This window comes from Loxodonta africana, chromosome 11 (assembly GCF_030014295.1).
Source record: "Loxodonta africana isolate mLoxAfr1 chromosome 11, mLoxAfr1.hap2, whole genome shotgun sequence".
Taxonomy (NCBI): domain Eukaryota; kingdom Metazoa; phylum Chordata; class Mammalia; order Proboscidea; family Elephantidae; genus Loxodonta; species Loxodonta africana.
This window is the reverse complement of record NC_087352.1, coordinates 76,385,550-76,441,910: the sequence shown is the minus strand read 5'-3', so window position 1 is coordinate 76,441,910 and position 56,361 is coordinate 76,385,550. Positions and strand designations below refer to the sequence as shown.

The window sequence follows — 56,361 nt, the reverse complement described above, 5'->3', positions numbered from 1 at the left end:
TACAACAGAATGAAATACCGCCTGGTCCTGCACCGTTCTCACAATCATTATTATGCTTGAGTCCATTGTTGCAGCCACTGTGTCAATCCATCTCATTGAGAGTCGTCTTCTTTTTTGATGACCCTCTACTTTACCAAGCACGATGTCCTTCCTCCAGGGACTGGTCTCTCCTGATAACACATCCAAAATATGTGACAGTAGAAGATGGAAGGAGTACACAGAGTCACTATACCAAAAAGAATTGGTCGGCGTTCAGCCATTTCAGGAGATACCGTATGAGCAGGAACCAATGGTACCAAAGGAAGAAGTCGAAGCTGAACTGAAGGCACTGGCAAAAAACAAGGCTCCAGGAATTGACGGAATACCAATTGAGATGTTTCAATAAACGAACGCAGCACTGGAAGTATTCATTTGTCTACGCCAAGAAATTTGGAAGACAGTGACCTGGCCATCCAACTGGAAGAGATCCATATTTATGCCTATTCCCAAGAAAGGTAATCCCACCAAATGTGGAAATTATTGAAAAATATCATTAATATCACATGCAAGTAAAACTTTGCAGAAGTTCATTCAAAAGCAGCTGCAGCAGTATATCCACAGGGAAATGCCAGAAATTCAAGCCGGATTCTGAAGAGGACAGGTAACCAGGAATATCACTGCTGATGTCAGATGGATCCTGGCTGAAAGCAGAGAACATCAGAAAGATGTTTACTTGCGTTTTATTGACTATGCAAAGGCATTCAACCGTGTGAATACTAACAAATTATGGATAACAGTACGAAGAATGGGAATTCCAGAACACTTAACTGTGCTCATGAGGAACCTGTACATAGATCAAGAGGCAGTCCTTTGAACAGAGCAAGGGGATACTGCCTGGTTTAAAGTCAGGAAAGGTGTGCGTCAGGGCTATAGCTTATTCAATCTGTACGCAGAGCAAATAATCCCAGAAACTGGACTATATAAAGAAGAACAGGACATCAGGGTTGGAGGAAGACTCATTAACAACCTATGTTATACAGGTGACACAACCTTGCTTACTGAAAGTGAAGAGGACTTGAAAGTACTTACTGATGAAGATCAAAGACCATGGCCTTCAGTATGGATTACACCTCAACATAAAAAAACCAAAAATCTTCACTACTGGACCAATGAGCAACATCATAATAAACACAGAAAAGATTGAAGTTGTCAAGGATTTCATTTTACTCGGATCCACAATCAACACCCACGGAAGCAGCAGTCAGGAAATCAAAAGACACCTTGCATTGGGCAAATCTGGTGCAAAAGACCTCTTTAAAGTGTTGAAAAGCAAAGATGTCACCCTGAAGACTAGGGTGCACCTGACCCAAGCCATGGTGTTTTCCATTGCCTCCTATGCATGCTCCATTAACGGAGCATTGATTAGATGACCAAAGTAGTGATTGGCACTGTCTTAGGAGCGATCAATCAGTCATACAAATAATTATAATAAGCTACAAAAACTGATAGGACCAACACTTGTGGGTGCTCCCTGGTTCCCATAAAGGCATGGCCAGGCAGCATTTTCCTTAACTTACGATAGTGGGGATGTATGTCATAGCCTGGAAGGTACACTGCAGGTCAAGGTCCTCCTCTGCAGCTGAGGTTTCAGGTTTCAATCCTCCCAGGACCACGAGACATTGCAGCTCGTGTGCTGTGCAGCTGCCGCCGCCACCTCCTCCATCACTTAACCCCCGGCAGCTAACGAAAGATCATTTCAGACGCGCTGGCGCTTTCTCTGTCTGCCTCTGGCCGAGGTTGCGCGCAGCGGCGGAGGCTGGATCTAGGCTACGCGAGCGAGCTGGGGGCGCTGGGAGGCGGTGATCACAGCTGGGTTGGGACTTCCTTCCTCCATCGCAGAACAACAAAACAACCCGGCTGCAGGCACTGAGCTCTTAGCAGCTGCCCGGGCGAGAGGCGCTGCAATGGGCTCCGTGCTGAGCAGCGACAGCGGCAAATCCGCGCCTGCCTCGGCCACCCCGCGGGACCTGGAGCGCAGGGGGAGCCCCGAGCTGCCAGTCACGTCCTTCGACTGTTCCGTGTGCCTCGAGGTGTTACACCAGCCTGTGCGGACCCGCTGTGGCCACGTGTAAGTGCCGGGGTAGTTGGCTTTGCTCTCCTACCCGCTGGAGAGAGCAGGGTTTTGGGGGGGTGGGGAGGGGCCTGGGTATGGGGGGTTTCTTTTGCCAGAGGCAGACGCCGCCGGAAGAAACCTGGACCTATCTGGTGCAAGACACAAGAAAATGCCCAGTCGGGAGTGACAGAAATTCGAGAGGAAAAAAAGCCATAATCTATCGGGCCCGGCAGCCTCTTCCCGAAACCCAGGTGCAGAACCCCGGAGATGGAGATTCCAGACCAGGGTCACGCCGAGAGCCAGCGCTCGCTAGCTGGGGTGGATGGTCTTGGCTGGAGAACCAGAGCCTGTCCCGGCAGCGAAAGCGAGCGCGCAGGACTACAAGCAGCAGGGACCCCCAAAGCACAATTATCCCGCTGAAGTAGGTTGAAAGAGCTATGTCCTCCTCTCCCCAGGGAACTCTGGCCGGTTTTGTGTGGCTGGCTGCGTGCACGTGTTCCAGAACGCTCACTGAGGCTCCTGCGCAAACAAAAATCTGTGCAAACTGTCTTTTTACCCCCACCCCGTCTCCCTTTCTCAACACAGACACCAGACAGACCCCTGTCGGGTCGTCAAGTCAAACTGAAACGCCCAAGTGACTTCCTGTGGTCATTAGAGTTTAACCAGACCTGTTACGGTGGGGCTTGGGGCTTGAGTATTAGCAAGGAGCCAGTGAGTGAAGCCGCTTAAAACTCAACGACAAAGTAAAAGATCCTAGACTACCTGCTTTACGCACACCTCGCCAAATCAATAGACAGTGTAGATTAAAACAACTTTAAAAAAAATGACGTAATGTTTTACTTAAATTCGCCGTTAGCGCAAAGCATCATTTTCTAAGAAGAGTTTAAAAACGAAGTCCCTATATAAAATTGTAACGTTCTTAATGTGTGTTTGAGTAACGAGTAGCGGGAGTTGTATCTGTGAATTTGTTTTCTCCGTTTACTTAAAAGATGTTTTTTTCCCGTGGATGGATGGATGGGGGCGGGGGGCAGGGGAGAGGTGAACAGAGCAAGAACGGAAACCCACTGAATGTCTTCTTTGGACTGCTGACTTACTGTATAGTCTGATGAAGCGTCAGGGCAATACTGCAGTGGCTAGTAAGTGCTTTGGCCTTAACAGGAAAAGGGGGGAGGGGGACCATATTATAAATGCAAGCGCAAAAATGCTTTTAAAACGACCTCGGTGATTCTTGACACTTAACAGCCTTGTACCTGAGAAAAGCAATTTTGACCACAGAAGAGCCCATCAGAGAACCAGAGAGAAAAATATGCAGCCCACACAATGTTTACATCTACAGTGCCCTGGGCCTTATTTTCTGCCTGTATTTTTCGGGCCTGTTGTTTCAGCTTTGTATTTTGAACCCAGTGCTAATCTACCTCATTTGTGATTACTCGTGTGGTTTCCCAGCTGTCCAAATGTAGCTTCTTGACATACTATCCAAGGGTCAGTACAGAAGTCAAGATGTTGTCTAACACCATAAAATATATTGATTAGTTCAGGGCACTAATAACCTAAGAATAAGTACATTTAAATTTAAACTGTATTAACATTAAGATTTGAAAAGTGTACCATGGATGATGCACAATAGGGCATCAAGTCTTGGAGATTCTTTTTTAAGAACTGAGATGGGCATTTTTGTTATTTTAATTATCTGACTGGAGATTGTTTTCCCCAGTTTGGATTTTGAAGTTACAGTTTGCAGTGTTTTTGCATCTGCTTGGGTTTTTTTGGTTTAAAGGATAATATAAATTTGCAAAATGTTAGATCTTTTGTTTAATCCTTCTCTTTGTTGGAGTGAATAGGAAACCAGCAACTGGAAAAATAGTCATAAAATAGCATAATAAGGGCTGGACAAATTGCCTTCCCTCACTTTACTGTTCTTTGTTTTGACAAATCTATGTCCATTGTTCTGGCTGTGGGCAGAATTTCCATATTCCTCCTTTTGGCAAACTTACTTGGATGCCTTCCACTTTAAATGTTAACCAGAGTCCCTTCGGCACTGGAGATGGTGAGGGCTGTTAACACCATTTGTACTTTGGAAATGAATTATTGTATTCCGTTGACCTCAAATTGGAAAATGAAGAAATGCAAATAAAACCTCTCTAATTTATTATAATGTATTGAAGCTAGATTTCCAAACTTGTTGAACTAGGTTGTTTATGCTAATTTCTGTTTTAAAAACCTATTTCAACTCAAACAAGTGTAATAATGATGACAACAGTACCTTGAATGAGTATATATATAGTACCTTATTGTAACCTGACTGTTCCAGGTCTGCTTGGCGTGGCCAAAGAGATACGAAACAGGTGAAAGCAAAAGAAGCAGCTTTATTTGGTTGGCCAAGCAAAGGCGCACACCAGGACTTCTATCGCCAAGATGGCTTCCTGAACAATGGCTTAAACAGTATTTATTAGGGGAAGGTTCCCTGGGGAAAGGAGCAAGGTCATTGATTGGTCTGGCCCAAAAAAAGGCTTTCCCGGGGCAGTTCCGTTGTCTTTGCTTGCTCAGTCCAAAAGTGGGGGGAGGGTGTATGAAACCGGATCTGAGGCTCGGACCCCGGGCTTTGAAAGTCTTCCTCCAATCTTGGGCCAATAAAGTTTGGCTCCGACTGGTAGGAGAAAAGTTCTGGGGTCACCCAGAAGACAGGATTGATGGTTCTTCACGTGTCAGGCGGCCAGATTTGGTCTTAACTTGTTCTGTGGTCTGCAGACCCCAGCCTCTTGTTTTTCTTATCTTGGGCAGGAAGTTGGCCAATTGCCTAAAAAACATCTGGAGAAATCAGTTAGACGGGGACATGTCTCATGCTTTGTACTTCTAAGTTGGGAGTTGGTAATGGTGCCCAGAGGCAGGGGTCTCATTATAAATTGTATTGTGATACAGTAGAAAGGGTGAGCTTTTAAGAGGGAGAGCTGGGATTTGAAAATCAGTTCTGCCACCAGTCAGCTGTGGGACCACCAAATTGCTTAATCTCTTTGAATCTCGATTTCCTCATTTGTAAAATGGAGTGAGTAATGCAATTTTTATGAGTATTTAAAATGTAAAAGTACCCCACGATGAACACTTAAAACATAGTAGTTTCTGTCTTCTTCAAAGACATTCCATAAGCACAAAACCCATGAATAGGTATTATTTGTTATCGTTCTCTTTTGGAAGAAAAGAGGGCCACAAAGGGTAGATATGTGATATTTTCAAGATTATGTAGCTTGTCTCAGATAGCCTTGCCTTTGTTGTTGTTGTTAGCAGCCATAGAGTTGGCCCATGCCCCATGCACCACCAACAGGATCGGACCCTTGTGATTCATAGGATTTTCATTGGCTGATTTTTTTGGAAGTGGATGGCCATGCCTTTCTTTCTAGTCTTCTTAGTCTGGTAGTCCCACTGAAACTTGTTCAGCATCATAGCAACACACAAGCCTCCACTGACAGACAGGTGGTTGCCACACTTGGGGCGCATTGGACAGGTGGGAATTGAACCCAGGTCTCCCTCATGTAAGGAGATAATTCTACTACTGAACCACCACTGCCACCTGTCTTATATTTAGCTCAGTTCTTTTTCCTTCGGTGGAAACCCTGGTGGTTTAGTGGTTAAGAGCTACTGCTGCTAACCAAAAGGTCAGCAGTTTGAATCCATCTAGGCACTCCTTGGAAGCCCTATGGGGCCAGTTCTACTTTGTCGTACCCGAGGTAGGGTTGCTGTGAGTCGGAATCAATTAGATGGCAATGGTTTGGCTTATGGGTTTTTTCCTTCGTTGGACTTTAATTCATCTAAGTAGTTTCATTTTAATGTGTTATCATTTTAAATTAACTTTCATCATATTTTGGGTTCAGTTGTAAAAATAGGTTTATGAAAAAGCTTCCTACCTTTGCCTTATCTTGTATTATCAAGTAAGCCTAGGCCAGAGGGAGTAGATAAACTGTATGGATGGAACTGAAAGGGAATCTGAGATACATTTGAAAGAAATATTTAAAGCTTGTTGCCAGATTGGGTGTGGTAGCTGCAGAGGGAAGACTCCCAGGTTTTAAACCCTGGTGGTAGAGATAAAGAGGGCCAGACAGATTGGCTTAGGAGAAAGTTAATGAGCTCATGATGGAGACTGTTGAATGTACAGTCACTGATACAGATAGCAAAATAGAATTATCTCAAAGGGCAGGGAAAGTGGATTTAGGGAAGAGATCAGAGCTGGGGATGTGGGAGTTATCTACAAGGGGCCAAGAGATTTAGACGGGGGCCTAAGAGGGCTACAGAGTCCCTGGGTGGCATAAACATTAAACACTCAACTACTAGCTGAAAGGTTGGCTGTTTGAACCCACCCAGAGGTGCCTTGGAAGACAGGCCTGGCAATCTGCTTCTGAAAGGTCGCAGCCTTAAAAACCCTATGAAGCAGTTCTATTCTGCAACATGTGGGGTCACTATGAGTTGGAATCTATGGCAGCTAACAAGAGGGCTAACTGAAACATACTATAAGGTGGAAAAAGCCTCATCTCCATTGAACTGAGTTGAATAAAACTGTTCGAAACCACAGGATTTGCCTTTTTTTTTTTTTTAATGAAACTCTTTTGAGGATGGTTCTGAAGTGCTTTCAGGTAAATGGTCTAAAGTGTTCCCCTTGTGATTAAGTGTAACCAGTAAGGAGCCCTGGTGGCACAGTGGTTAAGTGCTTGGCTGCTAACCGAAAGGTCATTGGTTCAAACCCACCAGCTGCTCTCCAGGAGAAAGATGTGGCAATCTGCTTCCGTAAAGATTTACAGCCTCGAAAACCCAATGGGGCGGTTCTACTCTGTCTATAGGGTCGTTATGAGTCAGAATTTACCTAACAGCAACGGGTTTGGTTTTTTGGATGACCAGTAAAAAAAAAGCCTGCACCAAATTGGTAGCTCTCTAAGTAGAGTTTGAGGGTTGTCCTGATGAGTTTTAAACTTACTCAGAAACGTACTTTCATTCTTACAGGAGATGTGCTATCTGAAAGACTTATTTTTTAACCCTAAGATTAAAGCTACTTATCTACCAAATGAGTTTTTAAGGGTTATTAAAATTTGGTTATCAAAAACAAACATTCAATCATTGTCTTTGTCATCTAGTGCTGCTATAACAGAAATACCACAAATGGATGGCTTTAACAAAGAGAAATTTATTCTCTCACTGTCTAGTAGGCGACAAGTCCAAATTCAGGTAGTCAGCTCCAGGGAAAGGCTTTCTCTCTCTGTTGGCTCTGGAGGAAGGTCCTTGTTTTCAGTCTTCCCTTGATCTGCGAACATCTCAGCACAGGAACCTCAGGTCCAAAGGCCAGCACTACTTTCTTGGTGGTATGAGGTTCCCAACTCTGCTTACTTCCCTTTCTTTTTATCTCTTGGGAGATAAAAGGTGGTGCAGGCCACACCCCAGGGAAACTCCCTTTACATTGGATCAGGGATGTGACCTGGTAAAGGGTGTTAAAATCCCACCCTGATCCTCTCTATCATAAAATTACAATCACAAAATAGAGAACTACCACAGAATACTGGGAATCATGGCCTAACCAAGTTAATACACACCTTTTTTTGGGGCGGGGGGTTGGGGGGGATATAATTCAATCCATGACAGTCATCAGGCTTTTCTAGAAGTTCCTTCAGAATTCTACAAAGAAGTCTAAATGTCATACAACAACACACATACCTACATGTTGCTCAAGTAGATGGTAGGACTGCACACACCTTTCTTTAAAATTCATTGTTTCTTTGGCTTCATCATTATCAGTTTGGTTTGTCGTGGTTGGTTTGGTTAGATCTATTATTGTATAGAGTATATTCTTTTATTGACCCAGCAAACATTTCCAACTCAGACTCACTGTTTTCCTCCAATACTTTGCTGACCTTTTCTTAGCTATGGCCCTTACGATTTGGCCCCTGCCTACCTCACTCTCTCACTACACCTTAGATTATTCTCCCCTGCCTCCCTACATTTCAGCCGCTCTGGCTTTCTACACTTCAGCAAGCCAGTCCCTATATTTTGCACTTTTTGTTTTTTAGCTTGGAAAACCACTCCCAGATCTTTCCAAGTACCTCATTTCCTAGGGGATCACCCATTTAACTACTCCCCCCGCCCCCCGCCCTTACTCCGTTTATTCTGTCACATAATTTATTCTTCTCAAAGCATTTGGGGCAGTTCTACTCTGTCTTATAGGGCCGCTGTGAGTTGAAATTGACTCGATGGTGAAGGGTCAAAGCATTTACTGCTTATTCACCTATTTGCTTACCTGCTTATTTCTTCTCCCTTCATTCTAGAACTCTCTGAGAGTAGGGATCTGAGGCAAGCGCACAGTTTCATCTCAGGCATGTACAACAGTGCCTGGCAATAGTAAGCTGTTACTAAAAATGTCTCCAGTGAATGAGTGAAAAAATGAATGCCAATATTGCAGGGGGCAGTCCTTCGGGATTTGTGCTGATTTATGCATCCTCTTATAAAGTCTTCATTATAACTAAGGAATAGTGGTTTTTGTTAAAAACAACAATTCATTTTATTCTCTCTTCAGCCTTTTATTTTATTTCAAAATCAGTACGTGCTCTTTAAATTCGTTTAAATAACCATAAATGCATGTAGTATCTTTCTTACACTGAATTTGGATGTCTTTTAAATGTTTTAAAAAATTGTTTTCTTCTTCAAATTGCATTCCATTAAAAATTTCAGGTCTCTCATCTTCCAAACATTTTCCTTTTTAATCCTCAACTAAATTTTCCTCAGTAGCAAAGAAAATTTAGAGTTCATATTAAATCACAGTAGGGTGATTAATTTTTCCCCAACATTTTATTATGAAAAATTTCAACCACACAACTAAGTTGAAAGAATTACAGTGAACATCCATATACCGACTGCCTAGATTCCACGATTGTTAATATTTTGCTTTTATCTCTCACTTTATTCCATATCTATCAGTCAAGCCACCTTATTTCCTGATGCATTTCCGAGTAAGTTGCAAATATCATTATACTCTATCCCAGATCATATCAGCATACATAATATTAACCAGAATTCAGTATTTGTTTATGATTCCCTCCTCCTTTTTTTTTTTTAGGCAAATTTTACATACAGTGAAGTGCACAGTATTTAGGCATACCATTTGCTGAGTTTTGACAAATTCATTTACCCTTTTAACCCAAACTCCTATCAAGATATAGAATATTTCCATTACCGCCAGAAAGTTCTCTCATGCCCCTTCCCAGCCAATCCTCACCCATATACTGCCAGAGACATCATTGTTCTGTGTTTGTTTGTTTTTCTTCCCCTACCATAGATCAGTTTTGCCTACTTTAGAACATCATGTAAATGGACTTATACAGGATGTACTCTGTTGTGTCTGGCTTCCCTCACTCAGTATGTCTTTGAGATTCATCCATGTTATTGCATGTATCAGCATGGAATGAGGTCTGGAAGGGTTCTCAATGTGAAGCTTCTGTGTCTTCTATTCTGGAACTCCAATTGCATGCAGATTTTTGCTTCTAATTGTATCCCACATTGTTCTCAGGGTTTCTTCATTTTTCCTCGTTCTTTTCTCAGATTTTTTTCCACAAAGTTGTATCCAAGGATTTGTCTTCAATTTCACTGATCCTGTCTTCCATTGTTTCAGATTTGCTCCTAAAACCTTATATTGCACTGTCCATTTCTGAAATCTTATCTTTTGGATTTTTAATTGCCATTTTCTATAATTTCTAGTTGTTTATTTATTTTGACATTTTGTTCTTGTATTATTTTCCTGATTTCTTCCATTGCTTTTCCATGATTTTGTCTGTATTTTCTGTGATTTTGTCTATTTTTTCTTTATCTTTGTATGCATTTTCCTTCATCTGTTGGAGAAACCTGAATATTAGAGTTCTGAATTCCCTGTCAAATAGTTCCAGTGCCTCTTCTTCTAGCAGAAGGTCGTCGGGTATTTTATTTTGGTCCCTTTCTGAAGCCATCGTCTCTTGTTTTTTTTTTATGTTTTGATACTGTCTGCTGTCTTCGGGAAATTCAGGAATTACTATCTTTGTTTATTGATTGTAGATTTGATTGTTTTGTCCTGCTTTTTTGCTTTATTTGATTATGTCTGGGCAGGCGGGCTTGGTGTGTTTTGTTGCTTACTCGCCTGTGGGCATAATTCTCACAACCTTGTCCAAGCAGGTAGGGCTGGACACTCAGTGGGTGCTCTTTCTCCTGCTGAGAACGCCATGAAGTTGCCTTTCCATACACCCTGTCTGGAGTTCTTTGGTGGCTGTAGCCCAAGATGACGAATCTAGGCAGCAGCGAGCCGGTGTCTCTCCACCCAAGTGACCATCGCCCATTGGCAAGCAGTAGAGGTCTCATACAGGGAACAAGGGGTGGGAAAACGTGTATCCCTGGTTACCGGTTGCTCTGTCTTCTGCTGGGAGCTCTGTTGAATTGCCTTCCCATACTCCCTGTCTGAGTTTTTTGGCAGCTCAAACCCAAGATGGCGAATCCAGCCATGGTAGCTTGTACAGGACCTCCATTCCACAGCTCTCCTCATTCTCAGTTCTCTGTCAGTTTCTTATTCCATTTGGTATTATTCCATTGAGTTCTTTATTTCTTCATTTGGTACTTAGGTTTCCAGGATTGATGTTTGTATCTGTTTTACTTAGTTTTTCAGGTCTTTGCTACAGAGGGATATCATGGTGCTTCTGTCTGTAGTGCCATGTGGGTGCTGCTAAACACCTTGGTCTTGATGTGTTTTCTCCATTTGATAATAACTTTTTTTTTTTAAATAATTTTTATTGTGCTTTAAGTGAAAGTTTATAAATCAAGTCAGTTTCTCACACAAAAACCCATATACACCTTGCTACACACTCCCAATTACTCATCCCCTAATGAGACAGCCTGCTCTCTCCTCCACTCTCTCTTTTCACGTCCATTTCGCAGCTGCTAACCCCCTCCACCCTCTCATCTCCTCTCCAGGCAGGAGATGCCAACATAGTCTAAAGTGTCTACCTGATCCAAGAAGCTCACTCCTCACCAGCATCCCTCTCCAGCCCAATGTCCAGTCCAATCCATGTCTGAAGAGTTGGCTTTGGGAATGGTTCCTGTGCTGGGGCAACAGAAGGTCTGGGGGCCATGACCACCGGGATCCTTCCAGCCTCAGTCAGCCATTAAGTCTGGTCTTATGAGAATTTGGGGTCTCCATCCCACTGCTCTCCTGCTCCCTCAGGGGTTCTCTGTTGTGTTCCCTGTCAGGGCAGTCATCGGTTGTAGCCAGGCACCATCTAGTTCTTCCGGTCTCAGGATGATGTAGTCGCTGGTTCATGGGCCCTTTCTGTCTCTTGGGCTCATAATTACCTTGTGTCGTCGGTGTTCTTCATTCTCCTTTGATCCAGGTGGGTTGAGACCAATTGATGCATCTTAGATGGCTGCTTACTAGCGTTTAAGACCCCAGACGCCACTCTTCAAAGTGGGATGCAGAATGTTTTCTTAATAGATTTTATTATGCCAATTGACTTAGATGTCCCCTGAAACCATGGTCCCAAGACCCCTGCCCCTGCTACACTGGCCTTTGAAGCATTCAGTTTATTCAGGAAACTTCTTTGCTTTTGGTTTAATCCAATTGTGCTGACCTCCCCTGTATTGCGTGCTATCTTTCCTTTAATGTAAAGTATTTCTTATCTACTATCTTTTTTATCTAATTAGTGAATACCTCTCTCCCATCCTCCCTCCCTCCCTGCCTCCTAACCACAAAAGAATGTTTTCTTCTCAGTTTAAACTATTTCTCAAGTTCTTATAATAGTGGTCTTATACAATATTTGTCCTTTTAAAACTAATTTCACTCAGCATAATGCCTTCCTCCATGTTATGAAATGTTTCATAGATTCCTCACTGTTCTTTATCGATGTGTAGTATTCCATTGTGTGAATATACCATAATTTATCCATTCCTCCGTTGATGGGCACCTTGGTTGATTCCGTGTTTTTGCTATTGTAAACAGTGCTGCAGTAAACATGAGTGTGCGTATATCTGTTCTTGTATAGGCTCTTATTTCTCTAGGATATGTTCCAAGGAGTGGGATTGCTGGATCATATGGTAGTTCTATTTCTCACTTTTTAAGGAAGCGCCAAATCGATTTCCAAAGTGGTTGTACCATTTGACATTCCCACCAGCAGTGTAGAAGTGTTCCAGTCTCTCCACAGCCTCTCCAACACTTATTCTTTTGTGTTTTTTGGATTAATGCCAGCCTCGTTGGAGTGAGATGAAATCTCATTGTAGTTTTGATCTGCATTTCTCTAATGGCTAATGATTGTGAACATTTCCTCATATATCTGTTAGCTACCTGAATGTCTTCTTTAGTCAAGTGCCTATTCATAGCTTCTGCCCATTTTTTAATTGGGTTATTTGTCTTTTTGCAGTTGAGTTTTTGCAGTATCATGTAGATTTTAGAGATCAGGCGCTGATCAGAAATGTCATAGCTAAAAACTTTTTCCCAGTCTGTAGGTAGTCTTTTTACTCTTTTGGTGAAGTCTGTGGATGAGCATAAGTGTTTGATTTTTAGGAGCTCCCAGTTATATAGTTTTTCTTCTACATTCTTTATAATGTTTTCTATACTGTTTATACCATATATTAGGGCTCCTAACATTGTCTGTATTTTTTCTTCCATGATCTTTATCACTTTAGATTTTATATTTAGGTCTTTGATCCATTTTGAGTTAGCTTTTGTGCATGGAGTGAGGTATGGGTCTTGTTTCATTTTTTTGCATATGGCTATCCAGTTATGCCAGCACCACTGGTTAAAAAGATTGTCTTTTCCCCATTTAACTGTTTTGGGGCCTTTGTCAAATATCAACTGCTCATATGTGGATGAATTTATGTCTGGATTCTCAATTCTGTTCCATTCGTCCATGTATCTGCTGTTGTACCAGTACCAGGCTGTTTTGACCACTGTGGCGGTATAATAGGTTCTAAAATCAGGTAAAGTAAGGCCTCCCACTTTGTTCTTCTTTTTCAGTAATGCCTTATTTATCCAGGGCCTCATTCCCTTCCATATGAAACTGGTGATTTGTTTCTCCATCTCATTAAAGAATGTTGTTGCAATTTGAATAGGAATTGCATTAAATGTATAGATGGCTTTTGGTAGAATAGATATTTTTATAATGTTAAGTCTTCCTATCCATGAACAAGATATGTTCTTCCACTTATATAAGTCTCTTTTGGTTTCTTGCAGAAGTGTACTGTAGTTTTCTTTGTAAAAGTCTTTTACATCTCTGGTAAGATTTATTCCTAAGTATTTTATCTTCTTGGGCATTGATTTGGTGATTTCCTCTTCGATGTTCTTTTTGTTGGTGTAGAGGAATCCAAGTGATTTTTGTATGTTTAACTTGTATCCCGATACTCTGCTGAACTCTTCTATTAGTTTCAGTAGTTTTCTGGAGGATTCCTTAGGGTTTTCTGTGTATAAGATCGTGTCATCTGCAAATAGAGATACTTTTACTTTTTCCTTGCCAATCTGGATGCCCTTTATTTCTTTATCTAGCCTAATTGCTCTGGCTAGGACTTCCAGCACAATGTTGAATTAGAGAGGTGATAAAGGGCATCTTTATCTGGTTCCCGATCTCAATGGGAATGTTTTCAGGCTCTCTCCATTTAGGGTGATGTTGGCTGTTGGATTTGTATAAATGCCCTTCGTTATGTTGATAAATTTTCCTTCTATTCCTATTTTGCTGAGAGTTTTCATCATGAATGAGTACTGAACTCTGACAAACACCCTCTCTGCATCAATCGATAAAATCATGTGATTCCTGTCCCTTGTTCCATTTATGTGGTCGATCACATCAAGTGTTCTTCAATGTTGAACCATCCCTGCATACCTGGCACGAATCCCACCTGGTCATGGTGAATTATCCTTTTGATATGTTGTTGAATTCTATTGGCTAGAACCCTGCCGAGGATCCCTGCATCTACATTCATGAGGGATTTAGGTCTATAATTTTCTTTTCTTGTGGTGCCTTTACCTGGTTCTGGTATCAGGGGTATGATGGCTTCACAGAATGAGTTTGGCAGCACTCCATCCTTTTCCATGCTCTGAAATACCTTTAGTAGTAGTGGTGTTAACTATTCTCTGAAAGTTCGGCAGAATTCTGCAGTGAAGCCGTCCAGACCAGGGCTGTTTTTTGTTGGGAGTTTTTTGATTACCTTTTCAATCTCTTCTTTTGTTATGGGTCCATTCAGTTGTTCTACCTCTGTTTGTGCCAGTTTAGGCAGGCAGTGTGCTTTCAGGAACCCATCCATTTCTTCTAGGTTTTCAAATTTGTTTGAGTATAGTTTTTCATAGTAATCTGATATGATTCTTTCCATTTCAGTCGGGTCTGTTGTAATATCGCCCATCCCACTTCCCATTTGGGTTATTTGCTTCCTCTCTTGTTTTTCTTTTGTCAGTTTGGCCAGTGGTTTATCAATTTTGTTGAATTTTTCAAAAAAAAACAGCTTTTGGTCTTGTTAATTCTTTCAATTGTTTTTCTGTTTTCTATTTCATTCAGTTCAGCTCTAATTTTTATTATTGGTTTTCTTCTGGTGCCTGTGGGTTTCTTTTGTTGCTCTCTTTCTATTATTTGTTCAAGTTGTAGAGATAGTTCTTTGATTTGGGCCCTTTCTTCTATTTGGCTGTGTGCGTTTATTGATATAAATTGGCCTCTGAGCACTGCTTTTGCTGTGTCCCAAAGGTTCTGATAGGAAGTGTTTTCGTTCTCATTGGATTCTATGAATTTCTTTATTCCATCCTTAATGTCTTCTATAATCCAGTCTTTTTTGAGCAGGGTATCGTTCAGTTTCCAAGTGTTTGATTTCTTTTCCCTGCTTTTCCTGTTATTGATTTCCACTTTTATGGCCTTATGGTCAGAGAAGATGCTTTGTAGTATTTCAATGTTTTGGATTCTGCTAAGGCTTGCTTTATGACCTAATATGTGCTCTATTCTAGAGAATATTCCATGTGCACTAGAAAAGAAAGTATAGTTGGTTGCTGTTGGGTGGAGTGTTCTGTATATGTCTACGAGGTCAAGTTGGTTGATTGTGGCATTTAGATCTTCCATGTCTTTATTGAGCTTCTTTCTGGATGTCCTGCCCTTCACTGAAAGTGGTGTGTTGAAGTCTCCTACTATTATTGTGGAGCTGTCTATCTCACTTTTCAATGCTGGTAGAGTTTGTTTTATGTATCTTGCAGCACTGTCATTGTGTGCATAAATATTTACTATGGTTATATCTTCTTGGTGTATTGTCCCTTTAATCATTATATTGTGTCCTTCCTTATCCTTTCTGATGGATTTAACTTTAAAGTCTATTTTGTCAGAAATTAATATTGCCAGTCCTGTTCTTTTTTGATTGTTGTTTGGCTGATATATTTTTTTCCATCCTTTGAGTTTTAGTTTGTGTCTCTAAGTCTAAGGTGTGTCTCTTGTAGGCAGCACATAGACGGATCTTGTTTTTTAATCCATTCTGCCACTCTCTGTCTCCTTATTGGTGCATTTAGTCCATTGACATTCAGGGTAATTATGGATAGGTATGAATTTAGTGCTATCATTTTGATGTCTTTTTTGTGTGTGTTGACAGCTTCTTTTTCTCACTTGATTTTATGTGCTGAGTAGGTTTTCTCTATATATTGTCCTTTCTTCATATTTGTTGTTGTTGATTTTGTTTCTGCTGAGTCTGTATTTTTCTCTTGTATTTTATTTTGATGAGTAGGTTAGTTTGACTCCTTTGTGGTTACCTTATTATTTACCCCTATTTTTCTAAATTTATAACTAACTTGTATTTCTTTGTATCGTCGTATCTTCCTCTCCATATGGAAGGTGTATGATTACATTTCTTAGTCCCTCTTTATTATTTTAATGTTGTCTTCTTTTATATAATAACATCACCGTTACCCTGTGTTGGGCTTTTTTTTTTTTGGATTTCCCATTCTGGGTTGACTTCTGGTTGCTCTGCCCAGTGTTCTAGTCTTGGGTCAATACCTGATATTATTGATTTTCTAACCAAAGAACTCCCTTTAGTATTTCTTGTAGTTTGGGGGGTTTTTACGAATTCCCTCAACTTGTGTTTATCTGGAAATGTCTTAATTTCACCTTATATTTAAGAGACAGTTTTGATGGATATATGATTCTTGGCATGCAATTTTTTTCCTTCAATTTTTTAAATATGTCATCCCATTGCCTTCTTGCCTGCATGGTTTCTGCCGAGCAGTCCGAGCTTATTCTTATTGGCTCTCCCTTGTAGGTGACTTTTCTTTTATCCCTCACTGTTCTTATAATTGTCTCCTTATCTTTGGTTTTGGCAAGCTTGATTATAATATGTCTTGGTGACTTTCTTTTAAGATCTACCTTATGTGGAGTTCGATGAACATCTGGGATAGATATCTTCTCATCTTTCACAATACCAGGGAAGTTTTCTGCCAACAAATTCTGAACAATTTTCTCTGTTCTTTCTGTTATCCCTCCCTGTTCTGGTACTCCAATCACTCGTAGGTTATTTCTCTTGATCGAGTCCCGCATGATTCTTAAGATTTCTTCATTTTTTTAAATTCTTTTATCTGATTTATCTCCAAATATATTAGTGCCAAGTGATTTATCTTCAAGTTCAAAAATTCTAGCTTCTACTAGCTCAATTCTGCTCCTCTGACTTTCTATTGAGTTATCTAATTCTGTAATTTTATTGTTAATCTTCTGAATTTCTGATTGCTGTCTATCTATGGATTTTTCTAGCTTATTAAACTTTTCATCGTGTTCCCGAATACTCTTTCTGATTTCTTCCGTTGCTTTATCTGTGTGTTCCTTGGCTTATTTTGCGTATTGCCTCATTTCCTTCCTGATGTCTTGAAGGGTTCTGTATATTAAACTTTTGCATTCTGCATCTGGTAATTCCAGGAATGTACTTCCACCTAAAAGATCCCTGAATTCTTTGTTTTGAGAGCGTGTTGAGGTGATCACGGCCTGTTTCTTTATGTGACTTGATATTAATTGTTGTCTCCAAGCCATCTATAAGTTATTGTATTAGCTTATACTTGCTTACTGTGTTGTAGCTGCTTACTTTGTTTTGTTTTGGTATACCCCTGTGGGTTGCTTGAGTGAGCTAGCTTGATTATTTTCACCTTTGGAGCTGTGGTGTCCTGTCCCCAGCTGGCTAGAGCTGTTATCAGGTGTATCAGTCTAGGAGTCCATTCAGTTTTCTTGTATGAATTCAGCTCAGGTTTCCAGGTAGCTGATATCAAGTGTGTGGTACAGGCTCTGTCCTACAGTCTTAGAGGGGCAGGGGTGATTGGCGTATATACCCGTATCTGATTGCAGCAGGGGGTCACACTCTGGACAAGGCAGGGGGCTGAGAACCTACCCCCAAGTGTCTCTGAGGAAAATGCATCTCTGTTCCCTAGAGCATGCTGGTGGGTGGGCTCTGCAGAGGGACCATGGGCACCCAACATTTTTGTTGTAAGGACTGGGAGGTACCAGTTATCCCTGGACCTCTGTCGCAGGTGGTTGGGTGACCCAAATGGAGCCACCAGTCCCTAGGTCCCTGTTGTGGGTAGGTGAGGACCTTGTTTAATAGGCAAATCAATGTCAAACGTCAAACACCCACCTCTCCACAGCACCGCTGAAATGTTTGGAGTTTGCCAACAAGGGCCTATTCTCCCGAAATAGGCCCACACATGTCCATGCAGAAGGGAAAGGTGCTCAAGGTCCACAGACGGTTTATGCTTGGACAGGAGCCGCTTCTGACCTGAGCTCCCCCAGTTAATGGAGCTAGCAAATTATCTTTTCCCCCCAGTTGGAAATTTTTTCCTTCCCCAAGGCCGGGAGTATGGCTCCAAGTGCTCACCAGGGTCTATCTGAGGCCCAGGGATTCAGCAGCTGAAGGTGGCTTGGGGGTGGGGAGGGCGGGGTAAAATAAACGCAAGTACTTACTTTTTGCCGAGAGTGCCCTTCTGCTCAGGTTCCGGAGGTGTGAGTGGGCTGTGTGGCTCACTGCTTCTCCCTGAGGAAACTGCAGCCTAACGCTAGAACCAGCCTGCCGCCGCCGCTGCTGCTCTGGGAATGGTGTCTGAGGGCTCCCGGCGATTCAGGTCAGGTAACTCCTCTCCGCTTCTGAAGGGTTTTTTCCTTCCCCTGCCCCTCAGTTTGTTGTCTAAGCTTGCCTTCGATGCTCAGGGCTCCCAGCTTGTCACAAATATACTCGTTTCACTTGTTTTTTCAGGTCTTTGTTGTAAAGAGGGCTCAACGGAAGCGTCTGTCCATTCCGCCATCTTGGCTTCACTGATAATAACTTTTGTTAAAATGAATACAGTTAACTGACTGGTCTTCCAGATTTGCAACTATCATCTTACATAATACAACATCATATATATAAATTCTCATTTGAGAGTTTCATGCCACATCTATCACCACTGTGCAGAAGTAAGGGGGGTTTATAGTGAGGGACTTGACAAAAAAAAAAATGCCTTCAAATGTGCTCTTTCATTAATACTTTCTAGGTATTTCTGTTGTTGTCATTATCAATTGTAGTTATCAAAACATGTGCAAAGCATTTACAAAATAATGGCAGAAATACTCATTATAAGGCCAACTGGTGTATTTAGATATATCCCTGATCTTATAATATTGCTGCTTGTGGTTGTCACTGGGAGGAATGAGGTGTCTTGAAAAAGAGTACAAACTTTGAGGCTTTATTGAAACTGGTGGAGGATCAAAGCACCACTGTCCTCTTGCTGTGTAACTGTGGCATGTTGTTGTAGCTCTCTAAACCTCAGGTTGCCATCATAAGTGAAGGGAAGGCAGAGCAGTATTTTAGGATTACTGCTAAATGCAGAAGGATGTGGCTTCAGTAAAGATTTACAGCCTTGGAAACCCTATGGGGAAGTTCTACGCTGTCCAATAGGGTTGTTATGAGTCGGAATCAACTACACAGCAGTGGGTTTGGGTTTGGTTTTGGTTTTGGTGAGGGTTAAATAAGTTAATGTACGTTAGTGCCCACCACAGGACTTGGCACCAATGAATACTAGTCTTCTGTTCACATTGCCATAAAACTCAAATAAGTTGTAAGAAAAAGGGGAAAACTTTTAGATAAAAAAAAAAAGTGTTATCTGAATTATCCTAAGTTACATAAGCAGATAATTAATGTCAGAACCATAGTGTTATATTAGAAATATTAATATATTAGAAGACACATTAAAGCAAAAAAAAAAAAAAAAAAACCAACCCGTTGCCATCAAGCCTATTCCAACTCATAGCAACCCTATAGGACAGAGTAGAACTGCCCCATAGGGTTTCCAAGATGTGCCTGGTGGATTCAAACTGCCAACCTTTTGGTTAACCCCTACACCAACAGGGTTTCCAGAAGATACATTAGAGACTACACTTTGAAAATCAATTTTTAGGACTCAGAAATGCAAGGGCAGATTGGGCCTTAGAGTTTACAATTAGCTGAGGCATCCCCTTGCTGTCGAGTCAATGCTGACTCATAGCTCCCCTATAGGACAGAGTAGAACTGCCCCATAGGGTTGCCAGGACTGTCATCTTTATGGAAGCAGACTGCCATATCTTTCTCCTACAAAGCTGCTGGTGGATTCGAAATGCCAGTCTTTCAGTTAGCAGCTGAGTGCTTAACCTCTGTGCCACCAGGGCTTCTTAGCTGAGGCATAGAGAAGTGAAATACAGCAGAGGAATTAGGTCTCTTGATTCTTAAAGTGTTGCTGTTTTCAACTAGAGGCAGTGGTGGTTGTGGAAAGAAAGGTTATTGAACATTGGGTCAGAAAATTCTAGTGTAAAACCAACCAAATTCAGACGCTTTCTATGTATTTGCCTTAACCTCTATGTACCTCAGTTTCCTCATCTGTACATGGGAGTAAACTTCCTATTAAAGATCATTATTCCTGTGTACAGATGAGAAAACTGAGGTACATAGAGGTTAAATCACATATATAGGAAATAAATAGGATAGCTCACAGAATCAAAGAAAAAGGGTAGGAATTTAAGTAGATCTGGGGTTCTAAGTAATGAGAAGGATAATCCCACCAAGTTGTTGCAAAGTCAGTATGTCGCTCTGTTTAGGAGTCAACTTCCAGGGAGAGGGTCTGCTTGGCCTAGCCTATGTCAGGTGTTCACACTTTCAGCCAGGGGATGGTGGGCACCTTAATTAAGGTCACACCAAGGGTCGTATCTTATTTAAGGGGTGTAGTTCCTGCAGAGCAAAATCAGAATGCAATTGCAAGAATAAGGGGGAATATATGCTGGGCAGGCATAAACATCAAGTAGATGCCTCAAGCACTATGCAAACATAAGCATCCTCTGAGTGCTTATAACAATTTTATAACAGATGCAGAAGAGAGTGCTTTTAAGAATAGATAATGGCTAATGTAATTGGGAATTAAGGGAGAAAAAACAGAACAAGAATGATTTGGAAAATAGCTGTGCTTGCCCATTATTAAACTTTAACATGAGAAAGCATTTAAGTACTATTCCAAAGCCCATCAATGATAATGGTAAATAAATTATTGTGTATTCACACAGCAGACCTTATAAAATGAGAATGGACAATCTCAACCACACACAACAATATGGATGAATCTCACGATCAATACTGAGCTAAAGAAAGTAGGCACAAAAGAGTCCATACCATATGACTCCGTTTATATAAAGTACAAAAACAGGCAAAACGAATCCATTCTGTTAGAAGTCAGAAGTTGAACCTTAGAGGGGTTAGAATTGTAACCAGAAGGGAACTGAAGGGGAGATTCTGGGGACTGGCCATGTTCTTTTTTTATATGTATGGGCGTTCGGTTGTGAAAATTCATTGAACTGTACACCCATGATATATGAACTTTTCAGTATGTGTGCTGTTGTTAGCTGCTCCGATTAGTAGTAACCCCACGTGACAGTAGAACTGCCCCACAGAGTTTTCTCAGCTATAATCTTTACAGGAGCAGATCACCAGGTCTTTCTCCCACAGAACCACTGAGTGAGTTCAAACCTCCAACCTTTGGTTAACAGCCAAGCACTTAACTGTTTTACCACCAGGGCTCCTGTTAGTATGTTGTCTTAGTTATCTAGTGCTGCCTTAACAGAAACACCACAAGTTGATGGCTTTAACAAACAGAAATTTAGTCTCTCACAGTTTAGGAGGCTAGAAGTCCGAATTCATGGTGCCAACTCTAGGGGAAGGCTTTCTCTCTGTTGGCTCTGGAAGAAGGTCCTTGTCTCCTTTCAACATCTGTGGGTCCAGAGTTCCTTTAAGATCTCCATGTGTCTTGACATCAATCTTTCCTTGAGTCTAGGATGTTCTCAGCACAGGAACTCTGGGTCCAAAGGATGTGCTGCACTCCCAGCTCCTCTTTCTTGGTGGCAATGAGGTCCCTTACCTCTCTGCTCACTTCTCCTTTCTTTTATGTCTTGTAAGATAAAAGTTGTGACTCAGCAAGGGTGTGACTTGAGCCCCATCCTTTTGTAAGGCTGTGACTCAAGATACATGGCATGCTGATCCTGCCGCATTAATATATACAGGTTAGGATCACAAAATGGAGGATAATTACATCAGATCACAAAATGGAGGACAACCACACAATACTGGGAATCGTGGCCTAGCCAAGTTGGCATATATTTTGGGGGGACACAAGTCAACTCATGACATATTATAGTATATTTAAATTTTAAAAAGCTTAACTTTTAACATGTATTAATATTCACATATAGATATTATATGCTGAATAGTATAAGCGATATCCGGTCATGCTAATGTGTTGTTTTAGGCTGGGTTCTCCAGAGAAGCAAAAGGAGTGAAGTGTGTAAATATATGTACAGAGATTTATATCAAGGAAACGGCTCACGTGATTGTAGAGGCTGGAACATCTGAAGTCCTTGGATCAGGATAGAGGCATCTCCCAATTTACATAAACGCGGGGTCTGGCGAACCCGAGATCGGCAGGTCAGAGAGTAAGGCTCTTGCTCACAGGCTGTGAAGATTGATAAATCGCAAGATTGACAGGCAAGACCACAAGGCTTCTCCTGATTCATGTCGATGCAGTGGCTGGTGAACCCAAGATCAGTGGGTCAGAGAGCAAGGCTCCAGCTCACAGGCTGTGAAGATCGACGAATGCCAAGATTGGCACATAAGCTGATAACTCAAGTTCTAAGAACCCGTGTCATGAAAACAGGAGGCAGCCACAAGATCCAGCGTGAGCAAAAAGCTAGAATGTCTCCTTATATTCAGATGCAGGCCACACGCCCAGGGAAACTCCCTTTCAACTGATTGGCTACTCACAGCAGATCCCATCATGGGAGTGATCACATATAAACATTGAGAATCATAACCCAGCCAAGATGACACACAGTCTTAACCATCACACATGTATAACATCTAAAAGTTCATTTTCCCTCAGCATGCACTTAGCTTTCAACAACTCCCATAAATAAGTGAAGATTTTCCGCGACTTGTGTTGACTGTGTTAGGATTTTATTATGAATATTTTTAAGTAAACCAGAGAATATATTTGACTTGGAGGATATTCCTAACAGTGGTAATTTTGGTTAGTTAATTTCCTATATCTGGGGATGGCTTTAAATTTTTTTTTTTTTTAATTATAACGTGTCTGATATTTTTACCTCCTCAACTTGTTGCTGTTTTCTTACCTAACACACAAAATCTCACAGAGTAAACACCTGTTTGCCAAAAAATCTTGAGGTAAAATAGAATAAAGGAAAAGGAAGCACACAATGGATATGCTTTGAGTTGTAGTTTTAAGTCTGTTTATAGGAATGCTATTTTCCCCACTTTGTCTCTGTTCTCAGTTTTGTTTAAATGCTTGCAGTGCATGTGGTGAGAATGCGTGACCCCAAAACAGTCTTACTGGCAACGTAGGATCATCCCTGAGAAGTGTAGGTTGCAAGTGGACCTTTAATTTGGTAGTATGGCTCATAGTGTACAAGATGTCATTAAAATACAGTTTATAAAAACAAACACATAGTGTGCCTCCTTTGTACCTTTTCGGGAAAGTGACATGTTCTTGGTTTATTTTGATAGATTCTGCCGTTCCTGTATTGCTACCAGTCTAAAGAACAATAAGTGGACCTGTCCTTATTGCCGGGCATATCTTCCTTCAGAAGGAGTTCCAGCTACTGATGTAGCCAAAAGAATGAAGTCTGAGTACCAGAATTGCACTGAGTGTGACACCCTGGTATGTGTCCCTGCATATGTTCGTGGTTACCAGCTTAGGTCCCTGAAAAATTGTTCTGCAGCTAATCATTTTATCTATGCCTTTGACTCATCCTACCCTGTTTCTGTTACCTGGCTCCTACCATCACCTAATTTTTCAAATATTTTCATTGATCCCTTCCATTTCCTCTCTTCCCTTTACCACTGCAGCCCCGTATTATGGCTTCCATTCCTGCTGCTCTGTTGCAGCTCATTTGATCATAGCTTTATTATCAAATCCAGTGGCATGTTTCCACCTATGTTATTCTGGTCTTTGTAGTATTTATCTCTATTGATCCTCTCCTCCTGTTTTCAGTTTTCCTCCTTTGATGTAGTATTAACCTGGTCAGATCATGTGAGGTCTTGGAGGCCATGTAAAAGATACTTTGATTTTTGTCCTAAATATAATAGTATGCCATAGAAAGATTGTAAGTTTTAGAGTGTAGTGATTCAGTTTATATTTTTAATATATTTCTCTAGCATCTGTGTGGAGAGTGGTTTGGAAAGGGGACAAGAGTGGAATTGGTGAAACCAGTTAGGTGACTATTAAGATAGGTCACACAAGACGTCTAGATTGGGTGATAAGCATTAGATGTGGAGTAAGAGGTTGCTTCGAGATCTATTTAGGAGATAGAATTGTTAGAATTTGATAATTGGCTGGATGCAGGGGTAAGAGTGAAGGCTCAAAAATGCCTCCTGGGTTTCTGACATGGATGGGTGAGGGTGCTATCATGGGGAGTGGATTTGGAGAAGAATCCCGAGACTTAAACTCTGATATGTTAAGTTTTAGCTGCCAAAGGGAGACGCTAAGAGGGTATTTAGATATAGCAGTCTAGAGACCAGAAGGATACTGAAGATACTGGTACCGAGGATCTACATTTCTTTAGAGAACCTTTCTGGTCATTAATCTAAATTATAGCTCTGTTATACTTTATTTTGGAGCCCTGGTGGCACAGTGGTTAAGTGTTTGGCTGCTCACCAAAAGACTGGCAATCCAAATCCACCAGCTGCTCCTTGGAAACCCTGTGGGGCAGTTCTCCTCTGTCCTGTAGGGTCACTATGAGTCAGAAGCGACTCAGTGGCAACAGGTTTTATACTTTATCTTAGCACCTTGTACATTTCCTTTATACCACTTATTATCATTTGTAATTATGTTTTTGTGGCTTAATGTCAGTTAATCTCACCAAATTTAAGTTTTGTGAGGGTAGGGACTGTGTCCTGGTTGTTTTTTTTTTTTTTTGATAGCTTTGTACTCAGCACTTTAAAAAGTGACTGGCACATAGTAAGTATTCAATGCATTTTTGAACATTTATATAAAAGTCAGTAATCTATTCATGGCTACCTGACTATAGAATTTGTGCATGGTCTTTGGAATCAGATGTTCTAGCATCAAACAAATTCCCTCACTTCCTGTTCATTGTTTTGGGCAATTCATTAATCTAAATTTTTGTTTGTTGTTGTTAGGTATGATCAAGTTGGTTCCAACACATAGTGACTCTGTACAACAGAACGAAACACTGCCCAGTCATGTACCATCCTCACAAATGTTATGCTTGTGCCCATTGTTGCAGCCATCTCCTTGAGGGTCTTCCTCTTTTTTGATGACCCTCTGCTGTAGCAAGCATGATGTCCTTCTCCAGGGACTGATCCCTCCTGATAACATGTCCAAAGCATATAAGATGCAGTCCTTCAATTCTTGCTTCTAAGGAGCATTATGGTTGTACTTCTTTGTAACATGTTTACTTCTTTGTAAAATGAGAAAAAAGATAACATTCATGTCACAAGGTGGTTGTGAAGGTAAATAATAAAATATATATATAAGGCTTTTTAGCACAGTGTCTGCAACATAGTAAAAGATCAAAATCTGTAGCTTTTTTATTCTTAAGAAGAGATTATTGCTTTTCCTATTTTGATATTTTGTGAAAAATATCACACTCATTATATTATTCCATCACCAGCTTATTTTTTATCCCACTTTTGGTGTCTTTCTCAGAAACAAGAACATTCTGTCAATAATCTTGAGTGGAAATCCCCTTCTTTTTTTAACCTCCATTTTTGATTAGTCAGAAGGACTTTGATTTTTTTCTTTGGGATATTTCTTGTATTTATCTCTTTCTTTCTATGTTATTCCTCTTGCTAGGAATCCTGTCCATTCTTTCGATAGCCATTTTAGAGCCTACCTATAATTTTTCAGGTTTCAGGCCTGATCCCCATTCCATGAGGCCTAACCTTTGTATTCTAGCACCCGATATCAAGCAGTTTCCTATATACTTGTTACACATCTTTTTTCCTCCGTTAGATTGTAAGTACCTTTAGAGGAGACACAATGGCTTACTTTGCTTTTGCCATCTCTTACAATGATTTACATAATTTTCTGTGTAGAGTAGACAGTCTAAGAATTTATCAATTCAACACCAAAACAGAGAGTGGAGGGAGAGAGTGGGCTGTCTCACTGGGGGAGAGTAATTGGGAGTGTGTAGCAAGGTGTTTTAGCAAGGTGTATATGGGTTTTTGTGTGAGAGACTGACTTGATTTGTAAACTTTCACTTAAAGCATAATAAAAATTATTAAAAAAAAAGAATTTATCAATTCATTTGTCAGTATGTAATTGCCAATTGCTAATTTCTGTGAGGAGTGCTTCTCTTTGTTTATTAAGGAATACCAAGAGAAAGAAAGAATCTCTTAGTAGAAGCAGTAAAGAAATGAGAGAGCGCTCATGTACAAAGTTGGCTGTTAAAGGTTGTAAAACACATCTGTCTTAAGACAGCTACCTACATCAATCCTAGGTGTTACATCTTTTAGATGGATATTTGTAAAGCAAGGATTTTTTTTTTTTTTTTTTACATTTCTGCTAGTTTTCCTTTTTGTATTTTCTTAAACAATTATAGCTGTTTCTTTGATATGGTAGATACAATGTTTGAGGTTTGGCTTCCTTACCTTGTGCAAAATGAAGTTGAGTGGGTCTGCCACCATACCACAACTGTAGAAAGCTGCCTTTAGCACAAGATTTTATCGAAGTTTCTAATGACGCATTTAATAGAATATACGTTTGCAACAGATCCCCTGTGGTTAGGATCTCTGAACGTGTATCTGGAGGAACAAGGGCTCTTTATCCTGCACTGATAAAAAATGGACTGCAAGGCTGTCTTTTGTGCTTTCCCTTAATGGGGCTATTAAGTATACTGTGTATTATGAATTCATGCAGTGCTACCGGGCGTATTATAAAGCCATGGTATTTATATCTTCCCCGAAGGCACAGGGTTTCTTTTTACTTACTGTGGACATCTCTAAAATTTACACATTGGTTCTTTTTACCTCTGTTTTCCTTTCTTTTTATCTCTTCTTTCTTCCCTCTTGCTCTCTTTTTCCTCTCCCTCCCCCCTTTTTTCTCACTTCCTTATTTTCATCACCTATTTAAGTAGTGACATCCAAAAAAAGTAAATTTGAGTAACATTTTTCTACCTTAAAAAATATATGCTTTTTAGAAGAATGAAGTTCAAGGATTTAACATTTGGGTCTTCTAAGGATTGAGCAGATTTAAAAATGGTATAATTTTTGATAATGCCTTAACTCTGTAGTACTGTTGTCATGAATGCATCGTTTTCATCAACCGACCCCACAGTGTGATGCTATTTGAAATAGTGAAAGTAGTAAAGCTGTGTCATGAGACGTCACTGAGCCCCCTTTCAACAGTGAGCTTATTTTGAATTTGCTTTTGTATAGGTTTGCCTCAGCGAAATGAGGGCGCACATAAGGACTTGCCAGAAATACATAGATAAGTATGGACCACTACAGGAACTTGGGGAGACAAGGTTTGTTTCAGTACAGTACAGTTTAATGCTAACTTTCATATCTCTGTAAAGAATTTAATGAGGTGTAAAGTTGAACATTTTAAGTATGAAAATATATATGGAGTTGTGTTTAGGCATTTAACCATAATACCTGGTGATAGTAATCATTGCCAAAGAACTTTGTTCTCTCTATTTTAAAAAACTTGTGTGGAGGGAACTGACCACATCCTGGAGAAATTGGGGCAACTTCGTCAGACAAGTTTGTATTAAGGAAGATCTAAAAATAAAATGTAGAGCTGTTAAATTTCTGCCAGACTCTGTTTTCTGACCAACAGGCTCCTGAAGTAGATTACAGTTAAGGAGTTATTCATCTTTACTCTTCCATCTTCATCCCTTAGTTCCCCACCTCATTCCCTCTCATCTTGCTGGTCGGAAGTGGCATCTTGGTATATGTTTTGACAAGGAAAGAACAGACTTGGGACCCATAAAAAAACATATTGCTGTTGAGTCAATTTCAACTCATAGCAACTCTATAGGACAGTGTGGGATCGCCCTCACAGAGTTTCCAGGGAGCGGCTGGTGGTTTTGACCCACTGACCTTTTGGTTAGCAGCCAAGCTCTTAACCACTGCACCATCAGGGCTTCTGAATCCTATGCTTTTCTGGTGGGAAATCATATGTCGGGACTGGCATATGGGATGAAGGTGGTTAGTAGATGAATGGAGGATATTGATCATTGACTCTTTTTTTCTTTAAAGAAAAACAAAGAAACAAATTTGGGTCATTAGTATCCTTATTAGAAGGGTAATTTAGCTGTATCAGCGTAATTATAAAGTTTGGATTCTGCTGCTACTGAAGAAATGTCTTGCGTTCTCCTGTATAGGCTGATAGCTTTGAAACTATTAAATCTGCTTATAAACTCAGCTACCTAATAGTAGTGCTCAGTATTGGTAAAATTTCTTTCTCTCTCCTGAAGAAAGATGTTAGCTCTGTTATATTTTAAGAAAATATGCTAAATATATAGCTTAAAGTTTGTAACCTAAAAGTCTAAATGATCATCCCATTCTTTTTGTTTTACTAGAATTTTAATGTCTGTGTTATTTGTAAAAATAGCTCAGGGTTTTAGATATATAGACAGTGTTTTGAGAATATACCTGCTGTTTGTTATAGGATTAGTTTTATACATGATGTTATAAAATTTTAAAGAGCATTTTAGCTACGAGTGTGGATTCTGTTAGACTGGCCACTAGGACCAATTGGAAGGAAAGATAACAAGTGGGTTGATATAAAGGATGACAATTTTAAGTATGTGGGTTTATTGCAAATTTTATTGGGTTTTATGAAAATTTAAAAGTACTTGGAAACTAATTTAAATCCTAATTTCTTCTGCTGCTTAGACTATAATAATAGAGAATGGAAAATGGAACAAGTGGTTCATTAATCAATCTTACAAGAGAGATTAATATTTGCATTTTAATAGAAATCTTTGCTTTATTGATGGGTTTACTCCATGATTCAATTTTCTTTAATTCTTATACAGGGAGCTTGTCCAGAGAACAAGTCTTAGGGAGCAGGAAGTTACATCTGTAATAGAAAGTGAACAAAACATTTCAAGACTCCATATTGTCCTGAGGAATTTAAGGCACCACTGTCCCATAAGTATATAAGGCAGATCACATATATAATTTAAAATTTTCTAGTAGTCATATTAAGAAAAGTAAAAAGAAACAGGTAAAATTAATTTTGATATATTTTATTTAACCTAATATAACCAAAATATTATTATGTAGTCAAAATAAAATTTTTTGAGATATTTTACATTCTTTTTTTTTCCATATTAAGCCCTTGGAATTCAGTGTGCATTTTCTCCTTCCAGCACATCTCAGTTTGGACTAGCCACATTTCAAGCACTCAATAGAGACATATGGCTAACGGCTGCTGTATTAGTGCCGATCGATGTAAGGGATAAATACTTGCACGTGCACATAAAGGTGTAACAAGGTAGTTAGTTAGTTGTGAGCCTGAAACTAATCATTCTTCCCTGGATACTAATAATGTGAGTCTAAATATTTAGATATATATGCTACTGGAGTTAGAAGATAACACCTAATTCAGATGTTACCTGAATCAGGAAACAGAGGAAGAAAAAAGTATCTCAGGGGCAGCCAGGTGATGTGATCCTCAGTTTCTCAACAAATTGGTGCTCTTTCCAAAGAGAATAAAGTGCTTGAATGTACTCGAGCTGTTTCTCTGCTACACCTCTGTGAAGATTAAACCAAAACTCATTGCCGTTGAGTCGATTCTGACTCATAGTGACCTTATAAGACAAGGTAGGTTTGCTCCATAGGGTTTTCAAGGCTGTAATCTTAACGGAAGCTGACTGCCACATCTTTTTCCCACAGAGCGGCAGGTGGTTTCAAACTGCTAACCTTTCGGTTAGCAGCCAAGTGCTTAACCACTGCGACACTAAGGCTCCTCCTATGAAGGATACGCATTTGCAGTTCTCATGGGGAAAAATCTAGGCACCAAAACCACTATCAGGATAGTAAGAATAATATCAAATCTGAGGAAGAACTAGGACTAGAAAGTAGATTCACCAACATTCTATTCTTTACCTTAGCAATATTTTATTCTGTGTTATTTCTAGGTGTGTGTGTCCATTTTGTGAGAGGGAATTGGATGAAGACAGCTTGCTGGATCATTGTATTACTCATCACAGATCAGAAAGGAGACCTGTGGTAGGAATTTTTGTTACTATGTATTTTAGCAATGTCTGAATTTAGGAAATTTTAGAAAATCTATTTATTAATCTTGTATATATAGATGTATTACAATGAATGATAATTTATGTCAAGGTTATGGTCATTTCATGACTATTAATAGTATGTCAAAGTATTGAGTTAAAACTCATAAGAACTACTAACATGCAATCACTATTTCACTTATGAAATTAAGCAAAAGAGATCAACTAGGAATACCCAAAATGCACAGTTAAGATTTATCTTTAATATACTAAAAACCATGGTAAAATCCTAAATTAAAGAAAGGATTTTAAATAATGCAAATAGCATTATCATAACAATACCCTGGAAATGAAAAGTAGAAAGTCATTCGCAATCCATTGTTTCATCATTGTGTGAATCTTTAGCCATATGCTTGCTTATTAAATATAGACTGATCATTTCCTAGATACATTGGGAGTTCTGTCTTTTATATTTCCCACCTAGCATTTTGGTTTTCCTTTACAGTATGGCTTTTATCATTTTAATTTTTGTATAGTCATGAAGTAAACCAGAGTGTATACAGCATCATTGCCTTAGCCATTTTACCATTTTTGAACATTTGAATTGTTACCAGTTGGGTCAAATCTCTAAATAGCACAATAGCTCTACAAGGTAGGTGGTATTATTCCCATCTTACAGAAGAGGGAACTTATGTGCTTATGTCCAACAGCTAGTAAGAGCCCGTGATAGCATTTGAACCCCATGTTGTCTTACTTCAAAGGCGATGCAATATAACTATGTTTCTGATCTCCACATCCCAAGGGCCTAACACATAGTAAGGGCCCAGAAAGAGTGTTGAATGAACACATCTCGATAACTAATGATCCTTCTCCCACACCACAAAAATTAACACTGTTTTCCTGTTAAAATATTTCCTGGCCTCAACTCTACGTTCATTGCTATACAGTGGTCTCTGCATGGATTAAGTGCTCTCTTGGGATGCACAGTATAACCAATTAACTGAGATGGCCACAGCATTAGAAAACTATAAGTAATTATAAAACAATAATAATGAAAATAATGTGATTTTCTTAAAAACAAGACAGATTAACAGAGTACAACAAAATTCAGAAATAGACCCTTATTTCTAGAAATTGAGCACCCTGAAACTGAAACCTCCATAAAACAGTAAGAAAGAAAAGAATTACATAAAAACTTCATTTAAATTTAAAGTAAGAAAAAAATTATCATAACAGCTAGTAAACTGGACATTTTTATAATTTGAAAAGAACATTGGATTGTTCATTAAGAGACCTGGATTCCAATTCTGATACTTATAGTTGTGTAAATTTAAGCTAACCGTTTTATAGTTGTGTAAATTTAAGCTAACTGGTCCCCTCTCTGAAATTGAGCTTTTTGACAAAACAAGCATTGAGTCAGTTTTTGTAAGGATTAAATGAAAATACTACCTGATTTAATGCCTGACATTTTAACTTAAATTCTCATTATGTTAGCCATTAAAAAAAAAAAAAGCAAATTGAAGCCATTAGAGAAGTGCAAATTGAAACCATGATGACCTGCCACTACACACCTATCAGAATGCCCCCCCCCCAAAAGAAAAAAACATTGACAGTACCAAATGCTGACGAGGACGAGGAAAAACTGGATCATCCACACATTGCTGGTGGGAAAGTAAAATGTTACAGCCACTCTGGAAAACAGTTTGGTAGTTTCTTAAAATTATCATATAGCGCAGCAATCATATGCCTAGAAATTTATCCTGGACAAATTACAATGTATGTTTACACACAGGTCTGTACGCAAATGTTTATAGCAGCTTTATTTATAACGGCCAATAGTTGGAAACAACCTCAATGTTCTTTAAAAGGTGAAATGGATAAATGAATTGGTACATTCATGGCATCAATAAAAAGGAGCAAACTATTAATGCACACAACAACTTAAATGAGTCTCAAGATCATTAGACCAAGTGAAAAAAGTCAATTTCAAAAGGTTAAATACTGTTTAATTCTATCTTACAATATTCTCAAAATGACAAAAAACAAAACAAAAACAAAAACCCTTAAGTATAGAGGTAGACAGATAGTTAAGTAAATCGTGGTATATCTACTAACCGTAATAATTTTCAAGTAATAAGTTTATAAGTATGAAGCAAATAGCTATACTTTTATGTATGTACACAGAGAAGAAATGCATAGAAATAAATGTAATTTTATTTGTTCCTTTAATATTTATGCAATTTTAGGGCGGCATACTGAACAATGGCCAATGGATTCGTGAAGTTAAAATTTACTTTGTTTTGAATGGTTCCTTACTTTTGAAAATTTAGACATAGTAATTACTTCAAATTCTTTCTTGAACTTTTCATCTTATTAATTTCCAGTTCTGTCCACTTTGCCGTTTAATACCTAATGAGAATGCAAGCAGCTTCAATGGCAGTTTAATACGACATTTGCAAGTCAGTCACACTTTGTTTTATGATGATTTCATAGTAAGTATATTGTTTTCTATTTCCATTATTTTTCATGCTGTCTGTGTTAAACTTACCTTTTCAATCCAAGTGAATAAAATTCTAGGAGAAAAAAATGTGCATATAACTAAAGTGTGAAGTATTAACATTAAGGAGGAAATCATAAAAATTCAATGTTTTATAAATTTTATTATTCGTATCAAAACAGTTATCTGCCTTGGACAAAATTTTCTTTGTGATCTAGATAATCAGCCATTGTATAAAGAGCCAGATTTAGCTTTAAAATTATTGTTTTAATTTCTACTCTAGCTCCTCCCTATATATATTTATAATTTTTATGAAGCTGAAAACTTAGATAGCTGAGATGAAATCATGTCAGTAATGAAATAACTAAGAACATATGTTCTGTGTCCAATTGCTTTTATAGTACATTGGATGACTAATAACATATATGATCTTATCAGTATAGTAACACAGATGGGCCTTATCATTTTTTATTTAGTTTCTATAAAACACAAAACTCCTGTTTTTGAACATTTTTAAACTTAAAAAAATTAATATGAAAAAATTTAAAACATTTACAAGAGTAGAGTCGTATAATAAACCTCCATGTACCTATCGGCTAACATCAAGAACTACCAACTCGTGACCAAAGTTATTTCATTGAGAATTTTTTTCAAACAGAAGAAAATTAGACATAGTAGGAATAGTTTTATCCTTATGACAGTATTTCTCATTTTCAGAAATGATAAAAGCAAGGAAAGGTTACCATAGCCTTTGCTCCACTTCAGCCCATGCGTTATCATGTCAGGGTAGTACATTGTCCCCTAAGCCCTTTCAGTTTGTTCTTTCATAAACAGAACCAAACCAAACCCAGTGACATCGAGTCGATTTTGACTCATAGCGACGCTATAGGACCCATAGAGTTTCCAAGGAGCACCTGGTGGATTTGAACTGCTGACCCTTTGGTCTGCAGCCATAGCACTTAACCACTATGATATCTAAAAAGCAAAGGGGGTATTGCCTATTATTGGGGGGGGATCACTAATGGCCATGTGTATTATATTTTATTGTTAATTTTATATTAATACATGAAACGTTAAGGGCTAAATTTGAATTTACATAAATATTCATATGGTTTTGATGGTTTTCATTTAGGCAATGTCTTAGTTATCTAGTGCTACTATAACAGAAATACCTCAAGTGCGTGGCTTTAACAAACAGAAATTTATTTTCTCACAGTTTAGGAGGCTAGAAGTCTGAATTCAGGGTGCCAACTCTGGGAGAAGGCCTTCTCTCTCTGTTAGCTCAGAGGAAGGTCCTTGTCTCTTTGAGCTTCCGCTTCTGGGTGATCTTCATGTGTCTTGGCATCTCCCCACATCTCTGCTTCTCTTACTTGCTTATTTAATCTCTTTTATATCTCAAAAGAGATAGACTCAAGATGCACCCTGCACTAATCCTGCCTCAGAACACAACAGAGACAACCCATTCTAAAATGGGATTATAACCACAGGCATAGAGGTTAGGATTTACAACATATATTTTGGGGGGACACAATTTAACCCATAACAGGCAATTTCAAGATAACATTTAACTATACATGGTACATGTTTATGTGGAACATAGCACTCTGATCAGGATTTGTAATGTTGATTTAAAACTACCAGTTAGATCAGATAAAAACTTTAAATTCCAAATCGAGGCTATATTGTTATGACAATAACTAGGTAATTGATAGGCAGTCAAATAAAATAGAAGAAGCCCTGGTGGTACAGTGGTTAAGCACTCAGCTGTTAACCAAAAGGTCAGCAGTTTGAACCCACCCAGCTGCTGCATGGGAGAAAGATGTGGCAGTCTGCTTTGGTAAAGATTTACAGCCTTGGAAACCCTGTGGGGCAGTTCTAGTCTGTCCTATAGGATCACTATGAGTCAGAATCTACTTGACGGCAATGGGTTTGATTTTTTTTTTAAAGAAGTAGAAAAGGCGTTAACCCCAAAACAAAAGTTCTGGACTCTGTAATAGGTTTTTTAGTTCCCAGTAAAATGAGGGCATTACCCTGACCTTCATCCGTCGGTTTCTAAAACACTATTGAATCTGGTTGTATATTTATAATTATTTTTCTTTATTATAGGATTTTAATATCATTGAGGAAGCTCTTATCCGAAGAGTCTTAGACCGGTCACTTCTTGACTATATGAATCACTCAAACACCACATAGTTTTACTAAGAGGAAGTAGAAGGAGACCATACAATTGCACCATTTGTTGAGATGCTGCTTGAACAATTGGAGGGAAATCGTCAATCTTTGATGGGCAAAAATATACAACACAATTATATGTTTGTCCCTGTTCATTGTTATATTGCATTTAAAAATGGCTTTCATTTTGATGGTTTAAATTTATTTTATGTTCTTGAGTTTCTTAAACAATTAACAACAACAACAAAAATAGTTGCCAGCCGTTAATATTATGGAATAGAACACAGATCTGGGTATATGGATCTTTATTTGCAAATTGGATGACACTGTGTAATGCTACATGTTAATTACTACCTTTATAGTTGGAGAAGGTAGTTTTTGCTCTGTGTAAAAAGATGGAGAGTGAAACAAACTGTGGTCATTCAAGGAAATACAAAGTATGTCCCAATATTCATGTTCTAGCTTATAATGGAATAACATGAATAATCTTTTATAGAAATAGGAAAGAAAATACTGGAAGTTGACGAAGTCAATTTAACCCAATTGTATTACATAATACTGTAACAAAATTAATTTTGTGTTAGGAATGCATACTTAATTCTTCAACTTATAATTATATGTACACATAAGAATTTAATATTATATTTTTCAAATATTTGTAGGTTATTATTTAGAAATATTTCTGTAATTTAGGCAATTTCTTGAGAACTATCAGCTACTATTTATAACTATCGTTAATTGGAAACCCTAAGGACATTGATTTTTTTTTTTAATTTTAACCTTTAAAAAAATTATGAAGTAAAACACAAATACTGAAAACCATACACAGCAACCAAAGTCCTGAAAGAATTTGTGTGAGAATTATTGATTGGAAAAGTAATTGGCTATGTAAGCTTCACCTAAAGCACAATAAAATGTTTTTAAAAAAAGAACTCATAGCCAAAAAACATAGCACAAAATGTATAACATATGTTACCATAAGAAAACATTCTTTTGGAACTCTGCCAGCTACCCAGATGTCCACCATGTATCCTGCCACAGTTACAACTGTTGCACCCAGCCCTACAAGAGTAACTAAAAGACTGACTTCCATAGCAACAATTTCCTTGCGTTTCCTTATTATTTTATCACCCAAATGTGGATCTGTAGACACTATTTAAATCTTCCCCATTAATTTTTTTTTTTTAATTTGGCTATCTTTTACATCCCTTTTTAATCTACAATTTCCCTTTCTTTTCCTTGTTGAAGAATCCAAGTCTTATGACCTGTAGAGTTTCCCACAATTTTTATTTTGCTGATTGCATACTTATGGTGCAATTCAGCACGTTCCTCTGTCCTCTGGATATTGGCACATGGATCTAGAGGTCTGAGCAGACTCAGGTTCCATCATTTTGACAAGACTGTAGGTCATGGTGTATTCTTCATTAGATGGCACATAATGTCTGATTCTCTTTCTGTAATGGTAGCCAAAGTGGATACTTATTCCTAGATCTGTTAATTCATTGTTGGTTGGAGAATATTCTAATTCTGTCATTTCTTTTTTCGTTTATTAGTTGGGATATTTTTTTAAAGAGATGCTTCCCACATCTACTATTCAGTTAACCAGTGATGGAGTTTATATAAGGAAGAGAAAATATTTTTTCCCCTGTATTTACCAATTTTCAAGATTATGAACTTTTTTCTTATATTCCAGAGATCACTTTTTCTTTTTTTTAAGTATTATGAACTCATAGATTCAAATGTATTTGATGGACTTCCATTCATTGCAAATACTACTTTATTTTAAAGCTCAACTTTTTCCACCCTTGGTCATTGAGAGAGCCTCATCAAGTTGACGCTGAGTCCTTTTGACACTACCCTAGCAGTCTTTAATAACTTCCTTGTTATCTCATATGGCAAATTGTTCCAGAATCAACTTATATATTTCCTACCCCAGACCTGAAATCGGCCATTTCTCTAAGGAGCCATGGTTTCTTTCAGTGAAAAATAGTGTTTTAAAGCCATAATCTGGGTTCATTGCTACTGGGTTGGTCATTGTTTCTAGGAAAGTGTTAGGAAAAAACTTACATGTTTTAGAGATATAACAATTTGTGAGTTTATTGTGATATTTCTAAATCAAATCCAGTGCTACCAGGTTTTTGTTTAACCTCTTTATTACATCTTTAAGAAGCCCTGGTAGGGCACTGGTTAAAGCTCTTGGCTGCTAACCAAAAAGTCAGCTGTTTCAGCCCAATAGCCGCTCTATGGAAAAAAGATGTGGCAGCCTGCTTCCGTAAAGATTACAGCCTTGGAAACGCTACGGGGCAGTTCTACTCTGTCCTGGTAGGGTCGCTGTGAGTCGGAATCGACTTAACCGCAGTTTGGTTTTTGGCTTTGGATTACGTCTTTATCTCTCTTCTCTACTGAGAATCCTGATTTTCAAGTACATGGGGAATGATGATAGAATATCCCTTAATTACTCATTTGTTTTACATTACGTATGCGACAGTCTCAGAATAACAATGCTAATATAACCACCCCCAGTATGATAACTGAAACAGTTCAAATTTTTTATTTGCTCTTCCCATTCTCCCCCTATTTTTTAAAAGTTGTACTATGTCAGCATTTTCAGAACATACTGGTATAATATACTATGCTCTCTCCCTTTTATGCACTGTCTGGTCTTAGTTCTTATTTGATGGCCTGGTTATTTTTCACATCTGGCTCTTTAAAGATGATTCCAGGACATAGATTAATGTTTCCATCTTGAAAGAAAGCAAAGAAACTACAAAGTCTAGTGATGTCAACTCCTGACAATTAAATGTTATTTGGCTACTGTTGACTTAATTCCAATAATTTATAAACTAATTTGTTCCTTACACATAAGTGTAGTTATAATAATGGGACCCAAAATTTTCTATAATAAACATCCATTACTTAAAAGCAGAACTTACTATTCTTCCATCATTGGTAATTTGGAAAAGATAAAGCCGAATGAAATCTAGAGAGTCTTGTATCATTCCTTTCCGATATAGTTTCAAACTTGCTTTTCATAGCTGCCGACAAGTAACAAGAGATTCAGTTTCACGACCCCTCTTCCTCCAATTTAGATGAACTAGCTAATAAAGCAAACCCTGATGGACAACAAGAGAAAAGGAGAGGGAATTTTTCAGAGGTTATCATCAAACAGAAAATCTAATCCATGAAAAATAATACATATTTCTGAGCATTAGTACCGACTACCCAGACAGCACTGGGTTTTTTTACCCAGGCAATAAATCTTTATTCAGAGCAATAGGAAAAACATCTTTAAATCTGTAAAACAAAAAAATAAAATAAGAGCTGTATTTTAAGTAAAGCTTTAAGTCACCTAGCACTATTCACCTCAGCTCAGCAATTCTGAATCCTGCCCCTGGCCTCCTCTTATGATAATTTTGCCCCCTACAGGACAAATTAGGTGCTGGCACCTAAATTATTTTCAGTTCTGAATTAATTGCCTGAATTATTTTGAGTTCTAACGTGGTTTCACAGTGCCTTTAACCTTTTATAAAGAGGATTTATAATCTATCATTTTTTAAAAATTAAAACCAATGTTTGAAGCTGCTGACTACTAACAAAAGAGTTTCACTCTCTTTATAACACCTCAGGATGCAGTTTTTTCAAGGCCTTATAAGGGAAAAAATGATTCACGTGCAATTCTTCAAAAGCTAAATTCTCCTAAACTTGCATATATCTGTGGAGATTTTCCTTTCATGTGTTTTTTTAAAATGTTGGAAGATTGGATTGATTGTGAATCTGTGGTTTCTAGTGGAGCTCTCATAAGAGATCCTTTCATCAATAATGTTGCTTCATTACGTTCACTGGGTGCTAAATGACTTCCATTTTAAAGTGAGCATACTCCAATTGTTGAATGTTTGTCACATCATAATTTGTACCCTAAAGCATTGAAGTTATTTTTAAAAATCACAGAGAAATCCATTCTTCTTTTATTATTTAACTGCAAAAATCTGTATAATTATCTGAATTTAAAATGTACAATTCTTTTTCTTCTGTAAATGTGTATTATTTTGAGAAATAAAGAATGGCGGGACCATTGCTTCTGTTAAAATACCTACTCTGTTCTTAGATATTGACTTTGATAAGTTCTTTATACAAACTTGAGGTGCCAAGAATTACTTAATATGGCCCTTCTAGCCATGGTCTTGTAACTCTCACCAAATGATTGGGTGGGCCTACTCATACAAGGTGTATGAAAATCTAACGAAGGGATTGGTCAATTTTGCCATCCCACTAGGCTTAAAAGAAAGCCAATTCCAGAGCAGAGAAGGACCTCACTACCACCAAGCAAGAAGAGCTAGGAGTGGAGCATGTCCTTTGGACCCAGGATCCCTGCACTGTGAACCTGCTAGACCCAGGAGACAGAAAGAAAGCTGTAATCCTGGAGATGGTGAGAGATGGCAAGAACCAGCAGCAGAGAAATGGTGGCAGCAGAACCAGGAGATGGTACGGTGGGCTCCTGGCCCACGGAGCAAGGTAGTTACTACGGTAGTTGTGCTGACCCAAAAAGCGAGAGAGCTAAGCACCTTCACCTTCGGGCAGGAAGCTTTCTGGTGCAGTGGGTGGCTCCAGGCACTTATTGGCATAGTTAAAGAGCTTTGTAACACTTGCCCAAGCAAGGCAGAGGCTGGGCTGAGAGTCCAGAGGGCTGAAAGTCCTAGAATCCGAGAGCTAGAGAGAGGCCAGCCTGCAGGCATGGCTGAGAAGAAGCTATCCTGATCAAAGAACTATATCCTGAGTCGTTCCTGATTCTCAATTGTATCCTGTTACTTCCCTAATAAGCCCCATAACTCTAGTATTGTCTGTGAACTCTGTGTGTCCATTGCAATGAAATATTGAACCTAGCGGAGAAGTGAAGAGTGCTTTGGGAGGAATGGTTGATGTCAGAATTGCTAAAAAGGGCTGCTGATCTTGATTCTCTCTACCCCTTGTGTCATGGATTGAACTGTATCTCCCCCAAAATAAGTGTCAACTTGGTTAGGATGTAATTCCCAGTATTGTGTGGCTGTTCTCCATTTTGTGATTGTAATTTTATGTTAAAGAGGATTAGGGTAGGATTGTAACACCCTTACTAAGGTCACATCCCTGATCCAATATAAAGGGAGTTTCCCTGGGATATGGCCTGCACCACCTTTATCTTACAGGAGATAAAAGGAAGCAAGGTGGGGGGGGAGGGGGATGACCTCATACCACCAAGAAAGCAGTGCTGGGAGCAGAGTGCATACTTTGGACCCAGGATCCCTGCACTGAGAAGCTCCTAGTCCAGGGGAAGACTGATGAGGAGGCTGACAGAGAGAGAAAGACTTTCCCTGGAGCTGATGCCCTGAATTTGGACTTTCAGCCTACTTACTGTGAAGAAATAAATTTCTATTTGTTAATGCTATCCACTTGTGGTATTTCTATCATAGCAGCACTAGATGTCTAAGACACCTTGTGAAGTTAGAGGAGGTCAGATGCCCCTACCAAGGCAATTTTACAAACCTAATGTGCTTTTTAAATTGTCATCATTCAGCAACACTTATCACAAAATTATTCATTCAGTAGTTCTCAATCAGGCAATTTTACCTCCCAAGGAATATTTGGCAACGTCTGGAGACAATTTAAGGAGCGCAGTGGTTAACAGTTCGGCTACTAACTGGAAAGGTTGGCAGTTTGAATGCACCCGCCGCTCCTTGGAAACCCTATGAGGCAGTTCTACTCTGTCCTGTAGGGTCACTATGAGTTGGAATCAACTCCACAGCAACAAGTTTGGTTGGTGGCACAAGTTTAAGCTCTTGGCTGCTAACCAAAAGGTCAGCAATTCATAACCACCAGCCATTCTGCCAGAGAAAAGACCTGGCAATCTGTTTCCCTAAAGATTTATAGCCTAGGAAACCCTATGGGGGCAGTTCTACTCTGTCAAATATACTCTGTCACGTAGGGTAGCTAAAAGTTGGAATTGATTTGATAGACAACAACAAATTTGCTTGTCACAGCTGGGCAGCTGTGCTATTTGTATCTAGTAGATGGAGGCCCAAAGGATACTGCTCAACATCCTACAATGCATGAGAGAGCCAATCACAACATATGCCAACATGCCAAATATGCAATATGCCAAAGTTGAGAAACCCTGTTTAGGTAAAGGTAAGGCTGAGCACCAAGCAATTATTTGTTCCGCTTCCAAAAGGTTCCATTGAAATTTAAAAGGTAAGATGTAGTCAGACTTTATATATCCTACTCTTTACTGTGCAAACCCTGGTTGCGTAGTGGTTAAGAACTAGGCTGCTAATCAAAATGTTGGCGGTTCAAATCCACCAGGCACTCCTTGGAAGCTCTGTGGGGCAGTTCTACTCTGTCCTATAGGGTCACTATGAGTCAGAATTGACTTGATGGCAATGGGTTTGGTTTTTGGTTTTTACTCTTTACTGTATTCATGCTAGGTTTTGGGTACCTGTAGCTACCCAAAACTGTGTGTGTGTGTACCCCACTTAGAATATGTTCAAGCATTTGAAAGTTTTGTGGATTTTTCACAAGAAGAGGTACAGTTCAGAACACAGGTGTTATTGAATTCTGGTGACTTTTTGCTGAGTGAAAGATGGAGGGAAGATTTATCTTTATTGAAGTAAATGAAATATTACAGAGGAATACCTGTGTCCGAGCTTATTGGTAGAAAATCATCTGGTATTTTAATCCTGAAGGTTCCGGAGAGGGCCACACATGGGTCTTGATTAAGGTAATCATTGCCCCAAAGCAGCCATATAAGAGGCCCAACGAAGGTAAACCACGGAGTGGTACTGGTCAAGATAGATCAAGTTATGCTGCAATTACAAACTGCCAAATTTCAGTGCTCACCAAAGTCTATTGTGAGGCCTGGCTATTCTGCAGGGCAGCTGTGCTCCATACGTTGCTTCGGAATTCCAGGTTGCTTTGATCTCATGGAATTTGTATATCACCATGTGCTTCCCCTAATAGCCTTACCACAGCAGGACAGAGCAGGCTGGAGAGTCAGTGACACAGCTCCCTTTTGCCCACATTTCATTTGCCAAGGCAAGTCACGTAGCCATAAGTAATATTAAGGCCCCGGGAAAGTGCAGTCTTCTTATGTAGAAGAGAACTAGATATTGGAACACAATGATGTCACCTTGGGCGGACAATCCAGGCAGAGTAGACAGAGAAGAAGAGAAGATCCATGGAGAAAGATATTAAAAACGTGTGTGGAAAGGAGAAGTGAGAAGTCAAAAATATGCATGAAACTAGCTTCTTAGAAACAAGTGACATCATTTTTGCATGGTATTCTTGGTTAATTTGACTCAAAGTCTGGCATTATTTTAGTAAATGGAAGACTTCTCAGCTTCTCAAACATAAGACAAGAATCCCTTTCTCTGAGTCATTCTTATTCATTAAGAAGACATACTTAGTGTGCTCTCAGTCCCTTACAAATGTATTTTCTCAGTATGTTCCTTGTGCACCGGCATCAGAACCACTTGGGATGCTTGTTACATTGCATTTTCCTGGGCCCTCTTCAGATGTATTGAATTAGAATCTCTGAAGCTCTGGAATCATTCATCAGCAAGTCATAAAAAAATATATTCAAATGCATCCATTTCTCCACATCTCCATTTCTACGATTCTAATCCAAGTCATCATCTTGTCTGAATCCACATAGTAGCTTTCTAACTGGTTCCCCTGCCTCCACTTATAACCTTATAGTCCATTCTCCAATCGGTAGTCCAAATCCTTTGTGATGGAGTCAATTCCAACTCTTAGCAACCCTATAGAACAGAGTAGAACTGCCCCATAGGGTTTCCAAGGAGTGGTTGGTGGATTCGAACTGCCAGCCTTTTGTTAGCAGCTGAGCCCATCTCTTGGTTAGCAGCCATAGCACTAACCACTAAGCCACCAGGGTTTCCTTCTGAAACAAAACAGGGCATAAATTAATTACTAAGAATAATTCATTAGGTAAGTAAATAATGAACATAAATATAAGTTCATAAAACAAGAATATAAAACTAGTAAACACTCACACACAACATCCAATGTTACCAGTAATGAAAGATACCAAGTCGAGCACTACAGTAATATACCTTTTTTCTCTCGTAACACAATGTCTGCTGTACTGTAAATATTTTGGGAATTGGCCTAGGAGCAAAATTTCTAAATTGATTATATCCTATGCTAGAAAGATGTGGTAGAACTGGCACATTGTGGTGGCAATGGTGATTTTTTTTTTTTAATTGTGCTTTAAGTGAAAGTTTACAGTTAAGTTAGTTTCTCATACAAAACTTCACATACACATTGTTATGTGACCCTAGTTACTCTCTGTATAATGTGACAGCACACTCCTCTTTTCCACCTCAGATTTCCCATGTCCATTCAACCAGCTCCTGCCCCGCTTTGCCTTCTCATCTCACCTCCAGACAGAAGCTGCCAATTTACTCTCATGTATATACTTGAACTAAGAAGCACACTCTTCACAGGTATCATTTTATGTCTTATAGATCGGTCTAATCTTTGTCTGAAGAGCTGGCTTTGGAAATGGTTTTAGTTTTGGGCTAACAGACAGTTCAGAGGCCATGTCTTCTAGGCTCCCTCCAGTCTCAGTCAGACCATTAAATCTGGTCTTTTTACTAGAATTTGAGTTCTGCACCCACTTTTCTCCTACTCCTTCAGGGACTCTCTGTTTTGTTCCCTGTCAGGGTGGTCCTTGGTGGTAGCCAGGCACCATCTTGTTCTTCTGGTCTCAGGCTAATGGAAATCTGTGGTTTATGTGGCCCTTTCTCTCTTCAGCTAATATTTTCCCCTTGTTTTTGGTGTTCTTCATTCCTGCTCCAGGCGGACTGAGACCAACTGATGCATCTTAGATGGCCCACTCTCTAGGTTTTAAGACCCCAGATGCCACTTAACAATGGTGATATAATTTATGCATCGCAAAGCAATTTGGTAATGGTATTTCACTCCTTGACACAGTAAGTCTACTTCTGGAAATTTTTCTTAGCACTCTAATCGAAAATGGAATCTATAAGCAAGATGATACTCATTGCAACACCATTCACGATAACAAAAAAAAGGAAAAGAAACATACTAAAATCCAATAATAGGATGGTTAAATTGTGGCCCTTTGTTGACATTGTCATTAGATATGTTAATCCCTCATTCAGTTAATTGTCAAGTCTTGGCCTGGGAAGAATTTTATGTCTTTAAATTATCTAACTCTGACATCCATGGTTAGTTTTAGTTTAACTCCCAGAGAGCAATTTTATTTCATCATTTCCAAGTTCTTAGTTAACATTTCATTGATGTCCTAGTTCTCCCACTCCCAAGACCTCATGCTGTGTCATGCCTTGTCTCTCATAAATATTTGATCTATTGGTGGTGGTAATTTTTGCATTGCCACCTCATGCCATGGATTAGCAGTGCCCTCATTACTACTAGAGGCAGAGTCATCAGCACCTTTAAGACTAACCAGACTTAAGAACGAATTCAGAAAATTCGTCCTTACGATTTTGTTCCTCTAGAACCACTCTTGGTACCAAACACCTTAGGCTGGGTTCTCTAGAGGAACAAAACCAGTGAAACGTATATATATATATATATATATATAGGCAGGGAGATTTATTTCAAGGAAAGAGCTCACGCAGTTGTGGAGGCTGGCAAGTCCCAAATCCATGGGTCAGGCATCAGGCTGGAGGCTTCTCGTGACTCACGTGGTTGGAGGAGCTGACAAACCCAAAACTTCCATCAGTCAGACGGAAGGCTGCTGACTCACAGGGTTGTGGGAGCTGATGAATCTCAAAACCTGTAGGTCTGATGGCAGGCTGCTGGCTCATATCCCAAGAATCAAAAGTCAAAGGATGACGAATCAGATGCAGGATAGAGGAAAGCTTTGCCAGAACATCTATACATACTGATGCAGGTCACATCTCCAAGAAAACTTCCCTTTCAACTGACTGATTGGCTGCTCACATCCGATCCCAAAATGGTGTATGATCACATGATATCTGCCAAACCACTGAGAATCATGGCCTAGCTAAGATGACACATAACCTTACCCATCATATCCCTATTGCTATTTTTTTCACCCGTTGACTCTCCAGAATTTTTTTTATTGTTCTTTAAGAGAAAGTTTACAAATAAGTCAGCCTCTCATGCAAAAACTTATACAACCTTGCTATGTACTCCTAGATGCTCTTCCCCTCTCCACCCTATATCCACTGTGTCCATTCAACCAACTTGTGTCCCCCTCTGCCGTCTCATCTCGCCTCCAGACAGGAGTTGCTACTCTCTAGAATTTTCATAAATCTTAAAGCAGACAGCTTTTTTGTTTGTTTTTCTCCCCACTTTCAGTGAAGTTGTCTCTTAGATATTTATTGGACTGAGTTGTCAGTCTGGATAAGTATCACTTAACTACAGGATATTTCACGGAATTTTGAGAAAGAGAAAAGGTCCTTATCTTCAGTGATGTTGTTTTATTTTATTTACACTGAATATCCTTAACTAAAACAATTTCAGCATTGGAAAAGGGAAGATTTTACCTGAGGCTAAAGTCAGCCCAAGGAAAGCAGAGCTATGAGGAAATGAGAATATAAATCTTGATACTTTTCCCCATGTGTTAACGTACGTTTACCATTGGAATTATGTGAGCTAAAGAATTCTGTTGATTGCTTAAGCCATTTTGATTTGAATTACTATCACTTGCAAACAAAAGAATCCTGACTAATACGGGTTCTATGCAACATCCCGGCATCCTTAAAACACACTTCCTCCCTTCCTTTGTTGAAGTTGAGTTCTGTAATTTACAACCTAAGAGCCCTAAATGATATGAAAATCAGTACCAATAGTGGGATTGCTACTTCAGATAGGAGAAAATGTAGGACCAGTTGAGTTGTAGCTAGGTTGGGGGAAGGGGCAGTAAAGATTTCTGTATTGTGGAGTGAGAAACTTGTTTTTGTATGTAGAAGTAATGCAATTGATTAAGCTATTGCCTTTAGTTCCTTGGAACTCAAGGCCTGTGGCAATGGAGAGTGAGGCTTTAGGAGATTTAGAAGCAAAATAAAGAGGCCTGGTGGTGCGGTATTTAAGCACTACGGTGCTAATAGAAAGATTGGCCTTTGGAATCCACGAGACACTTGGTGAGAGAAAGATGTGGCAGTCTGCTTTCATAAAGATTACAGTCTTGGAAACCCTATGTGTCAGTTCTGCCCTGTCCTGTATGGTTCATAGGAACAAAATGACAATGGGTTAGTTTGTCAGTTATTAATCTGTTACTTCTCAGCTCCAAGTTCACTCCCTTTTTGCCTGCTTTGTGAAAATACCTGGGCCCTTTAAATACTTTTCCTTTGCCAGCTGGCAGGATAATAAATTTTGTCAGTAGAGGGCACTGGAGAGAGAAATTGCAGGGAAAAGTTTTTGTTTCCGGGTTCTGCTGTGCTCTTCCTTGCTCAGCAGGCTCCCTTAGCACAAGGCCAGCCCCAGATCCTATAGTGAAATGTCTTCTGTATCACCCAGCTTCTGCAGTGCATGGTGGCCGGGAGCACCCAGCAGACAGCCGCTTCCCCCAGCATACCCCTAATGCTTTTGCAGCAGAATGCCTCCCATGAGACATCTCTTTATGAGCAGCTTTCCCTGGCAACCTAGAAGATGGATTTCTGGCAAGTTCCCGAGGGCGGATTTCCAGTAAGTTCAGCCATTGTGACACCACAGCAACTTCTCTGCCATTCAGTGAGCCACAGTGGGGCCCTCTCCAGCTAGGTCTGGATCTAAGCCTTAACAGTTGCAAGGAGGGGTAGGAGGAGGGCAGTCGAGGGAGGCTTTTCATTGAGCATTCTATCTCAGCCCTATATTCTTTGGCATGCTCTTTATTTCTTACATCAATCCCCTAATATAGGTAATAATTCTTTATATTAAACTTTCTCTTTCCAAATTACTGTGTGGTGTTTCTCTTAATTGAACTTAGACAGGTACAGTCAGTTTGTGTTGATTTTTCCTAGTACCTTCAATAAGATGCAACAAGAATTTTACATGCTCACCCTGGTGGTGTAGTGATTAAGAGCTACAGTTGCTAACTGAAAGGTTGCAGTTCAAATCCATCAGGAGTTCCTTGGAAACCATATGGGGGCAGTTCTATTCTGTCCTATAGGGTTGATATGAGTTGGAATCAACTTGATGGCAACAGATTCCAATGGGTTTGGGTTTTTTTTTTCCTGTCTAGATTTTCTTGGATATGAGTAAAGAGTTGGGAATTGAGAATACTGAGTTCCAGATCAAGAAAGTAGTTATTTGCTGGATTGAAGTGCAGAAGTCTAGTTCTCTCGTTCATTTCCCTTTCTGCGTATGAGATTAAAATGCAGACTAGTAAAGTGTTGAAATCTTGGCAACTGGAATGAGGAGGAATGAATAGAGGATTTGGGGGATCCTGAGTCTCCGAGCCACCTCACACTGGTTCCCCTCCTGACAAATAGGGCAATGCTGCCATTGCAAAGTACATTGGACTGGAGTTCAGTATGGGGGGCTGTGGTGATATGCTAGAGCAGAAAAGAGAAGAAGGGCTTTCTGCCAGTCCAGCCAGCTTTCTTCGTCCTGAGACAAAGTTTGTCAAACGGAATGTACTGGTTCTGTGTTACCCCAGAGTTGCTGCTCACAAACAGAAAATGTACAGGTATAGCTCAACCTTGGCTCTTTGATTTAACAGCTTCGAGGAGTCACAGGCAAATTTTTGGTGTTTACTTTCAGGAAGCGCTCTTAAAATTAAACTGATAGGTAACTAAGGTATTATTAGAGTTGTAACAGCAGCAAAAATCCAACCTGTAAAACAGGCCTGTGATTCAATAAAACCAATGGAACAGAATGTCCTAGCTCCTGAGAGATCCTTGGATCCTGAGGCCCTTTCAAGACCCCAATACTTTTAACAAAAAATGAATTGCACATGAGATGTACCTCTTTTCCCTCTCCAAACTGGGTGTCCAAGACCAAACCCTTTGCTGTCCAGTCGATTCTGACTCATAGTTGGTCCCATATAGGACAGAGTAGAACTGCCCCATAGGGCTTCCGAGGAGTGGCTGGTGGATTTGAACTGCTGACCTTTTGGTTAGCAGCCGGGCTCTTAACCACTGCACCACCAGGGCTCCTCCAAACTGGATAGTCTACCCTAAGGTCCTTTTGGTTACTCTCCTAGCAATAGAAATTATCTCAGCTGGCAATAGCAGAGGAGCCAGAATAGTTGACGATAGAATGCTTTCCACTACCAAGTGATGTCCTGTCCGTGACACTCAGGGGTTTGCTGCTTTACTTTACGAACTCCGCCCAGCAGCAGATGGCACATGTAGACCTGTTCTGTGTTTCTTCCTCTTTATCCACATCCTAAGTGGAAATGTTCATTGTAGTTCTCCACTGGGGTACATAAGATATGGTTATGTATCACATTACCATGCCTAGCTCAGATCATTTCAGCTGCAAATAACAGAAAAGCCAACTGAGAATCGCTTAAGTAGAAAAGGTTTATTATCTTGCTTAAGGGATTATATTTATGATTTAGTCTAGAGGTTGCAGGATATTGAGATATCACATCTGGAACAAATTAAGACTAAAAGAAGAAGTAAATCATTTCAAGATATTGGACTGGAAAAATAATGGTCTCATGACATCGCCTCTGTAAATGTAGCTGGAAGAGACTTGGATTGCCTGCCTTTGAAGAAGTGGTAAACGCATATGTATTGAGAAGAAATGCCTGGAATAATTGAACTTTATGTATAGGGAGAGGAATGTATATGTGTGCTGGAGGTTTTTTCCATTTCCTTAAAACTTTTGCTTTGTTTGCTTTTTAAAACTGGTGTCAGGCTTTTGCCTCCACTGTTATCATTTTTTTTTGTTATCATGGATTGAATTATGTCCCCCCAAAAGTGTATGTATCAACTTGGTTAGGCCATGCTTCCCAGTATTGTGTGGTTGTCTTCCATTTTGTGATTGTAATTTTATGTTAAAAGTATTAGGGTGGGACTGTAACATCACCCTCACTTAGGTCACCTCCCTGATCCAAGGTAAAGGGAGTTCCCCTGGGGTGTGGCCTGCACCACCTTTTATCTCTCAAGAGATAAAAGGAAAGGGAAGCAAGCAGAGAGTTGGGGACCTCATACCACCAAGAAAGCAGCACCAGGAGCAGAGTGCGTCCTTTGGATACGGGGTCCCTGCACCTGAGAAGCTCCTTGACCAGGGGAAGATTGGGGACAAGGACCTTCCTGCAGAGCTGACAGAGAGAGAAAGCCTTCTCCTGGAGCCGACATCCTGAGTTTGGACTTGTAACCTACTAGACTGTGAGAAAATAAATTTCTCTTTGTTAAAGCCATCCACTTGTGGTATTTCTGTTACAGCAGCACTAGATGACTAAGACAACTGTTGTACTGGAACTAACCTTGTTATGGTTGCCTCAGTCTGGCTATGAGCCCAAGACTGAAGAGTACCCAGAGGATATTGACAGATGTGTGAAGGGAAAAAAAAAAAGGAAAAGGAAAAAGAAGGAGGGAGTGAAAGAGGATAAGAGAGAAAGAGAGGGAAAAATCTTTTACTTCAGATCTACATCTTTCTTTCAAGGATTAAAAAACAACAACAAAAATATCAAAGAAAAATTGGAATGTGAGTTGATTTGTTGAAATTTAGGGCCAAACGTAGGGCTCTGCCTCTTAGGATATCAGCTTATTCAGTGTAACAACTTTAGCTGCTTTCTGAATGCCTGTTTCCATGTTGGTTTGCTCTCTCTGCACTGATAAGCTCTCTGTCTGCCCCATGGCTCCTGCGTTAACATATCTTCCAAGTTAAAGTACAGGTAGTCCCCCACTAACGGGCTCTGTTTCCACGTCTCCATCTTCAGTTGGTTCTGACCTAAATTGAATGCCGCGTTTTTTTTGGTTTTCATTATTATTGCTTTTTATTATCAGTAACAAATCCTTTCTTTATTTGTAGCATTGATGTTTTGTCAGCATCACTCTCTCAATGTTGCGTCACTGTCTTAATGTTGTTTTGTCAGCGTCACTGTTGTAACAATGCAGTCAGTCATAACGGTTGTAGGGCATGTGTGCAGTTCAATTGTCCTATGTCAGTTCAATTGTCGTATGTTATTAGAGTTGAACACTGCCCAACTTTTTATCCTTTACGACTCCCTACACCGACACCAACACAAGACTTCATTGTAGACCAGGCCATAGTCAGTTATACGGCAGTGTTTTGATCAGTAAATAATTACAACATTAAACATCTGGGAGTGAACATCTCAGAATGTTAATATCAGCAAATTACTCACTGTAACACTGTATGTAGTACATATTACTAACAGTAAGATGCACCAAAAAAAAAAAAAAAGAGCAGATGGTTGTTAGCACAGTTCCATGTAACTCAAATCCGTTGTAAGTTGGGGACTACCTTTACTTAATGGAGAATTACTAAAATATTGGAATCTCAAGTCTACATCCCTGGAAGAGGGTGTGACTGGCACAGATTGAGGCTTGTATTCACCCCTGTCCTTTTCAACTCTATCAGGAAGGCTGGATTCCACAGGATAAACAGGGCCCCTGGAGTTACTCATAGTCATATTGTTAAAAACAGAAGCTGTACAATAGTACATAAAAATAATGCTATATAAAACGAAATGTCATGAAAATGCATATTCATAATGACATTTGTGAGGGAATTGAAATTTAACTGTCCCAAGCTGGAGTGAGCTAAAAAAGGGAACATTTCTTTATTTCCTATAATTAATATCACTTCTGAGTTTCCATTTGAGCTAATTTGCAGCAGTGAGAATTTAAACCTGCAATGGAAAGTAACTCAGCTCCTTCTCTTTTGGGTTAATAACTACTTTTTCAGTGTTTCTTTCCTATTTGCTTCCCCTCTTCATTCTAAAGTGTTTTTTCAGTTAGAAAAATAGCACAGAGTTCAATCAGGAAAGCAAAACACTCACACAGGTAGATGTTTAATAATCTCAGAAAACCAGACCCACTGCCCTTGAGTCAATTCCAACTCATAACCAAAACGAAACCAAACCCGTTGCCATCGAGTCAATTCTGACTCATAGCAACCCTATAGGACAGGGTAGAACTCCCCCATAGAGTCTCTACGGAGTGCCTGGTGAATTCGAACTGCCGACCTTTTGATTAGCAGCTGTAGTTCTTAACCACTACCCCACCAGGGTTTCGTTCCAACTCATAGCGACCCTATAACACTGGGTAGTACTGCCCCGTAGGGTTTCCAAGGCTATGATCTTTATGGAAGCAGACTGCCATATCTTGCTCCCATGGAGCAGCTGATGGGTTCAAACCACCAACCTTTCTGATAGCAGCTGAGCGGTGGGCCACTGAGCCACCAGGGCTCCTGACAGATGTTTAATAGAGGAAGTTTAATATGGGAAACTAATTACAAAGATGTTGGAAGAGCTGAAAGACCAAGTGTGACAGTGAGGCAAATACAGAAGAAATCACTGGGAAAAGGCAGGAACTGCCCAAAAGGAATTGGGACCACAGAGGGAAGGGCGGTCTCAAAGAAGCTGAAACCATGGAAGAAATGAAGTCACTGCCAGAGGCACTGCCAGAAGCAGAGGGGAAGGGAGAAATACCTTGGCTTCTTCCATCCTTCCAGTCTTTCATCAGTGCCCCTCATTGGGCAAATCTGGCCAAAAGTTCATTGGCAAAGGAGAAAGGAAACTTAGTTTGTAGGGATCAGCCCCAGCAATACAGAGCAAAATAGGGGAAAGGTGGGGAACAAATCTGATAACTACCAGACAATTGCCTAACTCAGATTTTTTCAGCTGCAAATAACAGAACAGCCACCTAAGAATAGCTTAAACTAGAAAAGGTTCATTATCTTGCTTAACAAAAAAATTGGAGGTGGGGCAGTTTCAGGATTAGTTAGACCCAGTGAATGAACTCAACATCAAGGACGTTTATTCTTTCAAGCTTTCCACTCTGCCATGTTCAGCACATTGGCTTGTCCCCTGGTTTGTTCTCTCCATGGTTTCATGATGGTTGCAGCAGTTCCACAGACACGAAAGCATCCAGGTGTGGTTGTGGAATTGTTTATTTCCATTTGTCTGTTTTGTGATCAACAAGGAAAATCACTTGCAGAAGCCTCTCAGAAGAATTTCTCTCACATGTACTTGGTTAGAATTGAGTCACATGCCATGCCAAAGCTAGCCACTGGCAAAACGAAAGGACCTGTCCAGATTGGATCATGTCAATCATGATTTCTCCCCTTGAGCTGGGAATTGTGTTACCTCCTGAAGCACATGGCTGGGAAAAAGAAGATAACTGGACAAAAATCATGAATTCTTAGATTGGGGGATGAGAGTAGGTTTTGTTGATGATTGTAGATAGGACAATTGTGTCTATTAATTTCTCCTCCACAATTGCCATTCACTTGACCTCTGTCCTATTCAGCCTGAAGCATGCATCTGCCAATTGTGAGGACTAGGGTGGGGAAAAAAAGAAACCAGGATTAATTCAACAGGAATGAAAAGAATATTGCTCATTTAAAAAAAAATTTTTTTTTCCAAATTGGGCTTAAACAATTAAATCATAACCAAACCAACCAAACCCAGTGCTGCCAAGTTGATTCCGACTCATAGCGACCCTATAGGACAGAGTAGAACTGCCCTATAGAGTTTCCAAGGAGCACCTGGTGGATTTCAACTGCCGACCCTTTGATTAGTAGCCACAGCATTTAACTACTACGCCACCAGGGTTTCCCCAATTAAACCATATGCCTTATTAAATAGGTTATTTATGCACATGAGCAGGTGTAATAGTAAAAATATTTAACAACTAGATCCAAACGGTCACTGACTTTACAGGAAAGACTATTGACCAATAAGAATGGACATTGGCTGAAAAGGACCAAGAGAGCTACAGTGGTACAAACCAGCTGAATGTCAGCAAAGCACTTGGTACCAATTAAAAAAGGCACCAAAGGGTACACAGTGAAACATAAGCCTCCCTCCCATTCCATCTCCCAGCTTCCCAGCTCATTTCTTCAAGGGCAACCACTTTTACCAGAAAAATAGACTTTTGAAGCTCTTTAAGTAAAACAAAGCCAGTCTTGTTAAGAAATAAATTTTCTAAATTTGTTTATCTCCCCCTTTAATGTATTAATTACCCGGCCTAGTAGACTGACTGAAGAGTTCTGCATATGGGAGGGCCCAATCAGCAGTAAGCGGAAAGGGGAGAAGCCCATTCCTTCCAGTACAAGGGATTATGGGGGAGAAGAGGGACAAAGTAGGCGAGGCTTCATTCTGGAGGGGGAAGATGTGTTAGACAGGTTGAGGGGAGTGTTTGAAGGGAGGGGAGGTACAAGGACATAGCCTTATAGGCTGTCCAAAACAAACTATGTAAATCCAGTGGCATAGAATGTTTAGGCAGAATGAGCTTCCCTCCCAATGGGGGAAGGGAGGACCCCAAGGTATGTCTTGGACTGTAGCTATGTTGAGAGGCAACGGCCTCCTAAAGGGGACTGCCTTATTGAGGGTCAAGGAACCAGAAGATAATTATGGCAGAGATTCAGAGGGTTCTACGGTGTTGGTAAGGCTGAACCAGCCAGGACACAACACAGGGCCTTGACCCAGCAGGGATGGACCAGAGCAGTCTTTACCAGCAGATATCTGCAGCAGAATGCCCAAGGCTAATTGTATCTCAAGGAGCAGCCAAGATTGGTTTTGCTGCAGAAATGCCCAGTAAGGATGCAGAGATTTTGCAGATCTCTAGACCCAGACTCCCCAAAAGTGCCTCAAGTTCATGTAAGCTACCCTTGTCCTCTATCTTAGACTGGTCTCCCTACAGAAGCGAAACCAATGAAGCATATATATGTACACATATACACTAGAAATAAAAACTAAGAGTTTTATTGAAGTATAAAAATGTTTCGAGAAACAAGAGATACACAAGCAACCCAGTAAGATGTTGCAGTGCGTTCTAAATTGCAGGGAGAACAGTGAAGTTTTAATCAGGTGGAGCAAACAAAGGACAAGGGTTCACAGGCACCAAGGAGGGGTACAAGAGAAGGAAAAAAAAGTTACAAGGGATTGTCAAGCTACAAACTTTCTTAACATTAATCTCTAAACTAGCATTAATCTCTTATCTCTTGAAACATGTTTGACCAAGACATTCTTCTTAACATCAGTAAGTAAGTCTATTTGTTATATCCTGCGATTTGTTTAACAAAGCTTTCTGTCAGGAATAATCGAGTCAATTTTCTGTCACAGCTGCATGTCTGCCTCTCTTCTTATCTTAAGGTAACAGGCTATGCTTTTACCTTAGTTACAAATTTACAGAGTCAGCAGAAATGGAGGGACGATGTCAGTGAGTGAAGTCTAATTTGGAGGAGTCAGGAAATTAGAACTGAGACTTGGTTAATTGGCGTTTGGTTCATATTGACTACAGAATTATGCTCCATCTTCATTTAACATTACTAATTCTATTTCCTAACCTCCTGTTGAACAAAGTATTTTTCTCTATGGCAAGCTGTGTAAACATTCTTAACAGACACCTTTTAACAAACAATTCCTGGTACAAGCTAAAATCTCGACCCTTGCTCCCTTCTGAGTTACGACAGTTAAACTTTTACAAGAGGCTAAATTTTCTCATCAGAAGGGCAGGAACAGACTCTGGGCCAAACTTCAGTTAGATCCAAACTGGAGTTTTAATTTAGGCATGAAGTCATTCATTTCAGTTATGCCAGCTCCTCAGTTTTAAGGTTCACACGCACATCATATAATATCTCAAGGAAATACGTGTTTTATGTATATGTGTGTGTGTGTGTGTGTATATATATATATCAAGGAAATGGCTCATGTGGTTGTGGGGGCTGGCAAGTACCAAATCCATAGGTCAGGTGTCAGGCTGGAAATTTCTTCTGACTCATGTGGTCTCAGGGGCTAACAGACCCAAATCGGGAGGTCAGATGATAGGCTCCTGGCCCATGGTGCCACAGGAGATGGTGAATTAGGTCATATGATAGACTGCTGGTTCCCAGTGCTATAGAAGCTGGTGAATCTCAGAATTGTTAGATGAGACAGCAGGCTGCTGTCTCAAGTTCTAAGAACTGGAGGTCAGATGATGACAAGCCAGATGCAGGATCCAAAGCAAGAGAGAGCTCTGCCAAGCGGCCATCTAATATGCATCAATTGGTCTCAACCCACCTGGACCAAAGGTGAATGAAGAACAACAAGGATACAAGGTAATTACGAGCCCAAGAGACAGAAAGGGCCACTTAAACCAGACTACATCAGCCTGAGGCCAGAAGAACTAGATGGTGTCTGGCTACAATCGATGACTGCCCTGACAGGGAACACAACAGAGAACCCCTGAGGGAGCAGTAGAGCAGTGGCATGCAGACCCCAAATTCTCATAAAAAGACCAGACTTAATGGCCTGACTGAGACTAGATGGACCCTGGTGGTCCTGGCCCCCAGACCTTCTGTTAGCCCAAGACAGGAACCATTCCCAAAGCCAAGTCTTCAGACAGGGATTGGACTGGACAATGGGACAGAAAAAGATGTTGGTGAAGAATGAGCTTCTTGGATCAAGTAGACACTTGAGTCTATATTGGCATCTCCTATCTGGAGGGGAGATGAGAGGGCAGTGGGGGTAAGAAGCTGGTGAAATGGACATGAAAAGAAAGAATGGAGGGAAGGAGCAGGCTGTCTCATTAGGGGGAGAGCAATTAGGAATATAAAGCAAGGTGTATATAAATTTTTGTATGAGAGACTGACGTGATTTGTAAACTTTCATTTAAAGCACAATAAAAATTAAAAAAAAAAAGAGAGAGCGCTCTGCCAGACACTCATACATTGGATGCAGGCTACGCCCTTAATGAAATTTCCCTTACTTGAACAAGGTGGTGATTTGATTAAGAATGTGACTTCAGTAAGGCTGTGGCTTGAATCATGCCCTTTAGTAAGGGTGTGACCCAAGATACACCCCCACACTAATCCTGCCTCATTACACACAGAAGTTTAGGATTTACAACACATAATTACACAATACCACAAAATAGAGGACAATTTTATCAGACCACAAAATGAAGGACAATTACACAATACTGGGAATCATGGCCTAGCAAAGTTGACACACAGTATTGACCATCATCACATCCTCCCTTATACTGTCCCAGATGCCATCTTCAAGGGAGAGTAGCCTGAGTGTTTTAACCTAAATCTAAAAGAATTGTTTAAATTATTGCAACAGATTGAGTTTGTCAGATTGTTCTGTTAGTTTTTTTTTTTTTCTCTTACTGCTCAGAGGCTGAGGCCACTTTATTTACACAGCTGAATGTATATTGAGTAAATCTGTGATCTTGCCATAAAATACCAGTTTTTCACATGAAATGTTGCCAAGACAGGAGATTTTATCTTTTGGTAATTATGGTTTGTTTTCAACCTTAACTTTGAGAGTTAATCCCAATTTTTTATGGATTTCCACATATTGCCACTACGTACTTACACATACACTAAGTGACATCTTAAAATATGTGAGGGAGCTGTACAAACGTTTGGAGTCCCTGGGTTGTGCAAACAGTTAACACGTTTGGCTGTTAACCAAAAGGCTGGAGGTTCGAATCCACCCAAAGGCCCCTCAAAGAAAGGCCTGGCAATCTACTTGTGAAAAATTTAGCCATTGAAAACCCTGTGAAGAACAATTCTACTCTGATACACGTGGGGTCACCACGAGTTGAAATTAACTCGATATCAACTGGTGTTACATAAATATGTCTGGACTTGAGCAAGTAAGGCTGCCATTGCAGAGAAAGAATGAAGCAAATAAAATTAAGGTCACAAAACTAACATTCTAGTTAAGGTTCCCAACGAGTAAA

At 39.7% G+C, this 56,361-nt stretch overlaps 1 protein-coding gene across 1 annotated transcript; it reads left to right on the top strand.

Moving 5' to 3' along the window:
- Positions 1-1,900: 1,900 nt before the first annotated feature.
- RNF125 (ring finger protein 125) lies at positions 1,901-42,225 on the top strand. The gene is made up of 6 exons (XM_003406338.4): positions 1,901-2,107; positions 23,132-23,285; positions 27,026-27,114; positions 29,740-29,830; positions 32,220-32,327; positions 34,439-42,225. The coding sequence occupies exons 1-6, from the start codon at positions 1,944-1,946 to the stop codon at positions 34,523-34,525; spliced, it is 693 nt and encodes a 230-aa protein (XP_003406386.1). The 5' UTR covers positions 1,901-1,943; the 3' UTR covers positions 34,526-42,225.
- The last annotated feature ends 14,136 nt before the right edge of the window (positions 42,226-56,361 follow it).

Coding starts and splice junctions, on each gene's coding strand:
- RNF125 (XM_003406338.4), top strand. CDS start 1,944: ATGGGCTCCGTGCTGAGCAGCGACAGCGGCAAATCCGCGCCTGCCTCG. Junction 2,108..23,131: donor CGGACCCGCTGTGGCCACGT/GTAAGTGCCGGG, acceptor TTATTTTGATAG/ATTCTGCCGTTCCTGTATTG. Junction 29,831..32,219: donor GATCAGAAAGGAGACCTGTG/GTAGGAATTTTT, acceptor ATTAATTTCCAG/TTCTGTCCACTTTGCCGTTT.